The sequence below is a fragment of the Malaclemys terrapin genome, chromosome 16 (genome assembly GCF_027887155.1).
Source record: "Malaclemys terrapin pileata isolate rMalTer1 chromosome 16, rMalTer1.hap1, whole genome shotgun sequence".
Taxonomy (NCBI): Eukaryota; Metazoa; Chordata; order Testudines; family Emydidae; genus Malaclemys; species Malaclemys terrapin.
Window position 1 is genome coordinate 6097763 of NC_071520.1, and position 63970 is coordinate 6161732.

Sequence of the window (63970 nt, forward strand, 5' to 3'; positions counted from 1 at the left end):
CAGCTGAGGGATACAATTGGTGGGTGCTGGAAGGAGTATTTGGGGGTGCTGGAGGGGTGCGTGTGCAGTGGGAGGGGTATTTGGGGATGCTGGAGGGAGGTGTGTGTAGTGGGAGAGGTTTTGGGGGGCTGGAGGGAGGTGTGTGTAGTGGGAGGGGTATTTGGGAGGACTGGAGGGGGTGTGCATAGTGGAAGGGGTATTTGGGGGGACTGGAGGGTGCGTGTGGGTATATGGGGGTGCTGGGGTGTGTGTGTAGTGGGAGGGGTATTTGGGGGGCTGGAGGGAGGTGTGTGTAGTGGGAGGGGTATTTGGGGGGGCTGGAGGGAGGTGTGTGTATGGGGAGGGGTATTTGGGGGGGCTGGAGGGGGGATGTGTACTGGGAGGGGTATTTGGGGGGGCTGGAGGGAGGTGTGTGTATAGGGAGGGGTATTTGGGGGGGCAGGAGGGGGTGTGGGGTATTTGCGGGTGCTTTCAGTCCCCCTTAATATAGCTAGCAACCCCGACAGCAACACAGAGCCTGGCCCCCACCTCCCGAGAGCGCCCGTGTCACGCACACTGCCCCCGCTGCCCCACAGCACCAAGGTCCAGGCCCCCCAGGAGCCTTCAGGGCAGCACGGGTCCCCGCACCCCGCGAACGGGCACCGCTGCAGCTCCGCCCCCACCTGCCGAGAGCGCGCACGCCCGGCCGCACACGTACAGCCCCACCCAGCTGCCGAGAGCGCGCGCGCCCGGCCGCACACGTACAGCCCCACCCACCTGCCGAGAGCGCGCGCGCCCGGCCGCACACGTACAGCCCCACCCACCTGCCGAGAGCGCGCGCGCCCGGCCGCACACGTACAGCCCCACCCACCTGCCGAGAGCGCGCGCGCCCGGCCGCACACGTACAGCCCCACCCAGCTGCCGAGAGCGCGCGCGCCCGGCCGCACACAAACAAACAGCCCCACCCACGTGCCGAGCGCGCCCCCGGGGGTCAGTTCTTCCGCCCGCCATGGAGCGCTGCGGGCCCGGGCTGGGCTACGAGGAGTCGGCGGAGCGGGCTCGGCAGCAGGAGCGGCACTACCAGCTGCTGTCCGAGCTGCAGGCGCTGGTGAAGGGGCTGCCCAGGTGGGGGCGCCGGGCCTGAGCCCCCCCCCGCTATCGCGATAGGACCCCCGCGCCCCCCTCTATCGCGATAGGACCCCCCCCCTCTATCGCGATAGGACCCCCCCCCCCCGCGCGTGTCGGACACGAGTGGGGGGAGGTGGCCCGGCCCGGCCCCCGGGGGGAGCGGGGCCAGTCCCGCTATGGGGCGGCTCCCTGACTCGCCCCGGGCGCTGCCCGCGCCCCCTGTCCCCGCAGCTCCTGCCAGCAGCGCTTGTCCTACACCATCCTCAGCGACCTGGCGCTGGCGCTGCTCGACGGCGCCGTCTTCGAGATCGTCCAGGGGCTGCTCGAGATCCAGCACCTGACGGAGAAAAACCTTTACAACCAGCGGCTGAAGCTGCAGAGCGAGCACCGCGGTGAGAGCCCCGCCGAGCCGAGCCGGGCCGGGCCGAGCCCCGTAGAGCCGAGCGAGCCCCTCGCTAGGAAACCGGCCGCTGCGCGGCGCCCTGGACGCGAGAACAGCTGGCGTCAGGTTGCACAGAGATCAATAGCTGGGACCTGGGGGGGGAACCAGCGTCTTGCAGCCTGATCTCCAGGCCTGGCAGCCCCCGTGCACGAAGCAGGAGCGGCCAGCCCGGAGCTATCCCGTCCCTGAGCGTGTGCTTTTGGCAGGGATGTTGGGAGCATTTCCCCACCGCCCTTGTCAGGCACAGGGCTGTGGCCAGGCTGCAGAACCGATGCTCTTGTGCAGACTGAAGAATTAATAGAATTCCTCAGTGGAAAGTGAGCTACATCCCTGGCTACATTTTAAAGCGCTGGGTCTCACTGTGGGTAGCCAAGGGACTTGAGAGCTTGTGGACCGAATTCCGCTATTCAGACACCGTGATCAATCCATTAGTGCGGTGGGGTAGCCACTCCTTCCACCCGGAGATGCTCTGCTCCGGATGGCAAGGGAATTACTAAAAGCGGAGTTCGCTGAAATAGGATATTTAATTTCCGAAGCCTGGCCTTCTTCTGGGACTAGGGGAAATGCTGGGTGTGTCTTCCTGGCCTACTGCCGTTCTGGCTGGAGAGTCTAACTTTATATTTATTAATCAGTGCTCAAGCAGGAAATGTTCCACAGACACAAAGAGGCCCAGCAGTGCTGCAAACCTCACAACCTGCCCGTTCTCAAAGCAGCTCAGCAGAGGGAGCTGGAGGTAAGGCCTTCATTAGCACTTGCTTCTTTGCGGCTTGCTGGAGCTGTTCCTACCAGCTGCAAATTGCAACCTTGTTGCAGTAGCGTGTGTGTGTCGTTTGTAAAAACCAGTAAAATGTAGGGCACAAATATTGAAGCTGGTTCTGAAATCACTCTGGAGACGTAGGAGTTAGACTTCCGGCTATAGGATCTGATGATCGGAAGTCTAATAAAGTTCTTTCCTCCCCATCTTTAATCCGTAAGTAATGATGATCAAACCCTGTTGTGTGCTCTAGACTACCACTCCCAGGGGCCTATCTTGAGAAGCCACTAGAGGAGGTGAAAGTAATTGATTATTTGTGTACTGTGAACTTCTGGTGGCATATAGCAGTGCCACCATATTTACATCTGCAGTCAGAGCCGTCCCAAGGGGGGTGCGGGGCCCGAGGTGGATTCGTCTCTTCCAGGACCGACCGCGCTGGCCAATCACACCAGCCTGCGGGGCCCCCCAAAGTGCGGGACGGAAGTGATGGGTTAGTCTCCTCCGAGACTGATTGCACCAGCCGATTGCGCCAGCCCGCGGGGCCCCCCAAAGTGTGGGGTCCGGAGCTGTCACCCCTTTCGCCCTACCCAAGGGATTGCTCTGACTGCTGTTAAGGCCTCCATACTAGTCAGTGAAGTACAAGAAATGCAATGCTGCCTGCTTCTGCTGCTAGACTCCTAGAAATCAGAGCTGGCAAGGACTGAGCAGAGGCAGAGAGTCAGGTTAGGAATCTTGGTTTGCTTAATGACCACGCCCAATCCCCAGAATTCCCCCTGTGGGGTTGTTCCCTTGCTCAGTTTATGCCTTTATTTATCTCCGAGACCTTTTCTTGTGACGTAGGACAGGGGTTCTCAACCTTTTTATTTGAGGCCCCACCAACCTGCTATAAAAATTCCACCTCCTGCCTGTGCCACAACAACTGTATTTCTGCATATCGAGTAGATTAAAAACCAGGGCTGGCGTTAGGGGGTAGCAAGCAGGGCAGTTACCTGGGGCCCTCACCACAGGGGGGGCCCGCAAAGCTAAGTTGCTTGGGCCTCAGCTTCAGCCCCGAGTAGCAGGGCTCGGACTTTGGCTTTCTGCCCTGTAAGTCTAACGCCAGCCCTGCTCTCTGGTTATTTTGGCAGACCCCCTGAAACCTGCTCGTGGCCCTTCAGGGGGCCCTGGACCTGATCTCTTCCCCTGAGTTTCATTAGACAGGAGCTGGAGAAAAGCTAATAGGAAAGTAACCAGAGGAAGAACATTAAACTTCTTTAGCTTTAGAATTCCAGTGTCTTTTTCTCATTTCTCAGGCTGTGGAGCAGCGCATTCGAGAGGAACAGCGACTGATGGATGAGAAAATAGTCTTGGAACTGGACCAGAAAGTAGTTGACCAGCAGAGCACCCTGGAGAAAGCTGGAGTGTCTGGATTTTACATCACCACAAACCCACAGGTCTGTGCGTGAGCAGGGAGTGCAAGATTTGTCAATATTCTTACAAGTAAATGGCTAAAAAAACTAGAAACGAAGGGGAAAATACCAGAAGCCACCCTCATCGCTTTGTCCAACCACATGGCAGAGGGTTTGAACTCTCAGCCGCCAGTGTCAGAAGTGTGATCCTTGCTCTGCTGCATGAACTGAAGGGCTAAAAGCTTGTCTACATGGCATATTCATGCTTGGCAACCTGGTGTACTGTAGACTTACAACCTGGCTTCCTGTATACACTAACTCACGGCGTAGACATGGTATAAGCTCTCTGGCTGGAAACAACAGCAGGCTCAGGGCCGGATCCAGGCACCAGCTTACCAAGCAGGTGCTTGGGGCGGCCACTTCGGAGAGGGGCGGCACGTCCAGCTGTTCGGCAGCAATTCGCTGGACGGTGCCTCACTCTGGCTCAGAGCGAAGGACCTCCCGCTGAATTGCCGCCGCAGATCGCGATCGCAGCTTTTGTTTGTTTGGCTGCTTGGGGCGGCCAACCAGTAGAGCGGGACAAAGAGCCACCCTCTTCTACTGTGGGTTCCATTGAGATGAGAGGAGCCACTCAACCCTGAAACTTTAGTCTGCCTCATCTAGAAAATAAACATAACCTTATAGCGAACTGATCACTTTCCTCCTCTATAAATCACTGTCATCACCTCTGTGTAGCTGCCTACTGAAAAGGGACTTGGTAAAGGATACGGTTCTTGGTTGGAATCTCCAGCCACTGCCATAATAGAAATAACTGATTGTTTTCCATAAATCTCCTTGTGCTCATGCTCCTATTCCAGTTTGCTCTACTAAACACCTCTATACAAAGCGACAGAGTCCTGTGGCACCTAACAGACGTATTGGAGCATAAGCGTTCGTGGATGAGTACAAACACGAAAGCTTGTGCTCCAATACGTCTGTTAGTCTATAAGGTGCCACAGGACTCTTTGTTGCTTTTTACAGATCCAGACTAACACGGCTACCCCTCTGATACTTGACACCTCTACACAGTTTATTTTTCAAAAATACAGAAATATTATTGATCTGTATTACCATAGTATCTAAGAGGCCTGGTCATGGACCAGGACCCCACTGCTAGGTGCTCTACAAAAACGAAACAAAAAGATTGGCCCCCTGTCCAAAAGACCTTACAATCTAAGTAGGACAGGAGACAGACATAGGGGAATATGAGAAAACAGACAGTATATCGGTCAGCATTATCGGCAGTGGTCTGAGCATACCAGGGGCCTAACCATTGTCAAATTTGTTGTAGGTATCCCAGAAAAGGACATCTATAAGAAGGGTTTTGAAGGAGGATAATGGTGGTTTTTACAGGGGTGCTCTTCACAGTTGAGTCATGTTGTTTCCCAAGGGAGTACAAGTAATAAACCAACCAGACCTAAACCTCAGTGCTCATGCCACCTTTTTCTTTTGTGAGCATTTTAAGTTTTTAATGGCAAGTGTCACCTAGTGCCATACGTGCTGCAAAGGTGACAGGCCCCTGTGGCCCCTCAGCTGGTGTATTGACAAAGCAGCAATGGAAAAGGAAAGAACCTTCATAAAGTGTTGAGTCTTAAATCGTCAGTACCCTGTTATGCAGGGGTGGGCAAAGTATGGCCCGTCGGACCTTTTAATCCGGTCCTTGAGCTCTCGGCGGGGAGCGGGGTTGGGCGCTTTCCCTGCTCTGGCGCTCCAGGCAGTGAGCGGGGTCGAGGGCTTGCCTTGCTCTGCACGTGCAGCAGCTTCACACGGCTCCCGGAAGCAGGGGCAGTCCTGCTCACTGCCCCCGCCCCAAGCGCCGGCTCTGCAGCTCCCCTTGGCCTGGAACCACGGTCAGTGGGAGCAATGGGGGTGGTGCCTGTGGACTGGGCAGTGCGCAGAATGGCATGGCCCTGCCTCCGTGTGGGAGCCAGAGTGGGATGGGCCCGTTTCCAGGAGCTGCTTCAGGTAAGCACCGCCCGGATCCTGCACCACTGAGCCCCCAGCGCCCCAAACTCCTGCCCCAGCCCTGATCGCCCTCGAAACCCTTTGATCCCAGCCCAGAACACTCTCCTGCATCCCAAACTGTCATCCCTCGCCCCACCCTAGAGTCTGCACCCCCAGCCGGAGCCCTCTTCCCCCCCCCCCCCCCGTGCGCACCAATATCCTGCCCCAGCCGGCCATCCATATAATTTCCATACCGAGATGTGGCCCTCAGGCCAAAAAGTTTGCCCACCCCTGCTGTAATGGGATGATCTGCATCAGATCGCATGTGGTGATGTACCTCATATTTTGTGGACATGTTTAAACCAGAATAAGCTTTAGTTCTGCATGAAGCTGCCCATGCACTCCCCTAGTGCGACTGACAGTCTGTGTGCAGCAGACCAGGTTCTCCCTCTGCAGCTCTTGCTAGCAGCTAGTGTCTGAGAAATGGGACGGTCTGATTTCTTCATTAAAGTCTTTCCCTTCACAGGAGCTGACTTTACAGATGAACTTGTTAGAGCTGATACGGAAGTTGCAGCAGAAGGAATCGCAGCCAGAGAAGGCTTTCTCCTGAGTAGGGCACAGCTCCTCTTTGTCCAGAATCTCCCTCTGAACTTCACACTAAAGAACAGGCTACTTCCATCATTTGCTCTGCAACATCAGAGAGACGCCACTGGTCACCAAGTGTAGAAGAAACAGCTGAAACTCTTAGATTCCTCTTTTGTGGAGGGAGGGGGGTCATGAAGAGCAGGGGGGGTCAAGTAGAGAGCATTGTGCTCCTTCTATTCCCTTCACCCCTCAGCACATGGCATCCATTCTCATTCCCCATGCGTTCACGACCCAGGTCCTCAAGTACAGCTGTTGAGGAATAACTTGTGGGATTTAGTGGCCTGTGCAGTGTTCATTCAGCCCAGAGTCAACGCTCTTGGGTGATGTGCTGTGTGGAAAACGTGCCCCCAAGCCCAGACACAGTTTCTGGGCACTTGAAGGGTATGTGTAAGGCACAAGATTTCTCAGGGAGAGCAGTAATCCTTTCCGCTGGTAGATTACCAATGTGGCCCCATGTTGGGTGCCAGTCCCTGCCTGCACCCCACCCCTCTGCCACACCTCGCAGTCCTGCCTGCACCCCACACCCCAACCCCCTGCTTGCACTCCCGCCTGCACTCCACACCCCAACCCCCTGCCCTGAGCCTCCTGCCTGCACCTCAACCCCCTGCTGCACCCCAACTTCCTATCCTGAGCCCCCTTCTGCATCCCCCACCTCTTCTGCACCCCAACCTCCTGCCCTGAGCCCCCTGTCTGAACCCCAAACCTCTGCCACACCTCTTACTGCCTCCTGCACCCCGCCCTGAGCCCCCTATCTGAACCTCAACCCTCTGCCACACCTCACACTCCTGCCTGCACCCCACACCCCAACCCCCTGCCTGCACCTCAACCCCCTGCTGCACCCCAACTTCCTATCCGCCACCTCTTCTGCACCCCAACCTCCTGCCCTGAGCCCCCTGTCTGAACCTCAACCCTCTGCCACACCTCACACTCCCTCCTGCACCCCAACCCCCCCGCCCTGAGCCTCCTGCCTGCACCTTAACCCCCTGCTGCAACCCAACTTCCTGCCCTCAGCACCCTGCTGCATTCTACATCCTTCCTACACCCCAACTTCCTATCCTGAGCCCCCTTCTCCATACTGCACCCTTTCTGCACCCCAGCCTCCTCCCGAGCCCTGTCTGAACCCCAACCCTCTGCCACACCTCACACTCCCTCCTGAACCCTGCACCCCAACTCCCTGCCCTGAGCCCCCCCCATACCCCTCCTGCCCCCTCTGGGGGCAGGGCCGGGGACAGCGACGGGGGGTGTCAGCGATGTGGCCCTCGGGCCAACGAACTAGTCCTCATGCAGCCCTCATGGTCATTTGAGTTTGAGACCCCTGGTCTAGGCTCACAGGCCCAGCAACTAAAGCCAAGCCCCACTGAGAGCAGGGGGAGATTAGCCTGGAGTGTCAGGAGTGGAGGCTTGGCCCATGGGGACCCAGGCACTGCCACTGCTGCCACCTTCATGGTGAATCCTCCAACGCCCCGCCAAAGGGCTCTTCCACATTCTGCAAACTGGCCTCACGGGCTGACTGTCTAGGAAAACAGAAACCCTTTGTTAGAGCCGGAGAGGCTCTTGCCACGGCTCCCTGAGGGTCACAGTCAAACACCTGCGAGTCTCTAGGGGGCTCTCAAGCAGTTTCCTGCTCAGGCACTTGGCACCCACTAGCAATGGTCTCTGACAGCAGCATTGCCAAGGGGAGCTCAGTAGATGGTCCCTTCTATGGCTTCCTGAGTGGGAGGGAGGTTGGTCTTGTCATTTAAGGCCTAGTGTCAGAGCCCATCAGGGACGTCGTGTGTGACCTTGCAGCCAGTTGCTTTCTATCCCTATGCCCCAGCGAACAGGGATAATACTGACCCCCCCCCCCCCCTCAGAGGGGCTGGCAGGGCCAAGGTGGGGCTCCAAGTGGCCCTCCCTGAATGTTTCAATCACTTGATGGTGGCAGCGCTACTAAGGCAAGGAAGGAATTTGAGCCTTGGGGAAGTTTTTAACCTAAGCTGCTAGAAATAAGCTTAGGGGGTCTTTCATGTAGGTCCCCACATCTGTACCCTAAAATTCAGAGTGGGGAGGGAACCCTGACATGCACTGACCTTAGAACCTAACCTCCGCGTAAGATGTGACTCCACTATTCATTTTTGATAGTTTAGCGACGCTCCAGGGGGAGGGGAGGTGGGAGGGGCTGGCCTCTCCTTTTGCCTCTCAGGGCTCAGTCTATAATCAGCTTGGCTAGGCCCCAGGCTGTGCAGCCCAGGGGAAAGCACCCTGTTATAGGCCTGCTCTGCCCACTCCCACTGTTCATGGCCTGGGGTCCTTGCTCCCCATTTCACACCTGTTTCCAGAGGGACTGAGGACACACAGGCCCCACTGCCTGGAACTGGAGTTTGCTCGTTCTGGTGACTCCGACATTCAGAGTCGGACAGGTGTGGTGAGGGGGCTGGAGAAACCCCACTGCTGTGGGAAGTGGAGCTGGAGACCGGAGATGCCAGGGGATCAAGACTATCTGATGCTCTCTTCGTGCCCCAGGGCTGGAGTCTCCTGCCAGAAACGCTCTCACGAGTCCAGGTTTGAGGACGTCTCTGGAGAGCCCCTTCCTAGGAAGGAAACCAGGGTGGTAGGATGATGGAGAAGTCTCTGCTTGCTTGGATGTGACGAGGTGACCTGTCCCCACTGCTCCCTCATGGGGCTCAGCTACCGGATGCGCCCGTCTGGGAGGCTGTGCCAGATCCCAGGGCCTGGAAGTCAGCTGGGAAGGAGGCTCCTATTCCTGTCACACCCAGAGACCCCATAGAAGGGCCAAGGGGAGAATAAAGGGCAGGAGATGAAGCTAGCCCTGAGCCTCTGTCCCATCCCCACCTCCTCAACAGTGGAGCTTTCCGAGCTCCAATGGGGCTGTGGCCCTGACACAAGGGCCTTTCTGCACCATATGGGGCAGGGAGAGCTCTGCATGGGCGCAGCGGGAATGGGAGGGGGGTAGACCAAGGAAAGCGGGGAGGGCAGTGGGTGCAAAGGAAAGAGGTCCTGCCCCATATGAAGGAATTGGGGGCAGAGGGAAGAACCCTGCTCCACAGAAAGGGGAGAGAGTTTCTGTGAGTGCCAGGAGGCTCCATTTCCCCTTCCACTAGCTCTCCCACTCCGAGGGAGACCACTCCGGCTGGCCCAGTCTGTCCGGACCAGAGTCTGCAGGGTAGCAGTGGGCCCACAATAGGGCTGGGCGGTTTTGACAGGGTTGGGACTAACCACCATGGCGCCTCACACTGATCACTCCAGGAATTAACTCAGTCCATAGGGAACGCCCTCTGCTGGCAGCATCCCATCCGTGTCTTGTTCTCTGTTGACATCTGGACCCACCTTGCTCACCGCTTGACTCTGTCCTTCAGGCCACTGCCCCTCCAGCAGTGCCCACTAGTCCATCCTCACCCCATTCCAGGGGCGGGGGTTAACAACAGTCCTTGCACCTGCCTTGGTGGCCAACCGCAACCCCCAAAGTCTAGCCCCTTGTCTCCAGGGCCGGTTACAATTTGTCTCAGCCATTGGATGGCTAGGTGCAGTACTGACCAGCCCGAGATGCTAGTCTCCTGCTCTGGAGACACACCTTCTTCTATGAAGTTCTGGGACAGACTACCTGCTGCTCTCCTGGGCAGCCATTATATAGGGCCTAGCCTAGCCCCAATTGGCTGTCTCTAATCTTGGCCCTGATTGGCTCTCAGGCCCTTCCCTGATTGGCTGCTGGCTTGCACAGCCATTCTGGCCTACTCTAGCCCCCTCTCACAAGGGGGTGGGGCAGCTGCCCCACCACAAACCCTCCCCCTTAAAAATGCTCACGGGGGAGGGGAGGAAAGGGGTCCTGTCACCCCAGCTTCCTTCACAGGGGGGCCTGCAGGGTATCCTTTTCCTCTTGCAGGCCCTTCAAAGTCTGGAGCCACCTGCTTCCCACCTCTAGGGTCTGGGTTCCCACTGTAGAATGTCCTGGTCCTACGTGGGTTCCTACTTCTGTTTGGGTTCCCACATGGGCCCTTCTGGCTCCTATGTGGGTTCCCCCATTTCAGTGGGGCCTCTCTGCCCCAGCCCCTTTCTCTCTAGGGGCATTCGTCTTCACCACCTTTTCCCTGGGGCTGGTCTCTGACCGACCCCTTGTCTCAGACACTCCCCCTTTCTGCCTCAGGGGGCAGTGCCTCTTCAAATGTCCCACTTGGTGGCAGTGGAAGCACTTTCTGGGTCTTTCCCCTGCCATGTCCCTACTCCTGCTTGTTTGGGCCCTAGCCCTTCCTTCTGGGCTGGTCCGGGCCTTGGGAGTCCTGTAGGGGCACTCTATCTTCAGGTGCCCCGGCTCCCCACAGACCCAACAAGCTGGGGGTCCCCCTGTTACTCTCACAGGGGCTGCCTTTTCTGGGTGGGGCCTCTCTACCCCCTCCCAGGAGGGACACTCCCTCCTTTAGTGTCCCTGTCACCTACAGGCGAAGCAGTTCAGCATTCCTGGCCCCGGCCTCTCGCCCTTGGTGCCGGATCTCTTGTTTGGTCTGGGTGCCGACCTCCACAGCAGCCAAAACAACTCACTGTGCTGCTCGGCAAGCCGAGCCACCCAGGCCCTCCAATAGGAGTCTCTTTTCTCCACCATTTTGTATCTCAATGTGGCACAATCTGCCTAGTCCACTTGATGGTGTCCTTCTTCAGGCCACTGCCCTCCGGGCCCTCTAGTCCATCCTCACCTCCTTCCGGCGGGGGAGGAGGGAGGAATCAGGTTAGCCACAGTCCTTACACCTGCCTCAGTGGCCAACCACAACCCCCAAAGTCTAGCCTCTTGTCTCAAGGGCCGGTTGCAGTTTGACTCAGCCATCGCATGGCCAGGTGCAGTACAAGAGGGAAGAGGGGAACCCAGGCCCACCCACTACTCTGGGTCCCAACCCAGGGATCCTCCAGCGGCAGCCTCCCTGCTCTCCCCTTGTCCAACTGTCCCTGGGCCACTTCCCCTCCGGGCCCTCTAGGCCCTTTCTATCAAGCCCGCAGTCTGGCAGGTCTTAAGCCGGAGCTGTAGTATGCTCCCTTGAGCCTGCCCAGCACTACTCTTTCTGAGATGCTGGTCTCCTGCTCTAGAGACAGACTTTCTCCCATGAAGGTCAGGGACAAACTGCCTGTTGCTCGCCTGGGCAGCCTTTATATAGGGCCTAGTCTAGCCCTGATTGGCTGGCTCTAATCTCGGCCCTGATTGGCTCTCGTTTGGCCCTTCTCTGATTGGCTGCTACCCTGTGCATCCACTCTGGCCTACTCTAGCGTCCTCTTGCCTGGGGGTGGAGCAGCCACCCCACCTCAGCGATAAGCTGTCACAACCAGGTGTGGGGCCGGCTCCAGGCACCAGCGGAGGAAGCACATGCCTGGGGCGGCATTCCGTCCATTCTTGGGGCAGCACAGGCCGGGCGACTTTTTTGTTTTTTGCTGTTCGGGCGATGGCAGTCCGAGCATTCTTGTTGTTTTTTTCTCTGCTTCAGCAGTTAGGGTGGCGGCAGTCCAAGTGGTTGGCGGTTTTTTGGTTTTCTTTTTGCTCGCTTTGGCAGTCCGAGCGTTATTTTTTTGGGGTTTTTTTTTTGCTTGGGGCAGCAAAAATGGTAGAGCCAGCACTGCTGGGCTGAGATCGCTCAAGTGGTCAGCCCCTCAACACAGTGTATCGGGGGTGGCTCAGGCCTGGGCGGGGCCCAAGCACCCCACAAACAACCAAACTTCAAGGGCGGGCCCTGGCCTGGGTGGAACCCTGGCAGCCAGCAAACAGACAGACTTGACAGGGCTGGCTCTATTCTGGGCGGGGCCCCGGTGGCCAGCCAACAAACAGTTCCTGTCCTGGGCTAGAGCCTCCTTGCACCGTGTAGGGGATCAGCCACCCGGGGTGGGGTGGCAGGGGGACGCGGTCCCACCCTCCTCCCCCGCGTCCCAGCCCAAGGCGCTGGCAGGGGCAGGATTGGTTGCCCCTGCGTCGACGGGGATCCAGCCGCAGGACTGAGCCGCGCCAGGCTCTGCAGCCAGCATCTCCCGGGCTGCCCCTGGGCTACTTCCTGCCTCCCCGGGGTTTGGTACCTGCGGCCTCCAGGCCTCTTCCGGCTCCTTGGGGTAAACCGCAGTGGGTACTCCGGGCCAGTCCTCGTCCATGCCTGGGGTTAGGGTTAGGGGCCTCTGGAGAACAGGCCAAGTGTCCTCCTCTGTTGCAGGCTGTCCCCCAACTGTGGTGAAGGGCCGACCTTTTATATTTCCACGCCCCGGTCCTTATGGCGAGGGGGGCGGGGCGATATAGGCTCCGCCCTCCAAGGGGCATGTAGGGGATCCCTCGCTCTCGTGCTCGGAGGGAGGCCACTCAATCACAAGAGAGTCCACCAGAAGCCCTGGTGGCCAGCCAACAAACAGTCCTCCAGGCGAGGGAGGTGGGGCGATATAGTCTCCGCCCTCCAAGAGGCATGTAGGGGATCCCTCGCTCTCCTGCTCGGAGGAAGGCCACTCAGTCTCACTACACTCCCCGTTTAGAGGGAGCGGGAGTTGCTGGTGGCCTTGGAGGCAGAACTCCTGCAGTGCCTCCGGCACTTGGCGCAAGTGCAGGATGATGTGAAGTTGGTTCATTATGTTGGCTGTGATGTCCTCCTGCTGCAAGGGAACGAGGACCTGTCAGAGACTCAGAGGCCCCACGGAATCAGGGGGAATTAAGGGCACCTGGGACCAGCAGCATTTCCACCCAGCACCCGCGCACCTCTGATGGAGTCCCCCTCCTGACCCCCAGAATGGAGTCTTTCTAGGGACCTCCATTGCCAACCCCCCTCCTTGTAGGGGGAGCTCCTGCCACCTCCCGCCCAGTGCCCCTGACAGCTGTTCCACCTCCAATCCACAGCTCAAGTTCTCTGACCCCTCTCCTCCACCCCCACCCAGGCATGACTCCCCCTCCCCCCATTGCAACCCCTGACACCATGACATGACTCCCCCTTGCTCCTCTGCAACCCCCCGCCCCATGGCATGACTCCCCTTTGCCACGCACCCTTCAGAGCTTCCTGTGATAAACTGCGAACTTTGGACAATAGCGGGGTGCTAGGAAGGGTCACCCCCTTGTGTTGCTGTGACAATGCGGTTTTGGCGGAACCCAACTGAGAGCGCCAACTCAGGACAAATTGCTAAAACAGGGCAGTTACAGCCCAAGGCTGGGGTTTTTCCACCTCTAAGGCAAACCAAACCAGCCAGTCTAGGAGGACTTCGGTCTCATCCCACTGGCTAACCGCAAGTCTCACAAGCAATCTCCTTAGACACTCCAGTTTCCCAGTATAACCACCAGGGCCACACGTTCTGGGGACAAATGGTTATGAAAACCAATACCCCAGTAAAACAAAAAGGTTCTCCTGATCCCAAAGGACCAAGCCCCAGACCCAGGTCAATATACAAGTCAGATCTTATCCACAAATCACGCTGCTGCCGATCCTTTAGAATCTAAAATCTAAAGGTTTCTTCATAAAAGGAAAAAGATAGAGATGAGAGTTAGAATTGGTTAAATGGAATCAATTACATACAGTAATGGCAAAGTTCTTGGTTCAGGCTTGCAGCAGCAATGGAATAAACTGCAGGTTCGAATCAAGTCTCTGGAATACATCCCCCGCTGGGATGGGTCCTCAGTCCTTTGTGTAGAGCTTCAGTTTGTAGCAAAGTTCCTCCAGAGGTAAGAAGCAGGATTGAAGACAAGATGGAGATGAGGCATCAGCCTTATATAGTCTTTTCCAGGTGTAAGAACACCTCTTTGTTCTTACTGTGGAAAATTACAGCAAAATGGAGTCTGGAGTCACATGGGCCAGTCCCTGCATACTTTGCTGAGTTACAAGGCGTATCTGTCTTCTCTCAATGGGTCCATTGTATAGCTGATGGTCCTTAATGGGCCATCAAGCAGGCTAGGCAGAGCTAATCTCAGCTTGTCTGGGATGTCACCCAGAAGCATAGCATAAGTTTGCCATACAGACAGTATAGAGCCAATATTCATAACTTCAACTACAAAACTGATACACACATATAGACAGCATGATCATAACCAGTAAACCATAACCTTGTCCTAGACACCCCATTTGACCCCCTTTATACAAGATTTGGGTGCCACTACAGGACCTTGGTTGCAACAATGATCTATACGGTCCCAGTTTATGTCAGTAACGTCACAGTTGCCCCAGAGTAGCCTGGGTCAGAGCCCAGTGGGAGGCTCTGGGCTCCCCCACCATCTGCTGCGCCCTTCCCCCCAAAAAGGCCGAAACCCTGACCACTAGGCAACATCCCCATGAGCGAAGGCCATCACGAGGCATCCATCTTCGAAAGTTTGCAGAGGATGCGGGAGCAGAAAGGGGAGAGAGGATGAGGGTGGCTCTTGGGAAGAGGGAGAGAGGGAGCCTTATGGGAATCTGTTTACTGCCATCAACCCAAAGATCAGATCATTGATGCCTAGAATCTTCCCTGACATGTTGTAATTGATTACTTTGCATTTATCAACATTGAATTTCATCTGCCTTTTTGTTGCCCAGTCACTCAGTTTGGTGAGATCCCTTTGTCACACTTTGCACTCTCTTTTGGACTTAACTAACTTGAGTTGGTTTGTATCAGCTGCAAATGTTGCCACCTCACTGTTTACCCCTTTTTCCAGATCACTTAGGAGTATGTTGAACAGAACTGGTCCCAGTACAGAGCCCCAGGGGACACCACTATTTACCTCTCTCCATTCTGAAAACTGACCACTTAGTCAGACCCTTTCTTTCTTGCCTTTGAACCAGTTACATATCCCAGAGAGGACCTTCCATCTTATCCCATTTTGCTTCAGAGCCAAGGGAGGGCCCTTCTCAAATGTTTTCTGAAAATCTAAGTACACTATATCCACGGGATCACCTTTATCTACATGCTTGTTGACTCCCTCAAAGAATTCTAGTCAATTCGTGAGGCATGATTTCCCTTTACAAAAACCATGTTCACTCTTCCCCAACAAATTATGTTTATCTCTGTGTCTAATAATTGTGCTCTTTATAATTTCACCCAATTTGCCTGGTACTGAAGTTAGCCTTAGATGCCTGTAATTGCCAGGAGCATCTCTAAAGCCTTTTTTATGCATTGGTGTCATATTAGCTCTCCTCCAGGCATCTGGTGTGGAAGCTGATTTAAAGGACAGGTGACTTATTGCTGTTTAATTTATCAATTTGTTCCAAAACCAGTAAGGATACTGGTCCTTACTGAATAGTCAAGTCATGATCACTGGCCCCAGAGCAACCACGGACATCCAGTCCAGTGATCAGTTCATCTTTATCCAACACAAGGAGGCCCACAATAGAGTCACTCCTAGTTGGGCACAAAACTTTGCATTAGAAAAGTATCTATAATTTTTTAAAATGGCCAAGGACGATTTACTCCTGGCTACGTGAGACCGCCCCTGTCTGTCTCCCAGTAGGAAGTCCCCCAGGCTAACCTAATTTCTTCCCACAAGTCATAGACAGATGCAAAAGGAGAAACATTTCCTGCTCTCTGGTTTGGATTCAGTGAACTGTGCCAGCCCCCCACCGGTTCATCTGCTGGGCTGTGTCAGTAGCAGCTTGATCCCTGTCCATTCGAGGTCCGGGGTTCTCAATAACCAAGAACGTAAAACAGGTAATGATGTGTCTAATGCAGGGGCTCTCAAACTTCATTGCACTCCGACCCCCTTCTGACAACAAAAATTACTACACGACCCCAGGAGGTGGGACCGAAGTCTGAGCCCTCCCGACCCTGGGTGTGGGGGGAAAGCCAAAGCCCAAATCCCCCCACCCTGCGTGGGGAGGCCAAAATTGAAGCCCAAGGGCTTCAGCCCCAGACAAGGGGCTTGCAACCCGAGCTTGACTGCCTAGGGCCGAGGCCCTCAGGCTTTGGCCTCAGTCAGGGGGGCTCGGACTTCAGCTTTGGCCCCAGACCCCAGCAAGTCTAAGCCAGCCCTGGTGACCCCATTACAATGGGGTTGTAACTCACTTTGGGGTCCTGACCCAGAGTTTGAGAACCACCTCCCTGCCCACCACTTTTTGTACCCTCTCTCCCCTACCTCAGTGGGCTGTAACCAGCGACATACCCATCGTCCCCCCGGGTTTCCCCATTTCCCCTCCCCAGGGAGAATTTCCATCTCCTCTTCCTTATTGCCCAGATTCCACTGCCAAGAGCAGTGTTGCTTCCCTTCACGAGTGATATCCTGCAGGGCACATACACCACAGCACAGCATTCCCCTGCGTCCACACTGGTGTTCCTGGCTTACGGATAACCCATCCTGCAGTGAGAGACACCATCTCCCGTGTCCCTTTCTTCCCTCCATTGCACAGTGCTGGGGGAGAAAGAGAACATGTCCCGAGGGCTGAGGCCCCATGGGATTGCTGGCCTTGCAGCATGCTCTCCAGGAACCCTCAAGCCTCTGCAGCATCAGAACAGCAGAGCCTGGATTGGAGCAAGGGAAAGGCCTGTTTTCCACAGAATCCTTCCCTCAGGCCTGGAGCATTTAGGGCAGAAATCCCTGGGGGAGTTAATGTTGCTCTAAAAAGAGCTGCCAAGCGGGGGGTGAAGCTTCTTGACAACACCACACAATGGGATCTGTTTGTTGAGCTGCATAAAGCCCTGCACTGATTCTCGGAGAGGATTCCCCCGAGCAGTTGGGGGAGGCAGGACCTTATTCCTTACCTCCCGTGACAGGGCCGCGTGAGAGCTTGTAGGAAGCCAGAGGCAGCTTTCTAGAGGGTTAATTCAGAAAGTCCCTGTGGAACCTAGGGGCCGCGGCCTACGGCAGGAAGGAGCCAGGTGGTGGTTGGAGAGACTCTAGGAGGAATGCTAGGGGATGGCGCTCTGATCTCCTCTTCACTCTGCTTCTTCCCACCCCCACCTTTGGGGTAAGTGCATCACCTTCTCCTTAGTGCCTGTGGGCTGGAAAGCAGAGATGGCAGGAGAGAGGTTGCCCATTCAGCCCACGCACAGGGGGATCGATTGTAGCTCACGTCCTCGTGCTTGTCCCAGCCCAGAGCAATGCCTGTCACCGAGCCTGGACTCGGTGACTGCATTAGTTGCCAACAGGGGAGTGTGGCGGGAGAGGACACAGAACATGTCTACAAATCACTTTTTCTGGACTGCTGAGGTGGGGGGAGAGGCCAGAACCCATCTGGTGCTTTAGGACTCTGAGGACGCTCTGGGATCGGGAGCGAAGTCTCTAGAGCCTCGGGAGGTGCAGGTCTGGAGACATGTGGTGCCTACCTAGTCCAGCGTAACCTGCCATGTTCCCTCACAAGAGCCATGGTAACAGGCAACACTGCCTCTCTCTTTCCTTGGCCACATGGATCGTGTCCTTTTTCTGGTGGCTAGCCCAGAAAAGGAGGACAAGAGCTCACTACTGCTACCACCTGAGGGAGTTGCTGGGTTGAGATCAGCTAGTAGAAGGAGGCAATAGCCCCAGAATCTGGGACTTCAAGCCCCTAGAGCGACCTTTTACCTTTATAGGCCCCCCGCCCCATACACAGCTATTTTAAAGTTTAGCCTGATAGTAAAGAGACCCCTTTTCAACCCTTCAGCACACAAGAGAGAGCCGGCAGCATTTGTCATTAATTATTTATTTCTCCTTTCCTTGCTCCCAAACTGCTTCTCCTCCCTACTGCCGCCAGCCACCTTCGAGTTCTCCCTCTTCTCGCCCCGGCTCTGCTCACTTGATTGCAGCAGCTCAGCGGATGGTCCAGCTTTACTCTTTCACTTCCACTCTTCTTCGGGGGGCTGCATTTTCCATTGAGCAGGCTGATGGAAATCCCTGAGTGCTCAGCCTAGGCCAGGGGTCTCCAACACGCAGCCTGCGGGGCTATTTCTCTAGGTAAGCGGCTCCAGGCCACAGCCCAATGCCATCCTGCACCCCAACCCCCTGCCCTGAGCCCCCTGCCTGGACCCCAACCCCCTGCCACACCTCGCACTCCCTCCTGCACCCCACATCCCAACCCCCTGCCCTGAGCCCCCTGCCTGCACCCCAACCCCCTGCTGCACCCCTCCAACTCCCTGCCCTGAACCTCCTGCCTGCACCCCAATCCCCTACCTCACCCCTCCAACTCCCTGCCCTGAGCCCCCTGCCTGCACCTCAACCCCCTGCTGCACCCCAACGCTCTGCCACACCTCACACTCCCGCCTGCACCCCACACGCCAACCCCCTGCCCTGAGCCCCCTGCCTGCACCTCAACCCCCTTCTGCACCCCAACTCCCTGCGCTCAGCCTCCAGCCACATCCCACACCCTTTCTGCACCCTAACTCTCTACCCTGAGCCCCGTCTGAACCCCTCACCCCTACTGCACCCCACACCCCAACCCCCTGCGCAGAGCCCCCTACTGCACCCTGCACCCCCTGCCTCACCCCTCCAACTCCCTGCCCTGAGCCCCCTGCACCTCAACTCCCGCCCTGAGCCCCTGCCACACCCCTCCTGCTCCCTCTGGGGGCAGGCACTCGGGCAGCGAGGGGGGAGGGGTGTCAGTGATGCGGCCCTCGGGCCAATGAACTAGTCCTCATGCAGCCCTCGTGGTCATTGGAGTTTGAGACCCCTGGGCTAGGCTCACAGGCCCAGCAGCTAAAGCCAGGCCCCACTGAGAGCAGCGGGAGATTAGCCTGGATTGGCAGGAGTTGAGGCTTGGCCCATGGGGACCCAGGCACTGCCGCTGCTGCTACCTTCATGGTGAATCCTCCAACGCCTCGCCAAAGGGCTCTTCCACATTCTGCAAACTGGCCTCACGGGCTGACTGTCTAGGAGAACAGAAACCCTTTGCTAGAGCCGGAGAGTCTCTTGCCACGGCTCCCTGAGGGTCACAGTCAAACACCTGCGAGTCTCTAGGAGGCTCTCAAGCAGTTCCCTGCTCAGGCACTTGGCACCCACTAGCAATGGTCTCTGACAGCAGCATTGCCAAGGGGAGCTCAGCAGATGGTCCCTTCTATGGCTTCCTGAGTGGGAGGGAGGTTGGTCTTGTCATTTAAGGCCTAGTGTCAGAATCAGGGCTCCTGGGTTCTCTGACTTTGGAAATGGGTGGAGTCTAGTGGTTGGAGCTGGACTGGTATCAGTCCCACGCTTCCTTCCTGCCTCTGTCAGGGACGTCGTGTGTGACCTTGCAGCCGGTTGCTTTCTATCCCTATGCCGCAGCGAACAGGGATAATACTGACCCCCCTCAGAGGGGCTGGCAGGGGTCACCAGCATCATGACTCAAGTTGGAATGAGTTGTGCTCTTGGTTATGAAGGGCCCAGATTCAGTCGCCATGGATGCCCAGGGGGTCTGTATTGTGGCCCTGGTTTGACTCACCTAGCATTACAGGCTGTTTAGCCCGGTCCTGGCCAGGCGTGGTGCATCTGCTCCTGGCCCTCTCAGACACAAGATGGCCCACCAAGGACAATCCATCAGCTCCCATCTGGTGTTCAGCTCCAGGATGGATGGGGAGCCCTAGTCAGGCCATAGAAAGACAGGGGGTGTTCTTTGGTGGAAACTGCTGGAGCTTCAGCCTCTGCTCCCACCTCCACCCCCACGCTGAGGGCTTCAAAATTGGTGCCTGACCCCAGGTTAACAAAATAGCCGAGCTGAGGCCAGGGTGGGACTGATCCTAAGTGAAGAGCAGATTTCTCCTCTGCTCTAGGGAGATTCCCCTAGGAAAAGCAGCTGGGGTGGGGCGATACAAGCACTACCCCTCAGCCCTTGAATAGCGGGCAACTGGGACTTTGGGAGCCAAGGGACTTGTGTATCTTGCTGGAGATCAGAAAGGGGCATTGGAGAAGTTGTACCAAAGTCCATGTCACGGCTGGGTCAAGGGCAGCCAGACCTACTGGTCAGAGCCAGAGTCCACACTCACATGACAGGAGTGGAGAGTCAGCCAGGTCAGGAGACTGGAAGATCAGCAGCAAAAGACAAACGTGCGATCACCACCACAACTCAGATGCCAGGAAATCAAGCCAGGGGAGTGGCAGCAGAACCAGGCAGCGCACGGTCCAGAACCGGGAGCAGGCCTGGTGTTCAGTCAGCTTCGTGTTCCTGCTGCTGTCTTACGCAGAGCCAGGGAGCTTTCCTGGGACTCCTCCAATAGGACCTCAGTAGTGGAGCCTCAAACTGGGGCTGAACTTCATGGGTCCGAGGTAAACAATTTTCGGCAGGCTTCCAGGTGGAGGGTTGGAGTGGCTGCTCCCATGAACCCTGCAGACCCGGGTTGGAGACCCCTGGGGCGTGACAGTGAGTGATCTCTCCCGGCTCAAACCTCCTGCAGCAGGAAACAGTCTCCAGGATCCTGGACACCGCCTCTGAGAATAAAAGGAGGATATCATGATGAGAAATAGGGCTCTGTACCAGGGCTGGGATCCAGGGACAGGGAAAGCTCCCAGCCAGGCTATTCATCGGGGATACCATTTCTCCCCCAAGAGACCCACACGCCCCAAGCAGTAAATGGCTCTTACCTCCATGAGGGACTGGGGTCTTCCATCTAAGCGTCTTTGAGAGCCGGCATTGCTGGGACGAGGTGACCTGTCCCCACTGCTCCCTGACATGGCTCAGCTACAGGAAGCGCCCGTCCTGGAGGCTGTGCCAGATCCCAGGGCCTGGAAGACAGCTGGAAGGAGGCTCCTATTCCGGTCACACCCAGAGACCCCATAGAAGGGCCAAGGGGAGAATAAAGGGCAGAAGGTGAAGCTAGCCCTGAGCCTCTGTCCCACCCCCACCCCCACCTCCTCAAAAGTGGAGCTTTCCGAGCTCCAGTGGGGCTGTGGCCCTGACACAAGGGCTTTTCTGCACCATATGGGGCAGGAAGAGCTGTGCCTGGGCGCAGCGGGAATGAGGGGGGGTAGACCGAGGGGAGTGGGTGCAAAGGAAAGAGGTCCTGCCCCATATGAAGGAATTTGGGGGGCAGAGGGAAGAACCCTGCTCCACAGAGAGGGGAGAGAGTTTCTGTGAGTGCCAGAGGGCTCCATTTCCCCTTCTCGCTCTCCCAATCAGAGGGAGGCCACTCCAGCTGGCCCAGTCTGGTCCTGACCAGAGTCTGCAGGGTAGCAGTGGGCCCACAATAGGGCTGGGCGGTTTTGACGGGGTTGGGACTCACCAGCATGGCGCCTCCCGCTGGTCGCTCTGGGAATTAGCTCAGTTGATGGGAAACGCCCTCTGTTGGCAGCGTCCCATCCATCTCTTGTCCTCCGTTGGCATCTGGAGCCGCGTTGCTTACTGCTTGACACTGCCCTTCAGGCCACTGCCCCTCCAGCAGTACCCACTAGTCCATCCTCACCCCATTCCAGGGGCAGGGGTTAGCAACAGTCCTTGCACCTGCCTCGGAGGCCGACTGCAACCCCCAAAGTCTAGCCCCTTGTCTCAAGGGCCGGTTACAATTTGTCTCGGCCACCGGATGGCCAGATACAGTACTGCCCAGCCCGAGATGCTGGTCTCCTGCTCTGAAGACAGACCTTCCCCCATGAAATTCTGGGACAGACTACCTGCTGCTCTACTGGGCAGCCATTATATAGGGCCTAGCCTAGCCCTGATTGGCTGGCTCTAATCTCGGCCCTGATTGGCTCTCAGTAGGCCCTTCCCTGATTGGCTGACGGCTTGCACGGCCATTCTGGCCTACTCTAGTTCCCTCTCACATGGGGGTGGGGCAGCCGTCCCCACCACAAACCCTCCCCCTTAAAAAATGCTCACGGGGGAGGGGAGGAAAGGGGTCCCTATCGCCCCAGCTTCCTTCGTAGTGGGGCCTGCAGGGCGTCCCTTTCCTCTCGCAGGCCCTCCAAAGTCTGGAGCCAGCTGCTTCCCACCTGTAGGGTCTGGGTTCCCCCTGCAGAACGCCCTGGTCCTACGTGGGTTCCTACTTCTCTTTGGGTTCCCACATGGGCCCTCCTGGCTCCTATGTGGGTTCCCTCATTTCGGTGGGGCCTCTCTGCCCCAGCCCCTTTCTCTCTAGGGGCCTCCGTCTTCACCACCTCTTCTCTGTGGCTGGTCTCTGACCGAGCCCTCGTCTCGGACACTCCCCCTTTCTGCCTCAGGGGGCGGTGCCTCTTTAAATGTCCCCGTTGGTGGTAGTGGAAGCACTTTCTGGGTCTTCCCCCTACACATCCCTACTCCTGCTTGTTTGGGCCCTAGCCCTTCCTTCTGGGCTTGCCCGGGCCTTGGGAGTCCTGTAGGGGCACTCTCTCTTCAGGTGCCCTGGCTCCCCACAGACCCAACAAGCTGGGGGCCCCCCTGTTACTCTCACAGGGGATGCCTTTTCTGGGTGGGGCCTCTCTGCCCCCTCCCAGGAGGGACACTCCCTCCTTTAGTGTCCCTGTCACCTACAGGTGAAGCAGTTCAGCGTTCCTGGCCTCTCGCCCTCGGTGCCGGATCTCTTGTTTGGTCTGGGTGCCGACCTCCACAGCAGCCAGAACAACTCCCTCTGCTGTTCGGCAAGCCGAGCCACCCAGGCCCTCCAATAGAAGTCTCTTTTCTCCACTATTTTGGTCTCTCCATGTGGCACAATCTGCCTAGTCCGCTTGATGGTGTCCTTTTTCAGGCCACTTCCCTCCAGCAGTGCCCCCTAATCCATCCTCATCTCCTTCCGGCGGGAAGAGGGGGAAGTAGGTTAGCAACAGTCCTTGCACCTGCCTCAGTGGCCAACCAAAACCCCCAAAGTCTAGCCCCTTGTCTCAAGGGCCGGTTGCAGTTTGACTCAGCCATCGCATGGCCAGCTGCAGTACAAGAGGGAACGGGGGGACCCAGGCCCACCAACTATCCTGGGTCCAAACCCAGGGATCCTCTAGTTGCTCTCCCCTTGTCCAACTGTCCCTGGGCCACTTCCCCTCTGGGCCCTTTCTATCAGGGCCAGCAGTGGGGCAGGTCTTGGGCCGGAGCTATAGTATGCTTCCTTGAGCCTGCCCAGCACTGCTCTTTTGGAGATGCTGGTCTCCTGCTCTGCGGACAGACCTTCTCCCATCAAGGTTTGGGGGATACTGCCTGCTGCTTGCCTGGGCAGCCTTTATATAGGGTCTAGCTTAGCCCTGATTGGATGGCTCTAATCTCGGCCCTGATTGGCTCTCAGTTGGCCCTTCTCTGATTGGCTGCCAGCCTCTGCAGCCGCTCTGGCCTACTCTAGCGCCCTCTTGCATGGGGGTGGAGCAGCTGCCCCACCTCAGTGATCAGCTGTCGCAACCAGGCTGTGGCCTGGGCTGCGGGGCCGGCTCCAGGCACCAGCGGAGGAAGCACATGCCTGGGGCGGCATTCCGTCCATTCTTGGGGCAGCACAGGCCGGGCGACTTTTTTGTTTTTTGTACTTCAGCAGTTCGGGCGGCGGCAGTACGAGCGTTGTTGTTGGGTTTTTTTCTGCTTTGGCAGTTCGGGTGGTGGCAGTCCAAGTGGTTGGGGTTTTTTTGGTTTTCTTTTTGCTCACTTTGGCAGTCCGAGCGTTGTTGTATTTTTTTTTTTTGCTTGGGGCAGCAAAAATGGTAGAGCCGGCGCTGCTGGGCTGAGGTCGCTCAAGTGGTCAGCCCCTCAACACATTGTATCGGGGGTGGCTCAGGCCTGGGCGGGGCCCAAGCACCCCACAAACAACCAGACTTCAAGGGCGGGCCCTGGCCTGGGTGGAACCCTGGCAGCCAGCAAACAGACAGACTTGACAGGGCTGGCTCTATTCTGGGCGGGGCCCCGGTGGCCAGCCAACAAACAGTTCCTGTCCTGGGCTAGAGCCTCCTTGCACCGTGTAGGGGATCAGCCACCCGGGGTGGGGTGGCAGGGGGACGCGGTCCCACCCTCCTCCCCCGCGTCCCAGCCCAAGGCGCTGGCAGGGGCAGGATTGGTTGCCCCTGCGTCGGCGGGGATCCAGCCGCAGGACTGAGCCGCGCCGGGCTCTGCAGCCAGCAGCTCCCGGGCTGCCCCTGGGCTACTTCCTGCCTCCCTGGGGTTTGGTACCTGCGGCCTCCAGGCCTCTTCCGGCTCCTTGGGGTAAACCGCAGCGGGTACTCGGGGCCAGTCCTCGTCCATGTCTGGGGTTAGGGTTAGGGGCCTCTGGAGAACAGGCCAAGTGTCCTCCTCTGTTGCAGGCTGTCCCCCAACTGTGGTGAAGGGCCGGCCTTTTATATTTCCGACCCCACGCCCCGGTCCTTATGGCGAGGAGGACGGGGCGATATAGGCTCCGCCCTCCAAGGGGCGTGTAGGGGGGCCCTCGCTCTCCCGCTCGGAGGGAGGCCGCTCAGTTGCAACAGAGTCTACCAGAGGCCCTGGTGGCCAGCCAACAGGCGAGGGGGGTGGGGCGATATAGGCTCTGCCATCCAAGGGGCGTGTAGAGGGGCCCTCGCTCTCCTGCTCGGAGGGAGGCCACTCAGTTGAAACAGAGTCTACCAGAGGCCCCGGTGGCCAGCCAACAGGCAAGGGGGGTGGGGCGATATAGGCTCTGCCCTCCAAGGGGCGTGTAGAGGGGCCCTCGCTCTCCTGCTCGGAGGGAGGCCACTCAGTCTCACTACACTCCCCGTTTAGAGGGAGCAGGAGTTGCTGGTGGCCTTGGAGGCAGAATTCCTGCAGCGCCTCCGGCACTTGGCGCAAGTGCCGGATGATGTGAAGTTCGTTCATTATTTTGGCCGTGACGACCTCGTGCTGCAAGGGAACGAGGACCTGTCAGAGACTCAGATGCCCCCGTGGAATCAGGGGGAATTAAGGGCCCCTGGGACCAGCAGCAATTCCACCCAGCACCCGCGCACCTCTGAGGGATGGAGTCCCCCTCCTGACCCCCAGAATGGAGTCTTGTTTTCCTTTCAACGGACCTCCAGTGCCAACAACCTCCTTGTAGGGGGAGCTCCTGCCACCTCCCACCCAGTGCCCCTGACAGCTGTTCCACCTCCAATCCACAGCTCAAGTTCTCTGACCCCTCTCCTCCACCCCCACCCAGGTTGGGCAGGGAGGGGGCTCTAGTGGGGGGGGGGAGGGATTCTGGCAGCAGTGAAGTGGGATGTGGGGAGCTTGAGACCCTTCCCCAAGTCATCCCAGCCACTGAGGCTGAAGCCGCAGGATGGCAGCCCTGGTGAATGGGGCAGATCAGCAGCCCCTGCTGAGTGAATCCTCCCGTTCTCTCTAGAGCGAGTCCAGCCCTGCCGGCAGCAGGACGAGCTTCCCCCGCCCATGTGCCTCAGACCTGCCCGGTCAGTCGCCATCACCCCTCAGTCCTTGGCCTCCCAGGCTGCCAGTGACGGGAACAACTCTGGGTGGTGGCGCGGGTGACAGGAGAGGCTCGCAGAGGGCACGTAGAGGACTCTGCTGCCCTTCCCAAGAACAGAAGTCCGTGCTGAGGCAATGCTTGTCATTCATTAGCCTTGCTAACGAGCTGGGCTGGAACTGCTCCGGGGACAACCTCCTCCCTCCTGCTCATGGAGGTGAATTCATCTCCCTTCCCAGGAGCACCTGCTCTCACTCTCATTCCCCACCAGTCGCCTTGCTGCCAGGCCGGCGAATGGCCAGAGGATGGGAATGAGGCCTGGGCCCCGCCCCAATCTCCTGAGTCTAATGCAGCTGCTCACCTTGCTCCCCATCAGCTGCTCGGTTTGCCCCAGGAGGGAGTAAGTGAGGAGCAGCCCAGCCTGGCTGACACGCAGCAGGGGGTCGTGCACGGCCAGCACTGCTGTCTGCAGGAAGAATCTTCTCTGCCCCTCGCAGAAGAATTTGCCAAAAACCTGAAACCAACCAGATGTGAGGCTTCAGCAGATTGCCCCCAACCAGGCTCCAAATCCTGGCCTAGAACGGCAACTCCGTCGCGTGGCTCCAGGAGGCAGCCACCTGCCTGCAGAGCTGTGCCATGCCCTGGCAGAGTGTCCTTACCTCCCCCACCCTGGCGGTGTTCTTATAGCCGAGGAGCCGGCTGTCCTGGTGCCAGTCCCAGCACCAAAGGTCTTCGACCTCACGGATGGTCAGCTCTGGGAAAGAGAGAGACACATACACATTGGTCATTCTGGTTGCAGGGCTTGTGTCCTTCCAATCCCATTGGTGGCTGCACGGTGGGCAGAGCCCAACGGAACTGCGGGGGTGATGGAGAACACAGAAAGAGAGAGAGAGAGACTGATCCGCCAGCCGGGGTCACTCGGAGAGAAATTGGCTGGGGTCCCAGTCTCACTCGTCTAGCCGGGTTCCTTACCCCTCTGGCGCAGCAGGAGCTGGTAGAGCCGGTAAACCCCCTCCCTGGCCTGCCGGCTGATGTCCTCGTCTGGGTCACTGATGGACAGAGCCAGCTGGGCCACGTGGTGGCCCATCCTGGGGAATTCGGCTGAGTTCTAATGGAAGGGAGAGGGAGAGGGGACTCCATCAGCATTTTCCTGTCAGCTCCCAGTCCCTGCCTGGGCCAGGACTCTCCTTCCCCTCAGCCCCTCTGCAGGAGATGCTAGAGGATAGGAGCTAGAGCTGAATCCTTAGTTATCTCTGCCCGCAAGGGAGCCCGGAGGACAGAGATGTGGGCAGGGCCCTCCAGGAGGATTTGCTTCCCCAGCTGCTCCAGGATGACAAGAAGGCAAGAACCTGGAGCCTGCTCCCCTTACAAGCGAGAGTCGCCACTTAACCAGGACAAGAAGAACTTGACTCAAGCCAGGCTCATTCTCTGCTCTGACTCTGCCTCCCCAAGAGGATCACTCCTAGCCCACAGCCCCTGCAGCAGCAGATCCTCCAGCCCGTTGGAGCCGGCCCCCCTACGCCTGGAATCAGGAAGCTGGGCTCAGAGGCCACTTACGTCAAAGTCAGGGAGGGAGATGACGGACGTGAGCAGGGCCGCGCTGCTCCTGATGGCCCTGGCTCTCTCTCGTGGCACCCTGGACACCGTCCAGTAGTTAATGTGCTGTGGGGAAAGGAGGCAGCTCAGGATTGACCAGGGGGTGCATGTGTAGTGCTAATGCCCCCCCCCCATCCCAAGGGGGCTGAGACATTGCATGCGGTGGGGGTGGAATATCTGATTCATTGACTGCAGAGCTTTAAAAGGGGATTCTTGCCCCCAGGACAATGCTTGTATCCTGCAGGTCACAACTTGTCATTGTCTCTCTAGATTGGGACAATGCTCAGTGTCGGGGCTGGTCCCATCCTCCCTGAACTGCTGATTCCTGAACAGCTCCCCAGGAAGGAGACAGACCCCTCCCCCCTCCCTGGCTCTCAAGTCCTTGGCTGGGTGAAGGGATTGAGTGTGAGCACAATCCCCCCAGGAATCTCGGGGCCCGTCAGAGACAAGGGCTTATTCTCTGGGGCCCTCCTGTTTCTCTAGGAATGAGGCTGTGGCTCTTCTCTGAGGACCATCTTCTGGATCTCCCAGGAGGGGTTCAGACTCTCACTCCCCAAGCCAGCCGGGGGCCCTGTGGTTAGTGCTCGACACAACCAGGCAGAGCTCTGGCTTGAAGTCCCAGCTCCTTCCTCTGTCCTTCAAGGAGGAAGGGCCTGACCCTGCATTGCACTGACTGCCCTGACCAAGGACGGCCACTGGGGGCCCAGCTAGGAGGACAGACTGGAAAATGGATCTAAGAGTTAAGGTAAAATTGCCCCCACCCCCTCATCGGGCTCACCTCCAAGATGTAGTGGAGCTTGTCCGTGTCTGGGGTCTTTTCCAGCAGGTTCCCCAGCATGGCGTCCAGGAGGTCTGGTATGACCCTATGCAGATCCTGCAAAGCAAGGGAGAGCCATGGGTCAGAGTTAGGGAAACTGGGGCTACACCTGCCACAGGATGGGAAGAGGAGTCTCTGGGAAGCACTGGTGAGACCCCCAAACACATATCCTGGCCTCTCTCATTCACATCCCACTGCAGGCAATTAGCAAGGATTCGGGCAGGATAACAGCTGGCTGATCTACCTGGACTTGGTTGGTGTCTGTCTGTGTGCCCAGGGTGAACACGGCGTGCAGCGTGGCTCGGAGGAGGTGGGTCTCCAGCTCCGGCTCCAGGGCAGGTGTCATGGTGCTGGCAAGAGAGAGGAGCTGGTATTAGACTGTGCAGTGCGGGGGTGGGACTGGCACCAACACGGACGTGACACTGCAGGGAAATAGGCAGAGGCTGGCGAGAATGGAAACTGATGCACCGAGCGAGGGAATGATAAGGCCGAGGTTTCCCAGACCGACAGTGGCAGGGCAGGAATGGCGCCTGTTCCCTGGACCCTGCTGCCCCTCCTGTATCTGATCCTGGGAGTCAGCCTCTCCCCAAAGCCATTGCAATGTGACTGGAGTGAAAAGAACAGAGCAGCCAGGAGAGGGAGTGAACCTTCCTGCCACCTCTGCCAGAGGAGTCCCCCTTGGGAGGTGAGCTGGGAGTGGGAGGGGCAGTGACTCCCAGCCACGGGCCTGAGCAGCACCGGGGTTAGGGGAACCGGGCAGGAGGGTCTCGGTACCTGAGGTTGGCCACAGCAACGAGAGAGTTGGCCAGGACGGCGTCGGGTGGAGAGTTAGGAGGAAGCTCCTCAATGATCTCCTGTGAGATGCAAAGGAGACAAAGGAGCGTGTGAGATTCGGGCCTCACGGACACTCCCCAAGGAGGAGATTACACAGCCAGCAGGATCCCCCCAGCTGCCTCCCACTCCTCCGATTCCTGCCCACTAGTTCTCCCGTCTCCTCTCCCCAATCTTCAGCCCCAGCAATCCCTGCCCTCAGCTGCCCTCCAGCACCAGCCATCCCCCAACCCTCGGCCCGGGGAGACCCCTGCCCCTCCCATGTCTCTATCCACCCTCCAGCTGCCGGGCGCCGTGTCTCACTCACCACAATCCTCTCCGCCACAGCCGCCTTCGAGCAGTGTGGCTCCAATGTGTCCTCCCCTCTCTGCTGGGCAGCGAGGCACGCAGGGTAGATGGCGTGCAGGAACTCGAGCTGCTGCGCCTCGTCCTGCGCCCACCAGGAGTGGGGTTAGGGGAGAGAGAGCCAGTTAGCCAGGGACCTCCCTGCCCCAGCCACACCAGCTGCAGGACTTAGGCCTGAATGGGGGATAGTGGGGACCTGCCTATTGTCCAAATCACCCACGACTCCTCCACAATCAGGGTCAGGAACTGGGACAGTGCCTGTGGGGGGAGGAGACCCCAGCTGGTGTATGACAAACACCCCCATCTTGGGGGTCCCAGATCATGAAGGAGAAGGGTCCCGATTAGGGCCAAGACCTTCTGCAGGGGGTCAGGATGCTGGGAAGGAGCAGGACAATCTCAGTTCCAGCACAGCTGGGGAACGTTTGTACCTTTTCTCGGGCATGGAGCTGCTCTCGGATGTTCATGAGAGCAGCCTCCTCTGTTACCAAGTCTACCCGTTGTTCTTGCTCCTCGTCGTCCTCGGAGTCCCTGGCGGACGCTGCACCAGGGAGAGAAGGGGACAAGGTAGGGTTACCATATTTCAGCAAGCAAAAAAGAGGACGGGAGGAGCCCCGCCCTAGCCCCGCTCCTGCCCCTCCCACTTCCCGCCCCCCCAGAACCCCCAACCCTCCCCCCGTTCCTTGTCCCCTGACTGCCCCCTCCTGGGACCCCTGCCCCTAACTACCCCCCAGGACTCCACGCCCTACCTAAGCCTCCCTTCCTCTTGTCCCCTGACTGCCCCAACCCTTATCCACACCCCCGTCCCCTGACAGCCCCCCCCAGAACTCCCAACCCATCTAAACCCCTCTGCTCCCTGTCCCCTGACTGCTCCGATCCCTCTCCCCACTCCTGCCCCCTGACAGCCCCCCCCCAGAACTCCCAGCCCCCCACCCTCCCGGTCCCTGGCCCTGCACAGTGCTGCCGGACCGGGCTGCAGGGGAGAGCTGCCCTTGTATCAGCACAAAGTGCTCTCGCTCCCGTTTTGATACGCTGCATGGCAGAAACCGCTCCCAGTTGCAAAAGGGGAGGGCTGCACTTTGTGCTGAGACACTTGCTCAGAATGCAGGGCGGATCCGGCTCCTCTACAGCTGCTCCGGAGTCCAGCCCGGGACTTTCCTGCAGCCCTCCCAGCCGCTCGCTCTGCTCTGCCGGGGGAGGGGGAAATCCCGGACATTGTGAGTGCTTTACAAATTCCCCCCGGACGCTATTTTTAGCACAAAAAGGAGGACATGTCCGGGTAAATCCGGACGAATGGTAACCCTAGGACAAGGTGACTCCTGCTGCCACGCGGGGGAAGGACAGGGGCATGGTGGGACAATGTGTCCCCTTCCCACCTCCGGGACATAGGGCAGATTGGGCCTCACACTCCCCCCTCTCAGTGATGGCATCAGCCCCCAACTCCTTCAGGAGCCCATAGCAAAGAGACCCTCCCCACTGTCCTGGACTCCCTTGGAGGTGCCTCCCCCCACCCCCGCCCAATGGAGCACCAAGGACCAAAGTGGCAGCATCTAGTGTCCGTGGGGTTCACATGGCTCAGGCCAGACACCTGGGCTGGAGACCCGCCCCCATAGCACTGCTCGAGGGCCTGGGCCCAGAGTGTTCACAGCCCCCTCCTCACCCCTCCCCGAGCCCAGCCTGGCTCCTCACCTGGAACAAAGCAGACGCGTCCGTCGGCCAGGCTGCTGGCCGAGTCGCAGGCACTGCTGCTGTTGGATGGGGAGCGGCCCGAGCTGCTGGGGCTGGCAGAGGGATCCTCCACCTCCTGCCCTGGGGAGGCTGGAAGGTCCTCACTGACCGAGCAGGGCGATGGTCCCTGTTGGAAGTTGGGGCTGGGCGCCTGGGGCCGCTGCTGCCCACACAACAACAAGCCCCAGAGCCACCCTGCCCGGTTCCGCCCCTGGGCTGGGTCCTGCCTGCCCAGCCGCAGCCTGGCCCAGCTCCATTTTGGCCTGGGAGGTGATGCTCCCACCTCGGCACCTGTGCCGGGAGTGGGTTTCCTCCGCCAGAAGGCTGGGCGCTTCCACCTCCTGGCGCGGCCAGGATCTGCTTCCCCCCCAGCGGGGACGGAGGGGCCGCTTCGCTCCTGGGGAAGATGGTGGCTGCTTCCCTCAGGCTCTGGGGCCACCTGCAGAGCCTTCTTCCTGAACATCCTCAGGAGCCTGGCCATCCTGGAACCCAGCAGAGAGCAGGCGTGAGTCTGGGGTCAAGGCAGCCTCTCACTAACCAGCCTGTTTGGTCCCTCCCCATCCCTGCCCCAGCCAGAGCAGCTCCTGCTCCCCCCACAGGGGTACAGGGAGGGCAAGCTACCCCCACTGGCAGGAGTTCATTGCATACTCTGCTCCCCCTCATCGCTCCCCCTCGTCATCGCTGGGGCTGCAAGAACTGGGGAGTCTCGTCCTTTTCGAACACTGGGGTCAGTCACAAAGAAACTGGTCACTTTGGACAAGCAGCTCCCTCCTGCCACCCCAGACCACACTCACACCCCCCCACCTCCCGCCCAGGCTAGAGAAGGAACAGAACCCAGGCAGGGCTGACTTTAGGCCGATTCGCCCGATTCCCCAGAATCGGGCCCTGCGCCTAAGAGGGCCCCGCGCACTCACCCCGGCGGCAGTCGTCTTCGGGGGCCCCGCTCCCCTGGCCAGAGCACCGGCCGGAGCGCGGCAGCCCCGTGACCCAGGCCGGAGCGTGGCAGCCCTGTGACCCCGTGACCCCGGCTGGAGCTCCGGCGGAGCGCGGCCAGCCCTGCAGTCCCGCTCTCCTGGCTGGAGCTCCGGCCGGACCATGGCAGCTCCGCGACCCCGGCTGCAGCTCCGGCCAGAACATGGCTGCCCCACGGCCCTGCGACCCTGGCTGCAGCTCCGGCCAGGCCCGCGGCCCCGCAGCCCCAGCCGGACTGCAGCAGCCCTGCAGCTCCACGACCCCGGCCGGACCGTCGGCCGGACCGCGGCAAGCCCCATGGCCCTGCATTCCTGGCCAGAGTGCTGTCCAGAGTGCGGCAGCCCCGCGGGGCCACCTCCCCCAGCTGGCAATCCGAAGTGCCGCCCCAGGAATCGAGCCCCGCACTTGCTAAAGCCGGCCCTGAACCCAGGAGTCCGGACTTCTCCTGGGAAACCATTCCCCACTTCAAAGTCCCTAGGCGTAGCAAGGCCAGGGCCCCCTCGGTTCCCATTGATTTCCATGCTCAGCAGCTCACCGGGTCTGGCCCAGCTCACAGACTCTCAGCCTGGGGAACAGTCTCCCACAAGGGAAGGGCTGGGAGCCCCATTGCTGGGACCTTGCCAAAAACACTGGAGACGGCTCTGGAGAAGCCCCTTCCCGGTCTGAGAGCGAGGGGGTCCTGGGGGCTGTTTGCAAATCCAATCTCCTTTGGGAGAGATTCTCTTCCCCTCTTTCTGCCTCTCCCCAGACAGACAGGGGATGCCCCCGAGGAACCCTAATGCCACTCACTTGCTCTGGTGACGGAGCGATGGATGGAGGATGTTCAGGGTCGTCCCTCGCCCTTCTCCTCACTCTCCAAGCCCAAGGCAGGCTGGAGAGGGTGGTGGTGAGCTGAGGAGTTACCCTGCCCAGGAAGCAGGCAGGGTGATGGCACGGGGCGATCGGCTGGCTGTGAAAACAAGAGTCTGTCTTATTGTCAAGGGACGGAGAAACTCGGCCAGCAGCAGGGGGTGCAGAACACCGCCCTAGTGCAGGGGTGACAGCGTGTCCGGGATCCCGACATCCCAGCACTTTACACACCTTCCTGGCCATTGAAGGTGGGAGCGCACTGCCCAGGAGGAGGAGGGTTTGGCTCTGGGGTTTCACTTCAGCCCAGTCTAGAGAGAGGGGCCCAGCCATGGACTTTGGCTCAAGAAGACCAAGTCTCCAATTTGTTAAGGGCGTTTTGAATTCCAATCCTGTGCTCCAAAGTGCTTGGTGTCATTTGCAAATTGTAGAAGCATGCTCTCCACTCCATTTTCCAAATCCTGAAGGAAAATATTGAATACTACCGGCCCCCGGACTGATCCCTGCCGGACCCACTAGGTACACCCTCTCCGTTGGACAGCCAGACATGGAGAAGGGCTCTTGGAGTCTGGGCTTTCAACCAGCTCTGCACTCACATTTCACTGATTACATCTAGACCACATTTCCCTCGTTCGCTTGTGAGAATGTCCCATGGGACTGTGTCAAAAGCCGTAGAAACACCAAGAGAGATCACATCTACTGTTTACCCATCTCCACTAGGCCTATAACCCTGGCAAAGAAGGAGCTAGGATTGGTTTGGAATGATCTGTTCTTGACAAGTCCATGCTCACTAGTAGGGTTACCATATTTTAATTTTTAAAAAGGAGGACACTCCATGGGGCCCTGCCCCGACTCCGCCCCTTCCCCGCCCCCAGCCCCGCCCCAACTCTGCCCCCTCCCCTGAACGCTCCGCCCCCTGCTCCTCCCCCTCCCCTGCTTCCCGCGAATCAAATGTTCGCGGGAAGCCTGAAACAGGGAGGCAGCAGATAGGCTGGGGCGGGGTGCGGCGCAGCTCAGTCCGGCCCCCTGGCCGAGCGGCTCCCTCTGGCGGCCGACCGGCCCAGGCCAAGAGGCTCTGGCCCCGGCGTCTCCCGCCCGGCTCGGGCCCTGGGGCGCTGGCCCTCGGCCAAGAGCCCGCGCCCCCGGCCCCCGGCCGAGCACCACACCGCGCCCCCGGCCCCGCACCGCGCCGGCCCCCGCCCAGCACCGCGCCGGCCCCCGGCCAAGTGCCCGCACCGGCCCCTGGCCCGGCCCCCGGCTCGGGCCCCAGCTGAGCACCGCACCGGCCCACGGCCAAGTGACCGCGCCCCCGGCCCCCGGCCCAGCACCGCGCCAGCCCCCGCCCAGCACCGCGCCGGCCCCCGGCCCAGCACCCAGCCGAGCACCGCACCGGCCCCCGGCCCAGCACCGCACCAGCCCCCGGAGCAGCACCGCGCCAGCCCCCGGCCGAGCACCGCGCCGGCCCCCAGCCAAGTACCCGCGCCGGCCCCCGGCCCGGCCCCTGGCCGAGCACAGCACCGGCCCACGGCCAAGTGCCCGCGCCCCCGGCCCCCGGCCCAGCACCGCGCCAGCTCCCGCCGAGCACCGCGCCGGCCCCGGCCCCAGCCCCCGGCCGAGCACCGTGCCGGCCCCCGGCCCAGCACCGCACCGGACCCCGGAGGAGCACCGCGCCAGCCGCTCGGCCGAGCACCGCGCCGGCCCCCGGCCAAGTGCCCGCGTCGGCCCCCGGCCCGGCCCCCAGCCGAGCAACGCACCGGACCCCGGCCCAGCACCGCGCCGGCCCCCGGCATGGCCCCCGGCCCAGCACCGCGCTGGCCCCTGCCCCCGGCCCAGCACCACGCCGGCCCCTGGCCCCGTGCTCCCGGCACGGCCCCCGGCCCAGCACCGTGCCGGCCCCCGGCCAAGCACCGCATCGGCCCCGAACCCCGGCTCAGCACCGCACCGGCCCCGGCCCCCGGCCCAGCACCACACCGGCCACAGCCCCCAGCCCAGCACCGCGCCGGCCCCCGGCCGAGCACTGTGCCGGCCCCCAGCCCAGCACCGTGCTGGCTCCGGCCCCCGGCTGAGCACCACACCGGCCCCTGGCCTGGCCCCCGGCCCAGCACCGCGCCGGTCCCCGGCGAAGTGCCCGCACCGCCAGCCCCTGGCCCGGCCCCTGGCCCAGCACCGCGCCGGCCCCCGCCCAGCACCGTGCCAGCCACCGCCCAGCACCGTGCCGTCCCCGGCCCTCGGCCCAGCACCGCGCTGGCCCCTGCCCCCGGCCCACCACCACGCCAGTCCCCGGCGAAGTGCCCGCACCGCCGGCCCCTGGCCCGGCCCCTGGCCCAGCACCGCGCCGGCCCCCGCCCAGCACCGTGCCGGCCCCCACCTCATGGCTCCTCCGGCCATGCCTTTACGCCCCCGCAGCCCCCCCTCCCATGGCTCCTCCGGCCGTGCTGCCCCCCCCTTTGCGTGCAGGAGGTCAGGGCAGGCCAAGCTTCAGAGCGGAGCGTGGGCCCCGCCCGCTGGCGCCATGGAAACTTCTGACTAAGGCGCCACTTTTGGAAAATGTGCTGAGGGGAAGTGGCTGCTTCCCCTGCACCGCTCCTAGCTACGCTACTGGTGGGGGTCACTGCCGGGGCACTATTTCAGCCCCACATTTTTGGGTGGACCTCTCACCGTGGGAGCTGCAGAGCCCTCCCCCGCCACACACAAACACACACACCCTGGTGTTGGGAGGGGAACAGGGGAAAGGACAAAAGAAGCAAGAGGAGAAGAGAAAGGAGGGAGGGTTGGAGGAAAAGATTAAACAAAACGGACAAACCCCAATGTCCCCAGTGATTCTAAGGGACAAAATCCCGGGTGCGGAATAAAATTCTGCCTCCTCAAGCTCGTGTTTTCCATGCCTAGAATTCAACTCTCACCCGATGGATCAGACTGAACAGGTTTCACACCTGGAGGAGGCTCTTACCGTCTACACAGGGACGTCTGCTTTCTAGTACAATCACGAAAAGGGAAGGAGAAAACTCGACAGAGGTTCCTCCTGCCGCTCACGTACGTGAACCCGAATGTTCTCTCAGTCCTCAAAGAGAGACCTCGAGACAGAGACGTGCTGAAGCAAAGCCCCAGGGGTCTCTGAGCTTTCCCGGGCCACTCGCCTCTGTCCTGCCTGGCTGATGTCAGCATCTCTCTGTGAGGTCACCACCTTTGACCAATAGTCTGAGGTCCTGCAAAAGGCCTTTGTGATGTCACTGCCACGCCCCTCCCTTGCGGTGCTAATGTCCTGCCCCTGGCCAGGCACTTGGGAGCTTTGAGCTACTCCCTGTGGATCACCCCACTCAAGGCGTGTTCATTTTAGGAAGCAAGCCGACTAGACAGTAAAACCTCAGACGCTGCTCCCAATGCTACACTCCGTTTTTCAGAAATTAGTAGACTTGATGGCCAGAAGAGACCATTAGAGCATCTAATCTGACCCCCAGCATGTCACAGGCCTCCTGTATGACACAATAGCTACTTTGGGGGCAAACACATTCCAGAAATGCATCTAGTCTTCATTCAATGACAGCAAGAGAGGGCGAATCCACCACTTTCCTTGGTAGCTTGTTCCTGTGGTGAATCATTCTCGCTGTTGAATATTTGTGCTTTATTTGTAATATGAATTTGTCTCTTTTCACCTTCCAGCCACTGGGTCTTGTTCTGCCTTTCTCTGCTCGATTAAAGAGCCCTTTAATACCCAATCTTTTCTCTCCATTAAGGCACTTCAACACTTCAATGAAGTCACCTTTCAATCTTCTTTTGATAAGCTAAACAGATTGAGCTCTTTCAATCGCTTACTAGAAGGCATTTTTCTCCAGCCCTCAGAACATTTGGTGGCTCTTTGCTGCCCCAGCTCCAATTTCACAACATCTTTTTCAAAGGAGGACACCAAAACTGGATGCAGTATTCCAATATCGGTCTCACTGATGCCGTGTCACCTCCTGTGACGCTATTGACATAATCGGTAACTGTATAGATCACCGTTGTGACCACTGTTATATATTTGCAGCCAATATTGTATAAAGGTTGTCGTGGAACGGGTCTATGGAGAGGTTCTGATTGGCTGATTAGAGTTATGCTCTCTGTATATGTGTATCAGTTTTGTAGTTGACGTTCTGAATATTGGCTCTATACTGTCTGTATTTCAAGCTTGTGCTATGCTTCCGGGGAACACCCCAGACAAGTTGGTGTTAGTTCTGCCTAGCCTGCTTGATGGCCCACTAAGGACCATGAGCTATACAATTGACCCATTGAGAGAAGGTGGATACACCTTGTGACTCAGCAAGGCATGCAGGGACCTGCCTATGGACAGAACTCTAAGGTTTTTCTATGCCACATGCTAGATAGAGTGTTCTTGGGACAAAGAAAGCAAAGACCACACGGCAAGAGACTATAAAAGGCTGATGCCTCGTCTCCATCTTGTCTTCAATCCTGCTTCATAGCTCTGGAGGGACTTTGCTACAAAAGGAAGCTCTATACAAAGGACTGAATGACCCATCCCAGCTGTGGATGTACTCCGGAGACTTGATTTGAACCTGCAGTTTATTCTATCACTGCTACAAGCCTGAACCAAGAACTTTGCCATTACTGTATGCAGGGCTGGCTTTAGGAAGTGTGGGGCCCAATTTGAACATTTTAGGCGGAGCCCCGACAGGGATGATTAAAAAAAAACACGTAACCCCCCCCTTCATTTCTTCCATGTATTATTTACTTTCCATAACTATATAAATAAAATTAAAATTATATATTACATACATTGCTAGCCGGAGGCAGGGCAGGGGCAGGGCAGGGGCTGACTGGAGGTAGGGTCTGCCTGGAGGCAGGGCAAGGGGTGTGGGGCTGGCTGCGGGCAGGGGGTGTGGGGCTGGCTGGATACAGGGGCTGGCTGCGGGCAGGGCAGGGGGTGCAGCAGGGGCTGGCTGCGGGCAGGGGCTGGCTGGAGACAGGGGCTGGTGGGGGTAGGGAGTGCGGGTCTGGCTGGAGACAGGGGCTGGCTGCAGGCAGGGTAGGGGGTGCGGGGCTGGTGCGGGCAGGGGGTGCAGCAGGGGCTGGCTGTGGGCAGGGGGTGCAGCAGGGGCTGGCTGCAGGCAGGGGGTGCGCGTCTGGCTGGAGACAGGGGCTGGCTGCAGGCAGGGTAGGGGGTGCGGGGCTGGTGCGGGCAGGGGGTGCAGCAGGGGCTGGCTGCAGGCAGGGGCTGGCTGGAGATGGGCTGGTGGGGGCAGGGGGTGCGGGGCTGGAGGCAGGGCAGGGGGTGCAGCAGGGGCTGGCTGCAGGCAGGGCAGGGGCCCCCCTGCTTCTACCACCTTGGCCCTTTAAATAGCTGCCGGAGCCCTGGGGAAGCTGTGGGGCTCTCGTGGCTATTTAGAGGACCGAGGCAGCAGAGGTAGCTGGAGCCCCGGCACTTTAAATAGCCCCCGGAGCCCCCTGCTACCCCAGGGCTCTGGTCCAAGCACTAGACTCCTCCCCATAAGCACCATAGCTCCCCCTTCTCCTCCACTGGTACATAAAACTACAAGTCCCAGAATCCCTTGCTTCTGCCATCCCACCTCCTGAAGGGGCAGCCAATGGGTCGGAGCCGTTTGCTGATTGGCAGGTGCGCGGGCCAGTGGGGGTGAACCCGTGCCCTGCGCGAGGTGGCAGTAGGAGATGGCGGCGCCGGGCTGGGAGCGGGCGCTGCGGCTCGTGCTGTGCGCGCTGGGGCTGGCGCTCTCCGTGTACGTGCTGCACGTGGAGAGCTCGCGGGAGCGGGACCCCGGGTACCGGGCCATGTGCGACCTGAGCACCTCCGTCAGCTGCTCCAAGGTCTTCACCTCCAGGTGAGCGGGGGGGACCGGCCCCATTGCAACCCCTCGCCCCATGGCATGACTCCCCCTTGCTCCTCTGCAACCCCCCGCCCCATGGCATGACTCCCCCTTGCTCCTCTGCAACCCCCCGCCCCATGGCATGACTCCCCTTTGCCAAGCACCCTTCAGAGCTTCCTGTGATAAACTGCGAACTTTGGACAATAGCGGGGTGCTAGGAAGGGTCACCCCCTTGTGTTGCTGTGACAATGCGGTTTTGGCGGAACCCAACTGAGAGCGCCAACTCAGGACAAATTGCTAAAACAGGGCAGTTACAGCCCAAGGCTGGGGTTTTTCCACCTCTAAGGCAAACCAAACCAGCCAGACCAGGAGGACTTCGGTCTCGTCCCACTGGCTAACCGCAAGTCTCACAAGCAATCTCCTTAGACACTCCAGTTTCCCAGTATAACCACCAGGGCCACACGTTATGGGGACAAATGGTTATGAAAACCAATACCCCAATAAAAGAAAAAGGTTCTCCTGATCCCAAAGGACCAAGCCCCAGACCCAGGTCAATATACAAGTCAGATCTTATCCACAAATCACGCTGCTGCCGATCCTTTAGAATCTAAAATCTAAAGGTTTCTTCATAAAAGGAAAAAGATAGAGATGAGAGTTAGAATTGGTTAAATGGAATCAATTATATACAGTAATGGCAAAGTTCTTGGTTCAGGCTTGCAGCAGCGATGGAATAAACTGCAGGTTCAAATCAAGTCTCTGGAATACATCCCCCGCTGGGATGGGTCCTCAGTCCTTTGTTCAGAGCTTCAGTTTGTAGCAAAGTTCCTCCAGAGGTATGAAGCAGGATTGAAGACAAGATGGAGATGAGGCATCAGCCTTATATAGTCTTTTCCAGGTGTAAGAACACCTCTTTGTTCTTACTGTGGAAAATTACAGCAAAATGGAGTCTGGAGTCACATGGGCCAGTCCCTGCATACTTTGCTGAGTTACAAGGCGTATCTGTCTTCTCTCAATGGGTCCATTGTATAGCTGATGGTCCTTAATGGGCCATCAAGCAGGCTAGGCAGAGCTAATCTCAGCTTGTCTGGGATGTCACCCAGAAGCATAGCATAAGTTTGCCATACAGACAGTATAGAGCCAATATTCATAACTTCAACTACAAAACTGATACACACATATAGACAGCATGATCATAACCAGTAAACCATAACCTTGTCCTAGACACCCCATTTGACCCCCTTTATACAAGATTTGGGTGCCACTACAGGACCTTGGTTGCAACAATGATCTATACGGTCCCAGTTTATGTCAGTAACGTCACAGTTGCCCCAGAGTAGCCTGGGTCAGAGCCCAGTGGGAGGCTCTGGGCTCCCCCACCATCTGCTGCGCCCTTCCCCCCAAAAAGGCCGAAACCCTGACCACTAGGCAACATCCCCATGAGCGAAGGCCATCACGAGGCATCCATCTTCGAAAGTTTGCAGAGGATGCGGGAGCAGAAAGGGGAGAGAGGATGAGGGTGGCTCTTGGGAAGAGGGAGAGAGGGAGCCTTATGGGAATCTGTTTACTGCCATCAACCCAAAGATCAGATCATTGATGCCTAGAATCTTCCCTGACATGTTGTAATTGATTACTTTGCATTTATCAACATTGAATTTCATCTGCCTTTTTGTTGCCCAGTCACTCAGTTTGGTGAGATCCCTTTGTCACACTTTGCACTCTCTTTTGGACTTAACTAACTTGAGTTGGTTTGTATCAGCTGCAAATGTTGCCACCTCACTGTTTACCCCTTTTTCCAGATCACTTAGGAGTATGTTGAACAGAACTGGTCCCAGTACAGAGCCCCAGGGGACACCACTATTTACCTCTCTCCATTCTGAAAACTGACCACTTAGTCAGACCCTTTCTTTCTTGCCTTTGAACCAGTTACATATCCCAGAGAGGACCTTCCATCTTATCCCATTTTGCTTCAGAGCCAAGGGAGGGCCCTTCTCAAATGTTTTCTGAAAATCTAAGTACACTATATCCACGGGATCACCTTTATCTACATGCTTGTTGACTCCCTCAAAGAATTCTAGTCAATTCGTGAGGCATGATTTCCCTTTACAAAAACCATGTTCACTCTTCCCCAACAAATTATGTTTATCTCTGTGTCTAATAATTGTGCTCTTTATAATTTCACCCAATTTGCCTGGTACTGAAGTTAGCCTTAGATGCCTGTAATTGCCAGGAGCATCTCTGGAGCCTTTTTTATGCATTGGTGTCATATTAGCTCTCCTCCAGGCATCTGGTGTGGAAGCTGATTTAAAGGACAGGTGACTTATTGCTGTTTAATTTATCAATTTGTTCCAAAACCAGTAAGGATACTGGTCCTTACTGAATAGTCAAGTCATGATCACTGGCCCCAGAGCAACCACGGACATCCAGTCCAGTGATCAGTTCATCTTTATCCAACACAAGGAGGCCCACAATAGAGTCACTCCTAGTTGGGCACAAAACTTTGCATTAGAAAAGTATCTATAATTTTTTAAAATGGCCAAGGACGATTTACTCCTGGCTACGTGAGACCGCCCCTGTCTGTCTCCCAGTAGGAAGTCCCCCAGGCTAACCTAATTTCTTCCCACAAGTCATAGACAGGTGCAAAAGGAGAAACATTTCCTGCTCTCTGGTTTGGATTCAGTGAACTGTGCCAGCCCCCCACCGGTTCATCTGCTGGGCTGTGTCAGTAGCAGCTTGATCCCTGTCCATTCGAGGTCCGGGGTTCTCAATAACCAAGAACGTAAAACAGGTAATGATGTGTCTAATGCAGGGGCTCTCAAACTTCATTGCACTCCGACCCCCTTCTGACAACAAAAATTACTACACGACCCCAGGAGGGGGGACCGAAGTCTGAGCCCTCCCGACCCTGGGTGTGGGGGGAAAGCCAAAGCCCAAATCCCCCCACCCTGCGTGGGGAGGCCAAAATTGAAGCCCAAGGGCTTCAGCCCCAGACAAGGGGCTTGCAACCCGAGCTTGACTGCCTAGGGCCGAGGCCCTCAGGCTTTGGCTTCGGCCTCAGTCAGGGGGGCTCGGACTTCAGCTTTGGCCCCAGACCCCAGCAAGTCTAAGCCAGCCCTGGTGACCCCATTACAATGGGGTTGTAACTCACTTTGGGGTCCTGACCCAGAGTTTGAGAACCACCTCCCTGCCCACCACTTTTTGTACCCTCTCTCCCCTACCTCAGTGGGCTGTAACCAGCGACATACCCATCGTCCCCCCGGGTTTCCCCATTTCCCCTCCCCAGGGAGAATTTCCATCTCCTCTTCCTTATTGCCCAGATTCCACTGCCAAGAGCAGTGTTGCTTCCCTTCACGAGTGATATCCTGCAGGGCACATACACCACAGCACAGCATTCCCCTGCGTCCACACTGGTGTTCCTGGCTTACGGATAACCCATCCTGCAGTGAGAGACACCATCTCCCGTGTCCCTTTCTTCCCTCCATTGCACAGTGCTGGGGGAGAAAGAGAACATGTCCCGAGGGCTGAGGCCCCATGGGATTGCTGGCGTTGCAGCATGCTCTCCAGGAACCCTCAAGCCTCTGCAGCATCAGAACAGCAGAGCCTGGATTGGAGCAAGGGAAAGGCCTGTTTTCCACAGAATCCTTCCCTCAGGCCTGGAGCATTTAGGGCAGAAATCCCTGGGGGAGTTAATGTTGCTCTAAAAAGAGCTGCCAAGCGGGGGGTGAAGCTTCTTGACAACACCACACAATGGGATCTGTTTGTTGAGCTGCATAAAGCCCTGCACTGATTCTCGGAGAGGATTCCCCCGAGCAGTTGGGGGAGGCAGGACCTTATTCCTTACCTCCCGTGACAGGGCCGCGTGAGAGCTTGTAGGAAGCCAGAGGCAGCTTTCTAGAGGGTTAATTCAGAAAGTCCCTGTGGAACCTAGGGGCCGCGGCCTACGGCAGGAAGGAGCCAGGTGGTGGTTGGAGAGACTCTAGGAGGAATGCTAGGGGATGGCGCTCTGATCTCCTCTTCACTCTGCTTCTTCCCACCCCCACCTTTGGGGTAAGTGCATCACCTTCTCCTTAGTGCCTGTGGGCTGGAAAGCAGAGATGGCAGGAGAGAGGTTGCCCATTCAGCCCACGCACAGGGGGATCGATTGTAGCTCACGTCCTCGTGCTTGTCCCAGCCCAGAGCAATGCCTGTCACCGAGCCTGGACTCGGTGACTGCATTAGTTGCCAACAGGGGAGTGTGGCGGGAGAGGACACAGAACATGTCTACAAATCACTTTTTCTGGACTGCTGAGGTGGGGGGAGAGGCCAGAACCCATCTGGTGCTTTAGGACTCTGAGGACGCTCTGGGATCGGGAGCGAAGTCTCTAGAGCCTCGGGAGGTGCAGGTCTGGAGACATGTGGTGCCTACCTAGTCCAGCGTAACCTGCCATGTTCCCTCACAAGAGCCATGGTAACAGGCAACACTGCCTCTCTCTTTCCTTGGCCACATGGATCGTGTCCTTTTTCTGGTGGCTAGCCCAGAAAAGGAGGACAAGAGCTCACTACTGCTACCACCTGAGGGAGTTGCTGGGTTGAGATCAGCTAGTAGAAGGAGGCAATAGCCCCAGAATCTGGGACTTCAAGCCCCTAGAGCGACCTTTTACCTTTATAGGCCCCCCGCCCCATACACAGCTATTTTAAAGTTTAGCCTGATAGTAAAGAGACCCCTTTTCAACCCTTCAGCACACAAGAGAGAGCCGGCAGCATTTGTCATTAATTATTTATTTCTCCTTTCCTTGCTCCCAAACTGCTTCTCCTCCCTACTGCCGCCAGCCACCTTCGAGTTCTCCCTCTTCTCGCCCCGGCTCTGCTCACTTGAGTGCAGCAGCTCAGCGGATGGTCCAGCTTTACTCTTTCACTTCCACTCTTCTTCGGGGGGCTGCATTTTCCATTGAGCAGGCTGATGGAAATCCCTGAGTGCTCAGCCTAGGCCAGGGGTCTCCAACACGCGGCCTGCGGGGCTATTTCTCTAGGTAAGCGGCTCCAGGCCACAGCCCAATGCCATCCTGCACCCCAACCTCCTGCCCTGAGCCCCCTGCCTGCACCCCAACCCTCTGCCACACCTCGCACTCCCTCCTGCACCCCACATCCCAACCCCCTGCCCTGAGCCCCCTGCCTGCACCCCAACCCCCTGCTGCACCCCTCCAACTCCCTGCCCTGAACCTCCTGCCTGCACCCCAACCCCCTACCTCACCCCTCCAACTCCCTGCCCTGAGCCCCCTGCCTGCACCTCAACCCCCTGCTGCACCCCAACGCTCTGCCACACCTCACACTCCCGCCTGCACCCCACACGCCAACCCCCTGCCCTGAGCCCCCTGCCTGCACCTCAACCCCCTTCTGCACCCCAACTCCCTGCGCTCAGCCTCCAGCCACATCCCACACCCTTTCTGCACCCTAACTCTCTACCCTGAGCCCCGTCTGAACCCCTCACCCCTACTGCACCCCACACCCCAACCCCCTGCGCAGAGCCCCCTACTGCACCCTGCACCCCCTGCCTCACCCCTCCAACTCCCTGCCCTGAGCCCCCTGCACCTCAACTCCCGCCCTGAGCCCCTGCCACACCCCTCCTGCTCCCTCTGGGGGCAGGCACTCGGGCAGCGAGGGGGGAGGGGTGTCAGTGATGCGGCCCTCGGGCCAATGAACTAGTCCTCATGCAGCCCTCGTGGTCATTGGAGTTTGAGACCCCTGGGCTAGGCTCACAGGCCCAGCAGCTAAAGCCAGGCCCCACTGAGAGCAGCGGGAGATTAGCCTGGATTGGCAGGAGTTGAGGCTTGGCCCATGGGGACCCAGGCACTGCCGCTGCTGCTACCTTCATGGTGAATCCTCCAACGCCTCGCCAAAGGGCTCTTCCACATTCTGCAAACTGGCCTCACGGGCTGACTGTCTAGGAGAACAGAAACCCTTTGCTAGAGCCGGAGAGTCTCTTGCCACGGCTCCCTGAGGGTCACAGTCAAACACCTGCGAGTCTCTAGGAGGCTCTCAAGCAGTTCCCTGCTCAGGCACTTGGCACCCACTAGCAATGGTCTCTGACAGCAGCATTGCCAAGGGGAGCTCAGCAGATGGTCCCTTCTATGGCTTCCTGAGTGGGAGGGAGGTTGGTCTTGTCATTTAAGGCCTAGTGTCAGAATCAGGGCTCCTGGGTTCTCTGACTTTGGAAATGGGTGGAGTCTAGTGGTTGGAGCTGGACTGGTATCAGTCCCACGCTTCCTTCCTGCCTCTGTCAGGGACGTCGTGTGTGACCTTGCAGCCGGTTGCTTTCTATCCCTATGCCGCAGCGAACAGGGATAATACTGACCCCCCTCAGAGGGGCTGGCAGGGGTCACCAGCATCATGACTCAAGTTGGAATGAGTTGTGCTCTTGGTTATGAAGGGCCCAGATTCAGTCGCCATGGATGCCCAGGGGGTCTGTATTGTGGCCCTGGTTTGACTCACCTAGCATTACAGGCTGTTTAGCCCGGTCCTGGCCAGGCGTGGTGCATCTGCTCCTGGCCCTCTCAGACACAAGATGGCCCACCAAGGACAATCCATCAGCTCCCATCTGGTGTTCAGCTCCAGGATGGATGGGGAGCCCTAGTCAGGCCATAGAAAGACAGGGGGTGTTCTTTGGTGGAAACTGCTGGAGCTTCAGCCTCTGCTCCCACCTCCACCCCCACGCTGAGGGCTTCAAAAGTGGTGCCTGACCCCAGGTTAACAAAATAGCCGAGCTGAGGCCAGGGTGGGACTGATCCTAAGTGAAGAGCAGATTTCTCCTCTGCTCTAGGGAGATTCCCCTAGGAAAAGCAGCTGGGGTGGGGCGATACAAGCACTACCCCTCAGCCCTTGAATAGCGGGCAACTGGGACTTTGGGAGCCAAGGGACTTGTGTATCTTGCTGGAGATCAGAAAGGGGCATTGGAGAAGTTGTACCAAAGTCCATGTCACGGCTGGGTCAAGGGCAGCCAGACCTACTGGTCAGAGCCAGAGTCCACACTCACATGACAGGAGTGGAGAGTCAGCCAGGTCAGGAGACTGGAAGATCAGCAGCAAAAGACAAACGTGCGATCACCACCACAACTCAGATGCCAGGAAATCAAGCCAGGGGAGTGGCAGCAGAACCAGGCAGCGCACGGTCCAGAACCGGGAGCAGGCCTGGTGTTCAGTCAGCTTCGTGTTCCTGCTGCTGTCTTACGCAGAGCCAGGGAGCTTTCCTGGGACTCCTCCAATAGGACCTCAGTAGTGGAGCTTCAAACTGGGGCTGAACTTCATGGGTCCGAGGTAAACAATTTTCGGCAGGCTTCCAGGTGGAGGGTTGGAGTGGCTGCTCCCATGAACCCTGCAGACCCGGGTTGGAGACCCCTGGGGCGTGACAGTGAGTGATCTCTCCCGGCTCAAACCTCCTGCAGCAGGAAACAGTCTCCAGGATCCTGGACACCGCCTCTGAGAATAAAAGGAGGATATCATGATGAGAAATAGGGCTCTGTACCAGGGCTGGGATCCAGGGACAGGGAAAGCTCCCAGCCAGGCTATTCATCGGGGATACCATTTCTCCCCCAAGAGACCCACACGCCCCAAGCAGTAAATGGCTCTTACCTCCATGAGGGACTGGGGTCTTCCATCTAAGCGTCTTTGAGAGCCGGCATTGCTGGGACGAGGTGACCTGTCCCCACTGCTCCCTGACATGGCTCAGCTACAGGAAGCGCCCGTCCTGGAGGCTGTGCCAGATCCCAGGGCCTGGAAGACAGCTGGAAGGAGGCTCCTATTCCGGTCACACCCAGAGACCCCATAGAAGGGCCAAGGGGAGAATAAAGGGCAGAAGGTGAAGCTAGCCCTGAGCCTCTGTCCCACCCCCACCCCCACCTCCTCAAAAGTGGAGCTTTCCGAGCTCCAGTGGGGCTGTGGCCCTGACACAAGGGCTTTTCTGCACCATATGGGGCAGGAAGAGCTGTGCCTGGGCGCAGCGGGAATGAGGGGGGGTAGACCGAGGGGAGTGGGTGCAAAGGAAAGAGGTCCTGCCCCATATGAAGGAATTTGGGGGGCAGAGGGAAGAACCCTGCTCCACAGAGAGGGGAGAGAGTTTCTGTGAGTGCCAGAGGGCTCCATTTCCCCTTCTCGCTCTCCCAATCAGAGGGAGGCCACTCCAGCTGGCCCAGTCTGGTCCTGACCAGAGTCTGCAGGGTAGCAGTGGGCCCACAATAGGGCTGGGCGGTTTTGACGGGGTTGGGACTCACCAGCATGGCGCCTCCCGCTGGTCGCTCTGGGAATTAGCTCAGTTGATGGGAAACGCCCTCTGTTGGCAGCGTCCCATCCATCTCTTGTCCTCCGTTGGCATCTGGAGCCGCGTTGCTTACTGCTTGACACTGCCCTTCAGGCCACTGCCCCTCCAGCAGTACCCACTAGTCCATCCTCACCCCATTCCAGGGGCAGGGGTTAGCAACAGTCCTTGCACCTGCCTCGGAGGCCGACTGCAACCCCCAAAGTCTAGCCCCTTGTCTCAAGGGCCGGTTACAATTTGTCTCGGCCACCGGATGGCCAGATACAGTACTGCCCAGCCCGAGATGCTGGTCTCCTGCTCTGAAGACAGACCTTCCCCCATGAAATTCTGGGACAGACTACCTGCTGCTCTACTGGGCAGCCATTATATAGGGCCTAGCCTAGCCCTGATTGGCTGGCTCTAATCTCGGCCCTGATTGGCTCTCAGTAGGCCCTTCCCTGATTGGCTGACGGCTTGCACGGCCATTCTGGCCTACTCTAGTTCCCTCTCACATGGGGGTGGGGCAGCCGTCCCCACCACAAACCCTCCCCCTTAAAAAATGCTCACGGGGGAGGGGAGGAAAGGGGTCCCTATCGCCCCAGCTTCCTTCGTAGTGGGGCCTGCAGGGCGTCCCTTTCCTCTCGCAGGCCCTCCAAAGTCTGGAGCCAGCTGCTTCCCACCTGTAGGGTCTGGGTTCCCCCTGCAGAACGCCCTGGTCCTACGTGGGTTCCTACTTCTCTTTGGGTTCCCACATGGGCCCTCCTGGCTCCTATGTGGGTTCCCTCATTTCGGTGGGGCCTCTCTGCCCCAGCCCCTTTCTCTCTAGGGGCCTCCGTCTTCACCACCTCTTCTCTGTGGCTGGTCTCTGACCGAGCCCTCGTCTCGGACACTCCCCCTTTCTGCCTCAGGGGGCGGTGCCTCTTTAAATGTCCCCGTTGGTGGTAGTGGAAGCACTTTCTGGGTCTTCCCCCTACACATCCCTACTCCTGCTTGTTTGGGCCCTAGCCCTTCCTTCTGGGCTTGCCCGGGCCTTGGGAGTCCTGTAGGGGCACTCTCTCTTCAGGTGCCCTGGCTCCCCACAGACCCAACAAGCTGGGGGCCCCCCTGTTACTCTCACAGGGGATGCCTTTTCTGGGTGGGGCCTCTCTGCCCCCTCCCAGGAGGGACACTCCCTCCTTTAGTGTCCCTGTCACCTACAGGTGAAGCAGTTCAGCGTTCCTGGCCTCTCGCCCTCGGTGCCGGATCTCTTGTTTGGTCTGGGTGCCGACCTCCACAGCAGCCAGAACAACTCCCTCTGCTGTTCGGCAAGCCGAGCCACCCAGGCCCTCCAATAGAAGTCTCTTTTCTCCACTATTTTGGTCTCTCCATGTGGCACAATCTGCCTAGTCCGCTTGATGGTGTCCTTTTTCAGGCCACTTCCCTCCAGCAGTGCCCCCTAATCCATCCTCATCTCCTTCCGGCGGGAAGAGGGGGAAGTAGGTTAGCAACAGTCCTTGCACCTGCCTCAGTGGCCAACCAAAACCCCCAAAGTCTAGCCCCTTGTCTCAAGGGCCGGTTGCAGTTTGACTCAGCCATCGCATGGCCAGCTGCAGTACAAGAGGGAACGGGGGGACCCAGGCCCACCAACTATCCTGGGTCCAAACCCAGGGATCCTCTAGTTGCTCTCCCCTTGTCCAACTGTCCCTGGGCCACTTCCCCTCTGGGCCCTTTCTATCAGGGCCAGCAGTGGGGCAGGTCTTGGGCCGGAGCTATAGTATGCTTCCTTGAGCCTGCCCAGCACTGCTCTTTTGGAGATGCTGGTCTCCTGCTCTGCGGACAGACCTTCTCCCATCAAGGTTTGGGGGATACTGCCTGCTGCTTGCCTGGGCAGCCTTTATATAGGGTCTAGCTTAGCCCTGATTGGATGGCTCTAATCTCGGCCCTGATTGGCTCTCAGTTGGCCCTTCTCTGATTGGCTGCCAGCCTCTGCAGCCGCTCTGGCCTACTCTAGCGCCCTCTTGCATGGGGGTGGAGCAGCTGCCCCACCTCAGTGATCAGCTGTCGCAACCAGGCTGTGGCCTGGGCTGCGGGGCCGGCTCCAGGCACCAGCGGAGGAAGCACATGCCTGGGGCGGCATTCCGTCCATTCTTGGGGCAGCACAGGCCGGGCGACTTTTTTGTTTTTTGTACTTCAGCAGTTCGGGCGGCGGCAGTACGAGCGTTGTTGTTGGGTTTTTTTCTGCTTTGGCAGTTCGGGTGGTGGCAGTCCAAGTGGTTGGGGTTTTTTTGGTTTTCTTTTTGCTCACTTTGGCAGTCCGAGCGTTGTTGTATTTTTTTTTTTTGCTTGGGGCAGCAAAAATGGTAGAGCCGGCGCTGCTGGGCTGAGGTCGCTCAAGTGGTCAGCCCCTCAACACATTGTATCGGGGGTGGCTCAGGCCTGGGCGGGGCCCAAGCACCCCACAAACAACCAGACTTCAAGGGCGGGCCCTGGCCTGGGTGGAACCCTGGCAGCCAGCAAACAGACAGACTTGACAGGGCTGGCTCTATTCTGGGCGGGGCCCCGGTGGCCAGCCAACAAACAGTTCCTGTCCTGGGCTAGAGCCTCCTTGCACCGTGTAGGGGGTCAGCCACCCGGGGTGGGGTGGCAGGGGGACGCGGTCCCACCCTCCTCCCCCGCGTCCCAGCCCAAGGCGCTGGCAGGGGCAGGATTGGTTGCCCCTGCGTCGGCGGGGATCCAGCCGCAACACGCCGACTGAGCCGCGCCGGGCTCTGCAGCCAGCAGCTCCCGGGCTGCCCCTGGGCTACTTCCTGCCTCCCCGGGGTTTGGTACCTGCGGCCTCCAGGCCTCTTCCGGCTCCTTGGGGTAAACCGCAGCGGGTACTCGGGGCCAGTCCTCGTCCATGTCTGGGGTTAGGGTTAGGGGCCTCTGGAGAACAGGCCAAGTGTCCTCCTCTGTTGCAGGCTGTCCCCCAACTGTGGTGAAGGGCCGGCCTTTTATATTTCCGACCCCACGCCCCGGTCCTTATGGCGAGGAGGACGGGGCGATATAGGCTCCGCCCTCCAAGGGGCGTGTAGGGGGGCCCTCGCTCTCCCGCTCGGAGGGAGGCCGCTCAGTTGCAACAGAGTCTACCAGAGGCCCCGGTGGCCAGCCAACAGGCGAGGGGGGTGGGGCGATATAGGCTCTGCCATCCAAGGGGCGTGTAGAGGGGCCCTCGCTCTCCTGCTCGGAGGGAGGCCGCTCAGTTGAAACAGAGTCTACCAGAGGCCCCGGTGGCCAGCCAACAGGCAAGGGGGGTGGGGCGATATAGGCTCTGCCCTCCAAGGGGCGTGTAGAGGGGCCCTCGCTCTCCTGCTCGGAGGGAGGCCACTCAGTCTCACTACACTCCCCGTTTAGAGGGAGCAGGAGTTGCTGGTGGCCTTGGAGGCAGAATTCCTGCAGCGCCTCCGGCACTTGGCGCAAGTGCCGGATGATGTGAAGTTCGTTCATTATTTTGGCCGTGACGACCTCGTGCTGCAAGGGAACGAGGACCTGTCAGAGACTCAGATGCCCCCGTGGAATCAGGGGGAATTAAGGGCCCCTGGGACCAGCAGCAATTCCACCCAGCACCCGCGCACCTCTGAGGGATGGAGTCCCCCTCCTGACCCCCAGAATGGAGTCTTGTTTTCCTTTCAAGGGACCTCCAGTGCCAACAACCTCCTTGTAGGGGGAGCTCCTGCCACCTCCCACCCAGTGCCCCTGACAGCTGTTCCACCTCCAATCCACAGCTCAAGTTCTCTGACCCCTCTCCTCCACCCCCACCCAGGTTGGGCAGGGAGGGGGCTCTAGCGGGGGGGGGGAGGGATTCTGGCAGCAGTGAAGTGGGATGTGGGGAGCTTGAGACCCTTCCCCAAGTCATCCCAGCCACTGAGGCTGAAGCCGCAGGATGGCAGCCCTGGTGAATGGGGCAGATCAGCAGCCCCTGCTGAGTGAATTCTCCCGTTCTCTCTAGAGCGAGTCCAGCCCTGCCGGCAGCAGGACGAACTTCCCCCACCCATGTGCCTCAGACCTGCCCGGTCAGTCGCCATCACCCCTCAGTCCTTGGCCTCCCAGGCTGCCAGTGACGGGAACAACTCTGGGTGGTGGCGCGGGTGACAGGAGAGGCTCGCAGAGGGCACGTAGAGGACTCTGCTGCCCTTCCCAAGAACAGAAGTCCGTGCTGAGGCAATGCTTGTCATTCATTAGCCTTGCTAACGAGCTGGGCTGGAGCTGCTCCGGGGACAACCTCCTCCCTCCTGCTCATGGAGGTGAATTCATCTCCCTTCCCAGGAGCACCTGCTCTCACTCTCATTCCCCACCAGTCGCCTTGCTGCCAGGCCGGCGAATGGCCAGAGGATGGGAATGAGGCCTGGGCCCCGCCCCAATCTCCTGAGTCTAATGCAGCTGCTCACCTTGCTCCCCATCAGCTGCTCGGTTTGCCCCAGGAGGGAGTAAGTGAGGAGCAGCCCAGCCTGGCTGACACGCAGCAGGGGGTCGTGCACGGCCAGCACTGCTGTCTGCAGGAAGAATCTTCTCTGCCCCTCGCAGAAGAATTTGCCAAAAACCTGAAACCAACCAGATGTGAGGCTTCAGCAGATTGCCCCCAACCAGGCTCCAAATCCTGGCCTAGAACGGCAACTCCGTCGCGTGGCTCCAGGAGGCAGCCACCTGCCTGCAGAGCTGTGCCATGCCCTGGCAGAGTGTCCTTACCTCCCCCACCCTGGCGGTGTTCTTATAGCCGAGGAGCCGGCTGTCCTGGTGCCAGTCCCAGCACCAAAGGTCTTCGACCTCACGGATGGTCAGCTCTGGGAAAGAGAGAGACACATACACATTGGTCATTCTGGTTGCAGGGCTTGTGTCCTTCCAATCCCATTGGTGGCTGCACGGTGGGCAGAGCCCAACGGAACTGCGGGGGTGATGGAGAACACAGAAAGAGAGAGAGAGAGAGACTGATCCGCCAGCCGGGGTCACTCGGAGAGAAATTGGCTGGGGTCCCAGTCTCACTCGTCTAGCCGGGTTCCTTACCCCTCTGGCGCAGCAGGAGCTGGTAGAGCCGGTAAACCCCCTCCCTGGCCTGCCGGCTGATGTCCTCGTCTGGGTCACTGATGGACAGAGCCAGCTGGGCCACGTGGTGGCCCATCCTGGGGAATTCGGCTGAGTTCTAATGGAAGGGAGAGGGAGAGGGGACTCCATCAGCATTTTCCTGTCAGCTCCCAGTCCCTGCCTGGGCCAGGACTCTCCTTCCCCTCAGCCCCTCTGCAGGAGATGCTAGAGGATAGGAGCTAGAGCTGAATCCTTAGTTATCTCTGCCCGCAAGGGAGCCCGGAGGACAGAGATGTGGGCAGGGCCCTCCAGGAGGATTTGCTTCCCCAGCTGCTCCAGGATGACAAGAAGGCAAGAACCTGGAGCCTGCTCCCCTTACAAGCGAGAGTCGCCACTTAACCAGGACAAGAAGAACTTGACTCAAGCCAGGCTCATTCTCTGCTCTGACTCTGCCTCCCCAAGAGGATCACTCCTAGCCCACAGCCCCTGCAGCAGCAGATCCTCCAGCCCGTTGGAGCCGGCCCCCCTACGCCTGGAATCAGGAAGCTGGGCTCAGAGGCCACTTACGTCAAAGTCAGGGAGGGAGATGACGGACGTGAGCAGGGCCGCGCTGCTCCTGATGGCCCTGGCTCTCTCTCGTGGCACCCTGGACACCGTCCAGTAGTTAATGTGCTGTGGGGAAAGGAGGCAGCTCAGGATTGACCAGGGGGTGCATGTGTAGTGCTAATGCCCCCCCCCCATCCCAAGGGGGCTGAGACATTGCATGCGGTGGGGGTGGAATATCTGATTCATTGACTGCAGAGCTTTAAAAGGGGATTCTTGCCCCCAGGACAATGCTTGTATCCTGCAGGTCACAACTTGTCATTGTCTCTCTAGATTGGGACAATGCTCAGTGTCGGGGCTGGTCCCATCCTCCCTGAACTGCTGATTCCTGAACAGCTCCCCAGGAAGGAGACAGACCCCTCCCCCCTCCCTGGCTCTCAAGTCCTTGGCTGGGTGAAGGGATTGAGTGTGAGCACAATCCCCCCAGGAATCTCGGGGCCCGTCAGAGACAAGGGCTTATTCTCTGGGGCCCTCCTGTTTCTCTAGGAATGAGGCTGTGGCTCTTCTCTGAGGACCATCTTCTGGATCTCCCAGGAGGGGTTCAGACTCTCACTCCCCAAGCCAGCCGGGGGCCCTGTGGTTAGTGCTCGACACAACCAGGCAGAGCTCTGGCTTGAAGTCCCAGCTCCTTCCTCTGTCCTTCAAGGAGGAAGGGCCTGACCCTGCATTGCACTGACTGCCCTGACCAAGGACGGCCACTGGGGGCCCAGCTAGGAGGACAGACTGGAAAATGGATCTAAGAGTTAAGGTAAAATTGCCCCCACCCCCTCATCGGGCTCACCTCCAAGATGTAGTGGAGCTTGTCCGTGTCTGGGGTCTTTTCCAGCAGGTTCCCCAGCATGGCGTCCAGGAGGTCTGGTATGACCCTATGCAGATCCTGCAAAGCAAGGGAGAGCCATGGGTCAGAGTTAGGGAAACTGGGGCTACACCTGCCACAGGATGGGAAGAGGAGTCTCTGGGAAGCACTGGTGAGACCCCCAAACACATATCCTGGCCTCTCTCATTCACATCCCACTGCAGGCAATTAGCAAGGATTCGGGCAGGATAACAGCTGGCTGATCTACCTGGACTTGGTTGGTGTCTGTCTGCGTGCCCAGGGTGAACACGGCGTGCAGCGTGGCTCGGAGGAGGTGGGTCTCCAGCTCCGGCTCCAGGGCAGGTGTCATGGTGCTGGCAAGAGAGAGGAGCTGGTATTAGACTGTGCAGTGCGGGGGTGGGACTGGCACCAACACGGACGTGACACTGCAGGGAAATAGGCAGAGGCTGGCGAGAATGGAAACTGATGCACCGAGCGAGGGAATGATAAGGCCGAGGTTTCCCAGACCGACAGTGGCAGGGCAGGAATGGCGCCTGTTCCCTGGACCCTGCTGCCCCTCCTGTATCTGATCCTGGGAGTCAGCCTCTCCCCAAAGCCATTGCAATGTGACTGGAGTGAAAAGAACAGAGCAGCCAGGAGAGGGAGTGAACCTTCCTGCCACCTCTGCCAGAGGAGTCCCCCTTGGGAGGTGAGCTGGGAGTGGGAGGGGCAGTGACTCCCAGCCACGGGCCTGAGCAGCACCGGGGTTAGGGGAACCGGGCAGGAGGGTCTCGGTACCTGAGGTTGGCCACAGCAACGAGAGAGTTGGCCAGGACGGCGTCGGGTGGAGAGTTAGGAGGAAGCTCCTCAATGATCTCCTGTGAGATGCAAAGGAGACAAAGGAGCGTGTGAGATTCGGGCCTCACGGACACTCCCCAAGGAGGAGATTACACAGCCAGCAGGATCCCCCCAGCTGCCTCCCACTCCTCCGATTCCTGCCCACTAGTTCTCCCGTCTCCTCTCCCCAATCTTCAGCCCCAGCAATCCCTGCCCTCAGCTGCCCTCCAGCACCAGCCATCCCCCAACCCTCGGCCCGGGGAGACCCCTGCCCCTCCCATGTCTCTATCCACCCTCCAGCTGCCGGGCGCCGTGTCTCACTCACCACAATCCTCTCCGCCACAGCCGCCTTCGAGCAGTGTGGCTCCAATGTGTCCTCCCCTCTCTGCTGGGCAGCGAGGCACGCAGGGTAGATGGCGTGCAGGAACTCGAGCTGCTGCGCCTCGTCCTGCGCCCACCAGGAGTGGGGTTAGGGGAGAGAGAGCCAGTTAGCCAGGGACCTCCCTGCCCCAGCCACACCAGCTGCAGGACTTAGGCCTGAATGGGGGATAGTGGGGACCTGCCTATTGTCCAAATCACCCACGACTCCTCCACAATCAGGGTCAGGAACTGGGACAGTGCCTGTGGGGGGAGGAGACCCCAGCTGGTGTATGACAAACACCCCCATCTTGGGGGTCCCAGATCATGAAGGAGAAGGGTCCCGATTAGGGCCAAGACCTTCTGCAGGGGGTCAGGATGCTGGGAAGGAGCAGGACAATCTCAGTTCCAGCACAGCTGGGGAACGTTTGTACCTTTTCTCGGGCATGGAGCTGCTCTCGGATGTTCATGAGAGCAGCCTCCTCTGTTACCAAGTCTACCCGTTGTTCTTGCTCCTCGTCGTCCTCGGAGTCCCTGGCGGACGCTGCACCAGGGAGAGAAGGGGACAAGGTAGGGTTACCATATTTCAGCAAGCAAAAAAGAGGACGGGAGGAGCCCCGCCCTAGCCCCGCTCCTGCCCCTCCCACTTCCCGCCCCCCCAGAACCCCCAACCCTCCCCCCGTTCCTTGTCCCCTGACTGCCCCCTCCTGGGACCCCTGCCCCTAACTACCCCCCAGGACTCCACGCCCTACCTAAGCCTCCCTTCCTCTTGTCCCCTGACTGCCCCAACCCTTATCCACACCCCCGTCCCCTGACAGCCCCCCCCAGAACTCCCAACCCATCTAAACCCCTCTGCTCCCTGTCCCCTGACTGCTCCGATCCCTCTCCCCACTCCTGCCCCCTGACAGCCCCCCCCCAGAACTCCCAGCCCCCCACCCTCCCGGTCCCTGGCCCTGCACAGTGCTGCCGGACCGGGCTGCAGGGGAGAGCTGCCCTTGTATCAGCACAAAGTGCTCTCGCTCCCGTTTTGATACGCTGCATGGCAGAAACCGCTCCCAGTTGCAAAAGGGGAGGGCTGCACTTTGTGCTGAGACACTTGCTCAGAATGCAGGGCGGATCCGGCTCCTCTACAGCTGCTCCGGAGTCCAGCCCGGGACTTTCCTGCAGCCCTCCCAGCCGCTCGCTCTGCTCTGCCGGGGGAGGGGGAAATCCCGGACATTGTGAGTGCTTTACAAATTCCCCCCGGACGCTATTTTTAGCACAAAAAGGAGGACATGTCCGGGTAAATCCGGACGAATGGTAACCCTAGGACAAGGTGACTCCTGCTGCCACGCGGGGGAAGGACAGGGGCATGGTGGGACAATGTGTCCCCTTCCCACCTCCGGGACATAGGGCAGATTGGGCCTCACACTCCCCCCTCTCAGTGATGGCATCAGCCCCCAACTCCTTCAGGAGCCCATAGCAAAGAGACCCTCCCCACTGTCCTGGACTCCCTTGGAGGTGCCTCCCCCCACCCCCGCCCAATGGAGCACCAAGGACCAAAGTGGCAGCATCTAGTGTCCGTGGGGTTCACATGGCTCAGGCCAGACACCTGGGCTGGAGACCCGCCCCCATAGCACTGCTCGAGGGCCTGGGCCCAGAGTGTTCACAGCCCCCTCCTCACCCCTCCCCGAGCCCAGCCTGGCTCCTCACCTGGAACAAAGCAGACGCGTCCGTCGGCCAGGCTGCTGGCCGAGTCGCAGGCACTGCTGCTGTTGGATGGGGAGCGGCCCGAGCTGCTGGGGCTGGCAGAGGGATCCTCCACCTCCTGCCCTGGGGAGGCTGGAAGGTCCTCACTGACCGAGCAGGGCGATGGTCCCTGTTGGAAGTTGGGGCTGGGCGCCTGGGGCCGCTGCTGCCCACACAACAACAAGCCCCAGAGCCACCCTGCCCGGTTCCGCCCCTGGGCTGGGTCCTGCCTGCCCAGCCGCAGCCTGGCCCAGCTCCATTTTGGCCTGGGAGGTGATGCTCCCACCTCGGCACCTGTGCCGGGAGTGGGTTTCCTCCGCCAGAAGGCTGGGCGCTTCCACCTCCTGGCGCGGCCAGGATCTGCTTCCCCCCCAGCGGGGACGGAGGGGCCGCTTCGCTCCTGGGGAAGATGGTGGCTGCTTCCCTCAGGCTCTGGGGCCACCTGCAGAGCCTTCTTCCTGAACATCCTCAGGAGCCTGGCCATCCTGGAACCCAGCAGAGAGCAGGCGTGAGTCTGGGGTCAAGGCAGCCTCTCACTAACCAGCCTGTTTGGTCCCTCCCCATCCCTGCCCCAGCCAGAGCAGCTCCTGCTCCCCCCACAGGGGTACAGGGAGGGCAAGCTACCCCCACTGGCAGGAGTTCATTGCATACTCTGCTCCCCCTCATCGCTCCCCCTCGTCATCGCTGGGGCTGCAAGAACTGGGGAGTCTCGTCCTTTTCGAACACTGGGGTCAGTCACAAAGAAACTGGTCACTTTGGACAAGCAGCTCCCTCCTGCCACCCCAGACCACACTCACACCCCCCCACCTCCCGCCCAGGCTAGAGAAGGAACAGAACCCAGGCAGGGCTGACTTTAGGCCGATTCGCCCGATTCCCCAGAATCGGGCCCTGCGCCTAAGAGGGCCCCGCGCACTCACCCCGGCGGCAGTCGTCTTCGGGGGCCCCGCTCCCCTGGCCAGAGCACCGGCCGGAGCGCGGCAGCCCCGTGACCCAGGCCGGAGCGTGGCAGCCCTGTGACCCCGTGACCCCGGCTGGAGCTCCGGCGGAGCGCGGCCAGCCCTGCAGTCCCGCTCTCCTGGCTGGAGCTCCGGCCGGACCATGGCAGCTCCGCGACCCCGGCTGCAGCTCCGGCCAGAACATGGCTGCCCCACGGCCCTGCGACCCTGGCTGCAGCTCCGGCCAGGCCCGCGGCCCCGCAGCCCCAGCCGGACTGCAGCAGCCCTGCAGCTCCACGACCCCGGCCGGACCGCGGCAAGCCCCATGGCCCTGCATTCCTGGCCAGAGTGCTGTCCAGAGTGCGGCAGCCCCGCGGGGCCACCTCCCCCAGCTGGCAATCCGAAGTGCCGCCCCAGGAATCGAGCCCCGCACTTGCTAAAGCCGGCCCTGAACCCAGGAGTCCGGACTTCTCCTGGGAAACCATTCCCCACTTCAAAGTCCCTAGGCGTAGCAAGGCCAGGGCCCCCTCGGTTCCCATTGATTTCCATGCTCAGCAGCTCACCGGGTCTGGCCCAGCTCACAGACTCTCAGCCTGGGGAACAGTCTCCCACAAGGGAAGGGCTGGGAGCCCCATTGCTGGGACCTTGCCAAAAACACTGGAGACGGCTCTGGAGAAGCCCCTTCCCGGTCTGAGAGCGAGGGGGTCCTGGGGGCTGTTTGCAAATCCAATCTCCTTTGGGAGAGATTCTCTTCCCCTCTTTCTGCCTCTCCCCAGACAGACAGGGGATGCCCCCGAGGAACCCTAATGCCACTCACTTGCTCTGGTGACGGAGCGATGGATGGAGGATGTTCAGGGTCGTCCCTCGCCCTTCTCCTCACTCTCCAAGCCCAAGGCAGGCTGGAGAGGGTGGTGGTGAGCTGAGGAGTTACCCTGCCCAGGAAGCAGGCAGGGTGATGGCACGGGGCGATCGGCTGGCTGTGAAAACAAGAGTCTGTCTTATTGTCAAGGGACGGAGAAACTCGGCCAGCAGCAGGGGGTGCAGAACACCGCCCTAGTGCAGGGGTGACAGCGTGTCCGGGATCCCGACATCCCAGCACTTTACACACCTTCCTGGCCATTGAAGGTGGGAGCGCACTGCCCAGGAGGAGGAGGGTTTGGCTCTGGGGTTTCACTTCAGCCCAGTCTAGAGAGAGGGGCCCAGCCATGGACTTTGGCTCAAGAAGACCAAGTCTCCAATTTGTTAAGGGCGTTTTGAATTCCAATCCTGTGCTCCAAAGTGCTTGGTGTCATTTGCAAATTGTAGAAGCATGCTCTCCACTCCATTTTCCAAATCCTGAAGGAAAATATTGAATACTACCGGCCCCCGGACTGATCCCTGCCGGACCCACTAGGTACACCCTCTCCGTTGGACAGCCAGACATGGAGAAGGGCTCTTGGAGTCTGGGCTTTCAACCAGCTCTGCACTCACATTTCACTGATTACATCTAGACCACATTTCCCTCGTTCGCTTGTGAGAATGTCCCATGGGACTGTGTCAAAAGCCGTAGAAACACCAAGAGAGATCACATCTACTGTTTACCCATCTCCACTAGGCCTATAACCCTGGCAAAGAAGGAGCTAGGATTGGTTTGGAATGATCTGTTCTTGACAAGTCCATGCTCACTAGTAGGGTTACCATATTTTAATTTTTAAAAAGGAGGACACTCCATGGGGCCCTGCCCCGACTCCGCCCCTTCCCCGCCCCCAGCCCCGCCCCAACTCTGCCCCCTCCCCTGAACGCTCCGCCCCCTGCTCCTCCCCCTCCCCTGCTTCCCGCGAATCAAATGTTCGCGGGAAGCCTGAAACAGGGAGGCAGCAGATAGGCTGGGGCGGGGTGCGGCGCAGCTCAGTCCGGCCCCCTGGCCGAGCGGCTCCCTCTGGCGGCCGACCGGCCCAGGCCAAGAGGCTCTGGCCCCGGCGTCTCCCGCCCGGCTCGGGCCCTGGGGCGCTGGCCCTCGGCCAAGAGCCCGCGCCCCCGGCCCCCGGCCGAGCACCACACCGCGCCCCCGGCCCCGCACCGCGCCGGCCCCCGCCCAGCACCGCGCCGGCCCCCGGCCAAGTGCCCGCACCGGCCCCTGGCCCGGCCCCCGGCTCGGGCCCCAGCTGAGCACCGCACCGGCCCACGGCCAAGTGACCGCGCCCCCGGCCCCCGGCCCAGCACCGCGCCAGCCCCCGCCCAGCACCGCGCCGGCCCCCGGCCCAGCACCCAGCCGAGCACCGCACCGGCCCCCGGCCCAGCACCGCACCAGCCCCCGGAGCAGCACCGCGCCAGCCCCCGGCCGAGCACCGCGCCGGCCCCCAGCCAAGTACCCGCGCCGGCCCCCGGCCCGGCCCCTGGCCGAGCACAGCACCGGCCCACGGCCAAGTGCCCGCGCCCCCGGCCCCCGGCCCAGCACCGCGCCAGCTCCCGCCGAGCACCGCGCCGGCCCCGGCCCCAGCCCCCGGCCGAGCACCGTGCCGGCCCCCGGCCCAGCACCGCACCGGACCCCGGAGGAGCACCGCGCCAGCCGCTCGGCCGAGCACCGCGCCGGCCCCCGGCCAAGTGCCCGCGTCGGCCCCCGGCCCGGCCCCCAGCCGAGCAACGCACCGGACCCCGGCCCAGCACCGCGCCGGCCCCCGGCATGGCCCCCGGCCCAGCACCGCGCTGGCCCCTGCCCCCGGCCCAGCACCACGCCGGCCCCTGGCCCCGTGCTCCCGGCACGGCCCCCGGCCCAGCACCGTGCCGGCCCCCGGCCAAGCACCGCATCGGCCCCGAACCCCGGCTCAGCACCGCACCGGCCCCGGCCCCCGGCCCAGCACCACACCGGCCACAGCCCCCAGCCCAGCACCGCGCCGGCCCCCGGCCGAGCACTGTGCCGGCCCCCAGCCCAGCACCGTGCTGGCTCCGGCCCCCGGCTGAGCACCACACCGGCCCCTGGCCTGGCCCCCGGCCCAGCACCGCGCCGGTCCCCGGCGAAGTGCCCGCACCGCCAGCCCCTGGCCCGGCCCCTGGCCCAGCACCGCGCCGGCCCCCGCCCAGCACCGTGCCAGCCACCGCCCAGCACCGTGCCGTCCCCGGCCCTCGGCCCAGCACCGCGCTGGCCCCTGCCCCCGGCCCACCACCACGCCAGTCCCCGGCGAAGTGCCCGCACCGCCGGCCCCTGGCCCGGCCCCTGGCCCAGCACCGCGCCGGCCCCCGCCCAGCACCGTGCCGGCCCCCACCTCATGGCTCCTCCGGCCATGCCTTTACGCCCCCGCAGCCCCCCCTCCCATGGCTCCTCCGGCCGTGCTGCCCCCCCCTTTGCGTGCAGGAGGTCAGGGCAGGCCAAGCTTCAGAGCGGAGCGTGGGCCCCGCCCGCTGGCGCCATGGAAACTTCTGACTAAGGCGCCACTTTTGGAAAATGTGCTGAGGGGAAGTGGCTGCTTCCCCTGCACCGCTCCTAGCTACGCTACTGGTGGGGGTCACTGCCGGGGCACTATTTCAGCCCCACATTTTTGGGTGGACCTCTCACCGTGGGAGCTGCAGAGCCCTCCCCCGCCACACACAAACACACACACCCTGGTGTTGGGAGGGGAACAGGGGAAAGGACAAAAGAAGCAAGAGGAGAAGAGAAAGGAGGGAGGGTTGGAGGAAAAGATTAAACAAAACGGACAAACCCCAATGTCCCCAGTGATTCTAAGGGACAAAATCCCGGGTGCGGAATAAAATTCTGCCTCCTCAAGCTCGTGTTTTCCATGCCTAGAATTCAACTCTCACCCGATGGATCAGACTGAACAGGTTTCACACCTGGAGGAGGCTCTTACCGTCTACACAGGGACGTCTGCTTTCTAGTACAATCACGAAAAGGGAAGGAGAAAACTCGACAGAGGTTCCTCCTGCCGCTCACGTACGTGAACCCGAATGTTCTCTCAGTCCTCAAAGAGAGACCTCGAGACAGAGACGTGCTGAAGCAAAGCCCCAGGGGTCTCTGAGCTTTCCCGGGCCACTCGCCTCTGTCCTGCCTGGCTGATGTCAGCATCTCTCTGTGAGGTCACCACCTTTGACCAATAGTCTGAGGTCCTGCAAAAGGCCTTTGTGATGTCACTGCCACGCCCCTCCCTTGCGGTGCTAATGTCCTGCCCCTGGCCAGGCACTTGGGAGCTTTGAGCTACTCCCTGTGGATCACCCCACTCAAGGCGTGTTCATTTTAGGAAGCAAGCCGACTAGACAGTAAAACCTCAGACGCTGCTCCCAATGCTACACTCCGTTTTTCAGAAATTAGTAGACTTGATGGCCAGAAGAGACCATTAGAGCATCTAATCTGACCCCCAGCATGTCACAGGCCTCCTGTATGACACAATAGCTACTTTGGGGGCAAACACATTCCAGAAATGCATCTAGTCTTCATTCAATGACAGCAAGAGAGGGCGAATCCACCACTTTCCTTGGTAGCTTGTTCCTGTGGTGAATCATTCTCGCTGTTGAATATTTGTGCTTTATTTGTAATATGAATTTGTCTCTTTTCACCTTCCAGCCACTGGGTCTTGTTCTGCCTTTCTCTGCTCGATTAAAGAGCCCTTTAATACCCAATCTTTTCTCTCCATTAAGGCACTTCAACACTTCAATGAAGTCACCTTTCAATCTTCTTTTGATAAGCTAAACAGATTGAGCTCTTTCAATCGCTTACTAGAAGGCATTTTTCTCCAGCCCTCAGAACATTTGGTGGCTCTTTGCTGCCCCAGCTCCAATTTCACAACATCTTTTTCAAAGGAGGACACCAAAACTGGATGCAGTATTCCAATATCGGTCTCACTGATGCCGTGTCACCTCCTGTGACGCTATTGACATAATCGGTAACTGTATAGATCACCGTTGTGACCACTGTTATATATTTGCAGCCAATATTGTATAAAGGTTGTCGTGGAACGGGTCTATGGAGAGGTTCTGATTGGCTGATTAGAGTTATGCTCTCTGTATATGTGTATCAGTTTTGTAGTTGACGTTCTGAATATTGGCTCTATACTGTCTGTATTTCAAGCTTGTGCTATGCTTCCGGGGAACACCCCAGACAAGTTGGTGTTAGTTCTGCCTAGCCTGCTTGATGGCCCACTAAGGACCATGAGCTATACAATTGACCCATTGAGAGAAGGTGGATACACCTTGTGACTCAGCAAGGCATGCAGGGACCTGCCTATGGACAGAACTCTAAGGTTTTTCTATGCCACATGCTAGATAGAGTGTTCTTGGGACAAAGAAAGCAAAGACCACACGGCAAGAGACTATAAAAGGCTGATGCCTCGTCTCCATCTTGTCTTCAATCCTGCTTCATAGCTCTGGAGGGACTTTGCTACAAAAGGAAGCTCTATACAAAGGACTGAATGACCCATCCCAGCTGTGGATGTACTCCGGAGACTTGATTTGAACCTGCAGTTTATTCTATCACTGCTACAAGCCTGAACCAAGAACTTTGCCATTACTGTATGCAGGGCTGGCTTTAGGAAGTGTGGGGCCCAATTTGAACATTTTAGGCGGAGCCCCGACAGGGATGATTAAAAAAAAACACGTAACCCCCCCCTTCATTTCTTCCATGTATTATTTACTTTCCATAACTATATAAATAAAATTAAAATTATATATTACATACATTGCTAGCCGGAGGCAGGGCAGGGGCAGGGCAGGGGCTGACTGGAGGTAGGGTCTGCCTGGAGGCAGGGCAAGGGGTGTGGGGCTGGCTGCGGGCAGGGGGTGTGGGGCTGGCTGGATACAGGGGCTGGCTGCGGGCAGGGCAGGGGGTGCAGCAGGGGCTGGCTGCGGGCAGGGGCTGGCTGGAGACAGGGGCTGGTGGGGGTAGGGAGTGCGGGTCTGGCTGGAGACAGGGGCTGGCTGCAGGCAGGGTAGGGGGTGCGGGGCTGGTGCGGGCAGGGGGTGCAGCAGGGGCTGGCTGTGGGCAGGGGGTGCAGCAGGGGCTGGCTGCAGGCAGGGGGTGCGCGTCTGGCTGGAGACAGGGGCTGGCTGCAGGCAGGGTAGGGGGTGCGGGGCTGGTGCGGGCAGGGGGTGCAGCAGGGGCTGGCTGCAGGCAGGGGCTGGCTGGAGATGGGCTGGTGGGGGCAGGGGGTGCGGGGCTGGAGGCAGGGCAGGGGGTGCAGCAGGGGCTGGCTGCAGGCAGGGCAGGGGCCCCCCTGCTTCTACCACCTTGGCCCTTTAAATAGCTGCCGGAGCCCTGGGGAAGCTGTGGGGCTCTCGTGGCTATTTAGAGGACCGAGGCAGCAGAGGTAGCTGGAGCCCCGGCACTTTAAATAGCCCCCGGAGCCCCCTGCTACCCCAGGGCTCTGGTCCAAGCACTAGACTCCTCCCCATAAGCACCATAGCTCCCCCTTCTCCTCCACTGGTACATAAAACTACAAGTCCCAGAATCCCTTGCTTCTGCCATCCCACCTCCTGAAGGGGCAGCCAATGGGTCGGAGCCGTTTGCTGATTGGCAGGTGCGCGGGCCAGTGGGGGTGAACCCGTGCCCTGCGCGAGGTGGCAGTAGGAGATGGCGGCGCCGGGCTGGGAGCGGGCGCTGCGGCTCGTGCTGTGCGCGCTGGGGCTGGCGCTCTCCGTGTACGTGCTGCACGTGGAGAGCTCGCGGGAGCGGGACCCCGGGTACCGGGCCATGTGCGACCTGAGCACCTCCGTCAGCTGCTCCAAGGTCTTCACCTCCAGGTGAGCGGGGGGGACCGGCCCCATTGCAACCCCTCGCCCCATGGCATGACTCCCCCTCCCCCCATTGCAACCCCTCGCCCCATGGCATGACTCCCCCTTGCTCCTCTGCAACCCCCCGCCCCATGGCATGACTCCCCCTTGCTCCTCTGCAACCCCCCGCCCCATGGCATGACTCCCCTTTGCCAAGCACCCTTCAGAGCTTCCTGTGATAAACTGCGAACTTTGGACAATAGCGGGGTGCTAGGAAGGGTCACCCCCTTGTGTTGCTGTGACAATGCGGTTTTGGCGGAACCCAACTGAGAGCGCCAACTCAGGACAAATTGCTAA

The 63970-nt window shown here is 59.4% G+C and overlaps 1 protein-coding gene across 1 annotated transcript; it reads left to right on the forward strand.

Annotated features, from left to right (window-relative positions):
- Nucleotides 1-935: 935 nt before the first annotated feature.
- On the forward strand, nucleotides 936-6419 carry LOC128824780 (protein DGCR6). Its single transcript, XM_054006689.1, has 5 exons — nucleotides 936-1104; nucleotides 1339-1499; nucleotides 2182-2282; nucleotides 3596-3736; nucleotides 6201-6419. The coding sequence occupies exons 1-5, from the start codon at nucleotides 989-991 to the stop codon at nucleotides 6282-6284; spliced, it is 603 nt and encodes a 200-aa protein (XP_053862664.1). The 5' UTR covers nucleotides 936-988; the 3' UTR covers nucleotides 6285-6419.
- The last annotated feature ends 57551 nt before the right edge of the window (nucleotides 6420-63970 follow it).

What these genes read in the sequence shown, in the direction of transcription:
- LOC128824780 (XM_054006689.1), top strand. Translation starts at nt 989, where the DNA reads ATGGAGCGCTGCGGGCCCGGGCTGGGCTACGAGGAGTCGGCGGAGCGG. An exon ending in CTGGTGAAGGGGCTGCCCAG is followed by an intron (nt 1,105 to 1,338) that starts GTGGGGGCGCCG and finishes CTGTCCCCGCAG; the next exon opens with CTCCTGCCAGCAGCGCTTGT. An exon ending in ACATCACCACAAACCCACAG is followed by an intron (nt 3,737 to 6,200) that starts GTCTGTGCGTGA and finishes TTCCCTTCACAG; the next exon opens with GAGCTGACTTTACAGATGAA.